We start from the raw sequence: 72089 nt of genomic DNA on the forward strand, positions 1-72089 counted from the left end.
CGAAGCATGAAAATGATAACAAGTGTCATTATAAACACATAATATTTATTGGAGTATTGTGCAGTGCAGCACTGTACGGTATGGTACGGTGCGGTACGGTGCAGTACACAACGGAACTGGTTCCAAACTTAAAAATGCATTGGAAACGGCCCTTTGGAGTTTAGTATGGTACGGTACATTTGTCATTTGAAATTCGATCATCCTCATACATCTGAAGTCGTCATCAAATAAATTCCATTGTTTAAATCGAGAAGCGAGCGTTTCAGATTGTCTTCCCGATAAAAGTAAATCACGAGAAAGATCCTGAAAATCTGAATTTGATAAAATGTGTCGTTCTGAAGACTTAGAACCAGACGGAAAGTACTCTTCATCATCAGGTTTATTGTTATCAGTTTGGTCATCATCAGCAATGAGTGGAACTTCCTTCATTTCCTGCAGTTGAGTCAATCATATCGTCCAATACTACGGGGTTCTTAACAGTTGCAACATCAGCATACTTTATGTGCTTTCGAGTTTTATAATGATGACCGTTTACGTCCGTTTTACAAAAATAACAATCATCTGGTTTATGATAAGGCTGATGATGCCACCTCATCGGAGAATATTGAGAAATTCGACTTTTCTGGCAACGCTTTGATTTATATCTCTTGAATTTCAATGAAACAAACAATAAAACTTTGACGTTTTAATAAGGTTAAATTATAATAACAAACTTCTTTTGTTAATCAATGTACAGTGTGAACTTTGGTACACTTGGGAGCTTTTTCATATTTCTATTGAAAAAAAAATTTGCTATAATATGTCAGATATTTTCGTAAGTTCTAACCAGTTCTGTTGTATGCAGTACAGTGTACTCTTATGTATACATATATACTCCAATAAATATTACGGATCTATAATAACGCATCAAAACACGTCCTTATTCCCATTTAGCGTAAAGTTATACCTACATACCAAATTAGTAAAAAAAAAGAAAAAATCTTAAAACTCACACAACTCTATTAATTTTAATTCAATTACAGTCAAATATAGCTCATTCGACGCAAAATTAATTGGCTGAAAGCCAACACATAGACCTATTGGTCCTTAATGGTACCAGCTAGAGCTAGATCTGAAAGTGGCAAAAAAGTGTTTTCCCAAAAAAAAAAAAATATTTAAAAAAAAAATGTAAAAATGTTAAAAAGATTCATAGACATTTCACTTTAAAACTACCTGATACCAAAATTTACAATATTGAACAAATTTCAAAATTATTGCATTTTTTCAAAACTTTTTTAGTTGGCTTCTTACACTGCGTTACAAAAACAAACTTTTTTTTGTCCTATGAACGAAATATACTTTTTCGGAAAGGGGAGAAAAAATAAAAATTCACGTGTATCGGCGATTTTCATGTACACGTCAGAATTTTTTTTTTATGTATAAAATATAGAGCTCGTAGTCCGCCTGTGTGAAAAACTTTGAATCAATTTTTAACCCCTTTTTCCAATCGCGCTGAATTTCTGCAGGCAGACTCGTGGAAATGTGTTTATTATGTAAAATTAAAAAAAAAATTTTATCAATTCTCAGATTTTCTTGAATTTTTTTTTTTTTTTTTTAATTTTTTTTCTAAATTTTCGGAATAATTGAAGGGACTCCAAATTTTTAAACAACTTATTAACCTTTAATTTATTGTTTCATACAACACACTCTGTGCCGTTTGTGTGTTTGTTCCACCAGTGCTTTTTGTGTGCATGGGAAGGTCGCAAAAGAGATCAGCATTATACTGAATTTAAGTGGAAGCCGCGAACATGCTACAAAGTAGGCGTAGAAAGTATAGAAAATCTACCATTAGTGCAGCCATCTCAAATCATTTTGCCATCACTACACATTAAGCTCGGTGTCGTATCAAATTTTGTTAAAAAACTGGATCGTGAGGGCGAGGCGACTGCAAGTTTGCGCAATATTTTTCCGAAACTGAGCGGCGCAAAGATTCATGCAGGTATTTTTTTAAGAAGGCTTTTAGTAACTTTATTTTTTTAATGATGTGTATAATTTAAGGTGTTTTCAGTGGTCCGCAGATAAAAAAAAAGTTGCAAGTTATGAATTTTCATCAAAATTGAATGCTATCGAACAACGTGCACAGTTGCCGTTATTGAGCAGTTTCTTGGCAACAAACGAGCTGACAATTATAAAAATATTGTTGCAGAAATGATTTCGGCATATGGCGAAATGGGCATATTAATGGTGCTAAAGATCCATTGCCTTCACAATCATTTAGATTGTTTCCCTGGTGATTTAGGACCTTGTAGCGATGAACATGGCGAAAGGTTCCATCAGGACATTGCGGCTATTGAAAAGCGCTTTAAAGGACAACACATTACGCATATGCTTGGCGAATTCTGTTGGTCTATTTGTCGCGATACTGACACAAATGCTTTCAAACGCAAAAATAAAAGGCCTAAGTTTCTTTAAAAGCATTAAAATTTTTAATGTAACAATTTTTAATTTTAATATAATAAAATTAATAAAAAATTCGGGGTTTTATATCTCTATTGTAATGCGGAGTGCAATACCTTTCTTTTGATACCCACATCGGCATATCTCATGCAATTTTTTTTTTAATTTCGAACAGGTGACAACCCTGTGAAACATTGTCAGTGGCAACACCTAGGTGAAAAGTCTAGCAATGTGATATACTATCTGTGTGCCCAATTTCATTCAAATCCGTTAAGCTAATCCTGAGATCGTGTGGCTATACAGATATGCATACAAGAATTGCTCGTTGAAAGTTATAAAATACAAAAAAAAAATTGTGATGTGTACATGAAAATCGCCGATACACGTGTATTTTTATTTTTTATCCCCTTTCCGAAAAAGTATATTTGGTTCATAGGACAGAATGTGTATACCCGACTCTGTGTGGAAACAGACTTTATAAACTAAGGTACGTCAAGTAAGCGCGAAGTTTATGTAGGCTCCTTCTGTCATAGATTCATTTTCTTATAACAGGCTGAGTATTGAAAATTTGATTTTAGATAGGATGATTAATTTGGCGCTACCTTGTATCTATAAGTGCATACATATATACATATATATGGATGTGCGTAAGTGCAATGTTAACCTTTCTCTGATAATAAATTGTGTATGCACTAAATTAATTTAAAAAAAAACTGTATTTATTTATTCTTAATAAATAATAAATGCGCATTAATGGTGATAACATAAAAGCAATAACTATAAACTATGCATTAAATTCAGTCAAAATAAAATATTGGTCTGCCCAATTAATTTCATTGCTCCAGATGGATGTAGTCCGCATGGCACTTGCCGTCATATTCGTAGTGATAGTCTTTCTTTCGGCAGGCGCACATATTCGGCAGATAACAAAAGCCATATTTGCCGCAGTCTCTGTGAATGACAGAAAATAAAAGAAAATACGCATTTTGTTAGAAGAGTACGGGAAGTTGGTGAAAAAGGCACCGAATTTATTTTTCATTTCAATTTTATTATTCATTCAAATTTATTGTATCGGCCCAATTCGAAATGATGCACTTAGGGATGCCAGCGAATAACACAGGCTTACAAAATTTGAATTAGTTAAACCACAATTTTTCAAAACTGATTTTCAGTGATGCGCGCTGAACTTGAATCTGAACCGAGAGCAGCCCTAGCAGGTTTTTGAAATATTCCGGCTGTGCTTCAGGTTTTATAAGCTTATGGATATATTATTTTTAAGGGTCGATCTCATCTCAAAGTGAAACTATATCACTTTAAGAGCCCACTTTCATACGTAAAAAAGTCTTTATTTTTCTCTGAAATGCCTTCGGTTAAATTTACAGAATTTACTTATTTCACAGTTGGGTTGAGTTTTTTTGGGGGTCACTTTTTACGAATTTAACACTGCAAATTAAACAAGCGATTTCTCAGAGAAGGTGAAAGTGAACTTTGAGACAAAAGTTACCACATTAAAAAATATATATTTTACGATTTTACTTAACTTCCAATATAACCAAATGTCGTAATTCTCGCACTTCAAAATCGGAATGTAGAAAATGTGACGTGCTGTGGTTATTCCTAGTTCTATTTTTATACCCGCGCGCAGTCTTGCCCAAGGGTATTACAATTTTGTTCACATAACGGCTGTTTGTAGCATCATAAAGCAATGTAGATAGATGAGAGGAGTCGATTTAAATATGTCTGTCCGTCCATGCGCACGAAAATTTGAGCAAAAAATTAAGGCATGCAATTTGGTATAAGGGCAGAAGATTGGCCGATGAAAATAAGGCGTCGCTTGGAATGTTTAAGAGAAAGATTCTGCGGAAGATGTTTGGACCTTAGCATGTTGGTGGCGGCGTGTATTGCAGGCGATGGAACAATGGGCTGTATGAGCTTTACGACGACATATACAGGGTTGGCCATATTAATCTGACCCATGTGATTATTAAAAAAATATGGAAAAAGAAACATTTTTTTGTGTTTCATTGTGAAAAACATTTAATTTAGTTCAAGGAGATTCGTTTACATCACTTTTTGAATATGATATCGCGCAAGTGGTCGCCCTTAGCTCGTATAGCGTAATGTGCCCGTTTTTCGGCGTTTTCCATAGTTTTGGCCAGCGTCTCGGCCGATATGGCGGCTATTTCCCGTCGGATATTGGCCTTAAGTGCGCCTAGTGTCTTTGGCTTGTTGACGTAAACCTTAGATTTCAAATTACAGTAAAAAGTTATAGGGTTACTCAATGGGTCAGTTTAATATGGCCAACCCTGTACATACTTAGCGCAGCGGATTAAGGGCCCAGCGGCTTTCATTGGTTGTCGGAATGAATACAAACGCTCCGGCTTTTAAAGTATTCGATGCGGTACCAGCTGGTGGTAGCAGAGGAAGAGAAAGGCATGATTAGGCGGAGAAGAATTTGGCTTTCCTGGTACTTCCAACTGACGCCGGTTAACTCGAGAAAGCACAGTTTGTGAAACTCGGCCAAAATCGCTTAAGCATTTATCGGGCCAATCAAGATGAAGAGGATAGGTGAGCGGAGTCGATTTAGCCATGTCTATCCGGCAGTGCGCAAAAATTAAAGCCTGTAGTTTGGTATTGAAAGATGGTGAGCTCAATGAAGAATCACTCTACCGTTCTCTTTTGCTCATAACGGTAATTTTCAAAAAAGATAAAATGTGACATTTCTATTCTAAATGAAATTAAATTACTCAAACTTGGCACAAAACAAAACAAAAAAAAATATATATATGTAAATAGAATTAATCCTCCAATTCGTTTTTGACTACCTTTTTTACTAAATGAAAAAAGAAAATATTTTGAGTGATGTATTTGACCTTTAATGTCAATATAGACGTAAAATTTTTGCCTAAAAATTTTCCAAAATTTGCAAATAAAAGTATACATACAAAAAAAATTTTCCAAAAAATATAAAAAAAAATATAAAAATGCTAAAAAGATACGAACGTATTTCACTAAAAAAAAAAACCGATACCAACATTTGTAACATTGAACAAATTTCAAAATTATTATTTTTCAAAACTTTTTTAATTTAAGCCCAGCCCATAATTTACCATAATTTCACTTTTGTACGATTTTTGCATACAAAAAACTATTCGCGGAATATAACGGTACTATTTATATTTTCTTTGTTATATTGTGCATTCAACAAGTGATTTTAGTCGCGGATAGAAGAGCGTGTTGTTAAAAAATAAAATGGAATCTTCGACCGCATATAAGAGGCATATTTTGTATTTTTTTATAAAAGCGGTAAAAATGCTACAACTGCTGCTGCAGAAATAAACACTGTTCACGGAGAGGATACCGTGAGTGTAAGGACTGCGCAAAAATGGTTTTCAAAAATCCGAAGTGGTAACTGCGACGCGGAGGATGCACCGCGCGCTTGTCGTCCTGAAGTCTTAACTCCGACACCTTGCTCGAGCCAAATTTGACAGTCGATATGAAAGCTCAGAGGTTAAATTCATCGCATGGAACAGTTCACAGGCACCTGGTTCAGTTGGGAAAGGTTTCAAAGCTGGGAAAATGGGTTCCTCATAGACTTTCCGTCGCCAACCTTCAGCAGAGAGTGAATGTGTGTTCTCAGCTGCTGCAACGGCTTGAAAATGAAAGTTTTTTGAACCGTATCGTTACGGGTGATGAAAAATGGGCCCTTTACAATAATCCTGTTCGCAAACGCCAATGGTTAGATAAAGATGAAATACCAGAACCGACCCCTAGAGATGGCCTTCACTCCAAGAAGATTCTCCTGTCTATTTGGTGGGATATGGCCGGTATTGTTTATTATGAACTTCTGGAACCAAACCAGACGATAACTGCTGATTATTATTCCCATCAGCTATCAAACCTGAATGAGGCACTTAAAAAAAATCGACCGTCTTTAGTGAATAGACGCAAAGTTTTGCTTCACCACGACAACGCAAGACCTCATACCGCAAGGCAAACATTAGGCAAGCTGAACGAACTCGGATGGGAGCTAATGCCGCATCCACCATACTCTCCGGATATTGCACCTTGTGATTATCACCTTTTCCGTGGACTTCAATCCCATATGAGTACCAAGAACTACTCCTCAAATGAAGCTATAAAAAGGGATATCGAAGCGTATTTTGGCTCCAAGGACAAACAATTTTTTGAGCAGGGAATTAAAAATTTGCCTAAACGTTGGGAAGACATTGTAAATAATGAAGGAAAATATATTATTGATTAATAAATACTTTAAATATCTTTTTAATTAATTTTAGAACCACCTTTAAAAAACGCACGAGCTTATGGACTGACCTGATAACAGACTCTGTACTCTATACTCTATTTATACTATAAACTAACGCCAAGTAATAATTTTTAATAATTTATAATTCGTTTCTAAGTGGACAAGTTTGTTAGGGCATGTGAAGAGCATGGGTATGACGGGGTTAATTCGCTGTTTACTGCTTGTCTGGAAACTCTCCGGTCGAGTAGTTGTAGTTGTAATTTGTACTGGGTCTCGTTAGTGTAGTTAATCAAATGTCTACAGAGAAGACACCTGCGGTAGCACCCAAGAAGAAACTGCTTGCCGAGCATTTTGTTGTGCACCTTAACAGGAAGCATTGACGCCTCATTGTGCATCAGGAGACATCCCGTGGCCGTTCTGATAGCAGTATTTCGACTGCGAATCACTGGTACAAGACAACTAGACAGTCGCAGCGTAATTTATAACCAGTCGGCTAATTGTTTCAAATGTCGCCAGCAATATTTCTTTGTCTTTGCCACAAGTGCTGCCGGCTAGCGATTTGAGGACCTCGTTACGGTTTTGGACCTCAGTCGCAATTGCGGTTGTATGCGCAGAAAAGGAGAGCAAACTATCAAAGGTGACGCCCAACATTTTGCGGTTGTTTACTGTCGGTATTTGTGTGTCAACGACTTTTACCTTTAGCTGTAGTTTGCACTCCTTCGTACAGGTTGTAAAGAGGATCGCCATCATTCCCATGGCAGCCGGTTCTACGTTGCTCGGGTTTTTCCCGACCAGGGCTGTTAAACTGCCTCTGTCTAGTGCACCGTACCAAAATCTCCGTCCGTCCCTCTGATGTTACAAACTATAACTCGCATTCCGAAATTAATAGCCAGCTAAGAATAAATTTTACTAAAATGTGCGCGGGTATATAAAGTTCTGTCCGGATCAAATTTAGCACTTTTTTACTTGTTTCAATCAATTCTTGGCACATTTTTGACAGAAGGTAGGTATGTAGGCAAGAGAAATTTATTGTCATTATGTTGCATTAGATGAAAATTAGGGAGAAAATAAAATAAATTTCGTACTAGTAATGATAGGCAGGTAGGTGAAATGGTTCAAGTGCCAGTCTGGTACTCCTCAAGTAGCACTAAAGCGCCGTTTTGATACCATTATGAGATTTCCAGCAGACAGATATATACAGCCAGCCAGAGTTGTTCACATAATGCAGGAGATTGATTGTATTTAGGTTGCTGTACTGCCCCAGGCTGTCGAAGAAAAGAGCGCCCAGTGACCTTAGTCGTCTAGCTGCCAAACCCGGACAGAGAGAGTGCTCAACAGTCTCCTTCTCTGAAAGGTCCCCACAATTTTCTGCAGTGGGGGTTAAATGGTATCCCTATTCCTAGCTTTTACGCGTGTGTTTCGATCGTCCAGTGACCGGTAAACACAGCTATGAGTTAGGAAGTTGAATGACGAGAAGTTCAAAGAACATTCTGAGTCCTCCGTATATTGTTCTCTGGCCAAAGGGTTTTCGAAGTAGTACATGAAGGAATGGAGCTCCATCTTTTCTGCGCTTTGCTGCGAAATAATTTGTGCAGTTTTACTTTAACAACTGTGAGGGGGATGCCGATGACCGGGTAGGAGGTCTCTGAGGCCAATTCAGTCTCCTTCCTGGCAAGCTCCTCAGCAATTTCATTTCCCTCTATGTTACTATGTCCTGGGACCCAGATCAGAGAAATGTTACCTGCACACCCAAGAGATTTGATTTCCTCCTTACAGGAGGTTACTAGTTCGTTCTGCACCATGGCGTCGTCAGAACCTTGATCACGGCTTGACTATCGGAGAAAATTTTAATATCTCCCTCGCTCCCAGGTTCTCTAAGCATTTAGCATGATTGTAGGATCGCAAAGACTTGTGCTTGAAAAACACTAGCAGTATTCGGCAGTTTAAAGGAGATAGATAAATTGACTGATTTAGAGAAAACCCCTGCTCCGCATCCCGATTCCATCTTGGAACCATCAGTGAAGACAGAGGTGCAAGCTTTGGTGTAGATTTTCCCCTCGATCTAATTCTGCTTATTTGGAAAGCACTAGTAATATTGGCTAATAAAAAATGCCAGCGGTAAATCATTTATGCATTAAAGTCCGAAAGTTCCTACTGCTCTACTACTCTAAGGACAGCAACGGATTGCCTCTCTCTCTGAACATTAATTAAATTCACCAAAAACGTTTATGTGCGGCTATGTCTTACGCATAACTGTACCACGCAGGTCCCCTGTACTGATACCGTTTTATCAACTATATATTATAAATAATCGCTAACACTCACTGTTTACACACGGGTGCACACAGCTGACCGAATACCGTCTCCTGAACCGCATATCCCTGCGCACAAATGCATTCCCCGTTCGCTGTACATTTTCCGTACAAACAACGCCTGCAAATACATAGAACAGAGGCATTAATATTTTGCATAAAAAAAAATTTGTTTGCTCACTCACCCGAAACAACGATCGCTGAAAAGGTGGTATTTGCGGCAACGACGCGCCACCGCATCGAAATAATAGCCCTCGCGGCTACAGAGACAAAGATCAGGCGCTGCACAAAAACCACCGGCGCTCTGGCAGCCAGGCAAACATTCGGCAGCGCATACCAGTGCTTCCTTCTCGAATGAGGTTTGATAGTACGCGGAGCAGGGACAGTCACCATCCTCAAAGCATGCCCCATTTATGCAACGGAGAGGACAGCGCGAGACGCAGTAATTCGTATTGATGATTAGCATCTCGTAGTCGGAGCAGGGCAGTGGTGATGGGCGCCAACGGTGTGAACGCAGTGAAGGCAATGGATGGCGCGTTGCGGCCCCCAGCAGAGATGGAAGGTTGGCAAACAGGAAGCATAGCGCCGAAACGGTTGAAGTAGCAAATTGCATTGTAGCTGGCCAGCGTTGATGGGTTGCGGCAATAGCTGATGTTGTTCTTATGTGGAGAAGCGTTCTACACAAATTTTCGTATGTATGTATGTATGTATGTACTTATGCTGCAATGCTCAGCGCGATGCGATATTGAAGATGTGAGCTGCGCGCCAAACAGCGGCTACGGGTGAAATGAGAATGCGATCAGCGCACAGCCCAACAGCGCCCAAGTTCCCATGCGTAGAATTCATTCACGGTGTGCGTTCAAAATGTGTGTTGCGTTAGTAGTGAAAGCGTTGATGCTGCATGATTACCGCATACTTAAATGTGTACTTAAGTGATTTGCGTACGCGCATGAGCAACTGGAGCTTAGTTATTATTCAATATTTATTTACCTATAGCACAGTTTGTCAAGAAAGTATTTTGACATATTCCAGTTATTTGCACTTCTTTAGCTAAAACCATCGTTTTTCATTGAATTTGGAGAACCTTTCGAGGTTATTTCATTAATTACAAAAGAAAAAGCAACTTTATATCCGAGAATACGCTCTCAAAGCAAAAATATCAAAAAAAAAGTACATGAACGCTAAACCAGTGACACTTGCAAGTTTTTTGATTAAATTGTTGGCGGGAAAAATCAAAACAATTAAAAAAATGTTCAGTTAAACTAAAATGAAATAAAATGAAATAAAACAAAATAAAAAAAAAAATAAAACAAAATAAAACAAAATAAAAAAAAAAATAAAAATAAAAAAATAAATAAAATTAAATGAATAATTGGCGCGTACACTTTTGTTAGGATTTTGGCCGAGCTCCACCTCCTATTTTGTGGTGTGCGTCTTGATGTTGTTCCACAAATGCAGAGACCTACATTTATAAGCCGACTCCGAATGTCAGACATTCTTTATGAGTAGCTTTTTCATGGCAAAAATACACTCCGAGGCTTACCATCGCCTGCCGAGGGGCGCCCGTTATTAGAAACACCTTTCATTTTGGTTCTTCAGACACGGAGATTTGAACCTACGCGCTCCCTAATGGCAGTCACGCCCCAACCCATTCTGCTACGGCGACCGCTTCTCTTCTTCTTAATTGGCGCCATAACGGCTTACGCGATTTTGAACGAGTTTAAAAAGCACTCCAGTCGTTTCTTTCTCGTGCTAATAGGCGCCAGTTGGACACACCAAGTTAAGTCAAGTCCTTCTCCACCTGATCTTTCCAACACAGATGAGGCCTTCCTCTTCCTCTGCTTCCACCAGCTGGTACCGCATAAATGCGTTATATCTATGCCATCGTAAAGCTCACCCAGCTCGGCTACGGCGACCGCTACTCCGAATTAAATAAAAAAAAATAAAGCAAATGAAATGCAAAATAACGAGCTTAACATTACAAAACTTTATTTTGACCACAATAATTTGTTCCATTTCGTCATCGCAGTCAGATGAAGAACATTCCTTTAGCAACTGTATTGTTGTGGCAATCACAACTTTCTTCATATTTCCATCTTCCATCTATGCATATACGTTCTGTCAAAAAAGTACCGGGAATTGTTCAATAAATAGCAAAATAATTGTTTAATCATCAAAATTTATTTTGTCGCCCTCAAAATAGGCTCCATTCGAGGCAATAAACATATGACAACCCAGTCACCAAAGCCCCATTTAAATGCGTTTGAAGAATTCTCAGCGAATTCTCCTTAATGACCTCTATCGACTTAAAGCGGCGTCCGCGGAGTGACAATTTAAGTTTTGGGAAAAGGAAAAAGTCACAGGGGGCTACATCCGGTGAATACGGTGGTTGTTCGATGATATTTGTCAAACTCATATACCCACGTCCCGTCACCTATTATGATTAGAGTTGGGTATTTCCCGAGAAAATCCCAATCTCGAGAATCGGGATTTCCCGAAATAACGAAAATTTCAATTCTCGAGATGCGGGATTTCCCGAAAATAATTTTTGAGATTTCTCGAGAATTCTCGAAAATTCGGGAAAAATTCCAAAAAATTAAAAAAAAAAATCTAAAACCAGTGTAAGAGCAATGAATTTCATAAAATATTATTTTTATTATAGTATAAATTACATAAAAAAATATTTGAAAATATTACTATTTCAATTATTGCAAACAAAAAAGTGAAACAAAAATAATTACAAAAAAATTCAAAACAAAAATAATTCAAGATTATACTTATTAAAATAGGGGAAAAAAGTGATTGTAAACATTATTTCCCAAAATGGTGTTTTAAAAAACACAGACTGTCAATGGCTTCGTCTGACAATCGCGTACGCTTTTTGGACACAAAATTACCCGCTGTAGAAAAATTCCTCTCATTTTGAGTCGATGTTGGCTTAACAGTGTTAAAAGCCCCGATCAGTCTTTCAACATTTTGTGTTTTCTCTCCAGTTTTTTCATATAGTTTTAGCTCGTTTCTAAGCGACGAAAACATCTGCTTCGCCGCATGTTGCGCAATGTCTGCTTTCGGTTTTGAGCATTGCTGAACGTATTTTTCAAGCTGTTTCGCCATATCTTCTTCATCGACGTTGTTGGTTGCAAATACGTCATCATCGTCAGAACTAGACACTGCTTGGTCTTCTTGAATGCTCGTTATTTTCGTGCAGTACTTCATAACCAAACCCAGAACAGCTTTGTGACACTTTGGAAGATGAAATCCTAAGCAGCTGATACCATTACGAATGAACTCACTTTTTGTTATCGCTTTTATTGGAATTCCATCTTTTGCAGCCAATTTTGCAATAATTTGTTCAAGCGATTCAGGCGAGGAAGAAGTATTGAAAATGTTGTGAAGAGTTCGGGTCTTCTTGGCTGGTGGCTGTTCTTTTGGAGCCTCATGTTCCCTTCGCTTCATGTTGTGTATCCTCTCCATGTGACGGTGAAGTCCAGATGTTGACGATGACTTGCATTTAATGATTTTATTGCATTTCAAACATGTTGCTTCGTCGTCAAATTGCTTGAAAAGCTGCCACACTTGGTCGTATTCGTATTCTGAACTCATGATTTTTAATGCTAAAAATTCAAAATTTGTTTTAAATTTTATTTTTTAAAGGAAGTAACCAACCGGTACTCACAGTCAACGATACGTCGATTCAAAACTTAAAAATAAGTAATATTTGGACCACAAAATATTTTATTATACGGTGTATAATTTATACTTAATCAGGTACCACAAAATGAAATGCACCCGCTCACTACAAAAAATAAATTTACAAACGTCGTCTGTGCAGTCTGCGAACAAATTGAAATTGCTTGACTATTTTCAAAGCATTTCTAATTGCTTAACTGCTGCTACATATAAGAAACACATAAAACTAAACTTCATTAGCTTGATGTTACAGTGCTTTCCCTCGACATAGCATAGCAACGCATCTAGCATTTACTCTGTAGTCACCCTAAAACAAAAAAAAAAAACAAACAAACAAACAAACAAATGGAACAGTTATACTGTTGTGGCTTTTCGCATAGCAATTGAAACTATGGTGTAACGCGTCTCATGCCCAATTGATGGTGTAAAATGTTGCTGATTGATTCGTTAGACACGCTAAGATTACGAGCTACCTCCCTCAAACTTAAATGATGGTTTTCCAGCCCCATTTCCTTGACTTTGTTGACGTTTGACGTTTTCATCCGTTGAAGACGTTGATAGGCGACCAGATTCGGGCAAATCTTCTACGACTTCTCGGCCCTCTGCAAAAGCCTTATACCACTCGCAGACCCGTGGCTTTGATAAAGTCTACCCGCCATAGAATTTCTGTAACATTTTCAACGATTCGGTGCACGAAATCCCGTTTAAAGCACAAAAAGTAAGACGAATTCTTTGTTCGATATTTTTATCCATAGTGAAAATCGCAGAGCACACCTACGGTTGACTGATATAATTAAATGCCAAAAACAAGCTAATTAACAGATCTCGCTCAACCCCCGCGACACTATAGAGGACAGTTGTAACAACACTCCAGAAAAAAAATTAGACATTTGTCTAACGCACTACAGCTTCTTGTGAGCTTTGCCCTGCTGAACAGTATGCTGCTCTATCCGCTGCCCCTTCCTTCCAGTTCTTTATATTAAACTGTTACAGGTCTTCTTTCACTTCATCTATCCGCCTCATTCTTGGTCTTGCTCTTGCTTTATTTGTGTATTCATTCGGCTCCAGAATTTTTCAATAGACTCTTGAACTGTCCATTTTCATAACATGGCCTAGCCGTCGAATTCGTTGCGCCTCAAGGCACAGGGTTTGATTGAAAAGTAATGAGCCTTATTTTTTAAGCAGTTTTATTAAACCTTTTGGCTTATACAACTAATATTCTTCAAAATAGGACCCTTGAGCGTCAATACACCGCTGGTAGCGGTCCTTCCACTGCAGGAAACATTTTTTAAACTCATCCGCCGGAATCGCGTTCAATTCGGTTGTCACCGTTTTTTGGATCGCCTCGATGGAGTCGAAACGCCTCCCCTTCAGCTTTCTTTTCAGGCTCGGGAACAAGAAGAAGTCCGGAGGGGACAGGTCTGGGCTGTAGGGAGGGAGGGGAAGCACCGGAACCCCCATCTGGGCCAATGCAGATGTGCAGAGGAAGGCGGTTCACATCTTCGTCTGTTTGCGTCGTCAAAGACCTTCCAGATCGCTGTTCGTCTTCGACGTCCTCCCGGCCTTCCTTGAACGACTTGTGCCACCATTTTACCTGGGCACTGGACAGAGATTGGTCCCCGTAAGTCTCCTTGAGTAGCCCAATGGTTTCGGTACTCGTTTTGTATAGCTTTACGCAAAATTTGATCGAGTAACGTTGCTCCAACGATCGCTGCATTTTCGCCACTACAAAATCCTAACACACTTTTAAAACAGCTTTCACGCGCGGAGCGATGTTGACTGCACCGCTGTTGCCAGCGAACTGGGACCGGTATCTAGTGGAAGGGGAAGGTCCAACGATCATTTTCCCTCACCAGCCGATTCGGTTGATCGCTTGGCAGACGCTCCGCTCGAAAAGGCTCATTACTTTTCAATCAAACCATCTAGGTTACATATTCGCCATTGATAAGTTTGTCCAGTTCATCCTCCCATCGAATGCGCCATTCGACTTGTGTGCTGACTGCACCAAATATTTTTCTGAGAACCTTCACTTCAAATTTTGGCAGTTTTTTCTTATCTTTTTTACTCCACTTCCGGGTTTCAGCTTCATAGCACAGCATCGGCATCAACTTTCAGGGTCTGTTAAGGAGTTTTGATTCAAAAAGTTGTATGTACTTATACAAGGTGAAGTCCAAAATAAACAAGACTGAGTTAAAATAGACACGACAGCAGCTGATAACTTCGAGTTTATTTATCCCCTCTGGCCTAAATACACTGTTTTGCGGGATCTAAAAGCTTTTCGGAAGAGTGATTCAGGTCATTGACCGGAATCCGGAATGTCCTCCAGGATGTTGGTACAAGCCTTTTGGATGGCCTCTAAGGACGCATAAGGTTTTCCCTTCATGGGCAAATGCAGTTTTCTGAATAGGTAGAAGTGACATGGAGCCACATCAGGCGAATACGGTGAGTGATTGATGGTTAAAATGCGATTTCTAGTCAAAAACTTAGTCACAAGAGTGGATCGATGAGATGGTGCATTAGCATGCAAGAAGCGCCAGCTTCTTCCTTCCTTCTTCTGGGTTTTCAGGGCGAATTCAATGCCATGCAACAAACGATTCAAATCGCCAAGATAAAAAATTGCATTGACGGTTTGGCCCGTTGGCACGAACTCCTTGTGGACAATTCCCTTGGAATCGTAAAAACAAATGAGCATCGACTGGATTTTTGGCTTCTCTAAACGCGATTTTTTAGGTGGTGGCTCGTCTGGGGGCTTTCCATTCGGCACTTTGACACTTAATTTCAGGTTCACCATCTTAGTTTTAGGTTCACGTTTAGTTTCAGGTTCATGGCAACTTCGATTTCGTGTTTTAAAGCATCAATCGTCACTGGATGGTTCGCATAGCATTTGTCCTTAACGGCTCCCCACAAAAAATAGTCCAACGGGCTTAAATCACAGCTCCGAGGCGGCCAATTTATATCGGAATTTCGGTTTTCAAAAACGGTAGCCAAAAGTTCGAGTGTAACTTTGGCAGTGTGACAAGTTGCACCGCCCTGTTGAAACCAAATGTCGTCCATGTCATCCTCTTCAATTTTTGGAAACAACTCGTTGAGCATGGCACATGGTAACGTTCGCCATTTACTGTAACCGCGGAAGAAGAAGAAGACTCACCACTTGGGAAATAGGTTTTCAATATTTCCCAATTTTGTTTAAGCGTATAGCCTCCCATTTCGTAAATGTTAAACCTTTAAGTAAATTATGAACACATTTGACTTGTCATTTGTGTTACCATTCTCAAAAAAATAGGTGGTTCAAAAAGCAAACGCTATATGGCCCACCCTTTATTGGCTTATAAACTATTTACCATATATTAGTCAAATAATTCCAAAAGATTGAAAGAAAACCATGAAAAAATACATTTTTTCTTAAGTAGTTTGCCTGAATTTCGCTAGATTTGTAGATGTCAAAAGACTTTCTTGACAAACAGTAGATTTATCTATGTAGGTACATACATACGTATTTAATCAACGAAAGCATGATAAAAAAATTGAGGGGAATTCGATAATCACTTATAAGTTCATTAAGCAAATAAGGTGGATAAATGAAATTGAAAAGATAAATAAAATATTTGTCCATGAAGTAATCGATATCTGGAGATATGCAATGGAATGATCGAAAGTGTAAAAGCTTCACAAACAGTTGTAAAAATAAAAACAACTTGCACAACTACACTCACACCCGTGCAAGTGCATACAGAAATGAACTTATCTGCGTATGCGATTTGAATACTTAAACAAATGGCTTCAAGTTAAGTGTGTTTGGGAGGATGGAGAATGGTGGAAGAGAGGCGGTACCGAGATATAATAATGAATTCAAGATATTCGTATATTCTATGTGCTTAAAAGCCTTGAAGAATGACTAGAATATTCAAAGCCAAACGACAAAAGACAAAATCGAAGAAAATAATTTAACGAATCAGACGCAGCCGCAGCCGCAACCACAGAATGGATATCAAGTGCATTTATATATGAGTACATACATACATACACACATATATTTTCATATGCATTTGCAGACGCAATGTATTTATGATTATTTGCTCACTTGTAAACGAGAGTGCATTTGCTAAGCGGCGGAGTGCGCAAAGATGCGTGCGGATGAAAGTAAGCACAAGTGCCAAGGACGTTGCTACTCAATGTTTTGAAAAGGGTCTTACGTGCGCGAAATAAATTTAACGAAAAATACTTTTTTGGTTGCTTTAGAAGTTTACTTTTTAACTAAAGCATGAAAAACTCTAATATTTCTGCTGTATTAATTAGTTTTTATGACATTCTTACAAAATAATGGCTTGTGGAATGATTTATGTATGGCGATATCAAATCAATAAATACCAGCCATGATGAGGAGATGAAATGATGATATCTAACGTTTATTAAAAAAAAAAAATGTGTTACAAAATATTAAGCTTTGGTGTTCATCTATCCAGTAAACTTGCAAAGTAGGGGAAAGTGAGAGAGCAAAATGGTATTCGTTTTGATAGGAGGTTGCATGTTTCTACTGGATACATTTTTACTTGTAAGAACTTGCAAGGGAGAAAAGCAGCTGCTGGGAAAGTAAAAATAAACACGAATTGAGTTAAAGTTCTAAATTTGAATAAAAATTAGAGAATGTAAGTAAATTTATTTTGGATGGAACTTATAAAGTTTATTTGAAGTCATACATATATTCAATAGGAATCGGTCAATGATGTAGAGGAAATTACAATACTTTTTCACATGGCGAAAAGATTTTTAGAGGGGTACTACCTAGCAGTCCGTTATTCGGCTCTGAGCGAATTGGACAGATATGCCGACGTCACACGTGTTTCACTAAGATAAAGCTAAATTTTGTGAAACACAAAACGAATGACGTAGAATCCAAAGTTTCGCCCAAATTTTTTTTTCAGCATATCTAACGAGCAAACCGGGTATCTATCATCCTTGATTCCCCACAGCCTCCAGTCACCGCTGCTGCAGTTTCCGAAATGCAAATGAAAAGCATAGAAAGTATCTTTTGGGCTATATTTTTCTCTTTAAGAGCGAATTTTCGGAAATTAAGGCATCTTCTGGTCTAGAGACGTGAAAATTTAAGGTGTTGAAAATTGGAAAATTGAAGAAAAACAATCGGTATCAATTGAAAATCGTTTTTATTCATTAGATCACTTCTTTATTTATAAAAACAAAAATATATTTTTCAATGAAAATAATAAAAAATTGCTTCCCCTGGCGTAACTGATTGGGCTGCTCTGGTACGTCTGAAGAAAAAAAATTCGGTCGATTACTTATCAGGAGATATGTCGCTATGGTAGCAGATTTACAAAAAACATTTTTTTCTAGATAATTTATCTGTTTATTGGAAAAACAAAACAAAAAAATTTTTTTCACGTTCTCGCTCTTAAAAAAAAAATAGAAAAATTGATTATAAAATTATAATTCTGCTACCCGCGAGAACCACAATTCTACTCAATAATATATTAAAAATTCAAATCAATTTGTTCAGTACCGTTTGGGAAATTGTTAACGGCAACTCGGAAAAAATAGTTTCGAGAAAAACACGGTCAACGCGCTTATACCTGGGCGTCGTACTTCAAACCGGTCTCGTTTTAAAGGACTGTAACGTCTTAACTACAACGAATTTCAATATAAAAATTTGCAAGTATATTTTTGAAAGCGTAAACTATCATAACATGAAAAAAATCGATTTTTTCGAAATGCTAAACCAAAAAGGTGCCTTAAATTACTGGCAGGTTACTGGATAATTTTTACACGAACCGACCTAATATGGCACATATCGTATTCGATACAATCTAGAACTTGAACATCTTACCTTTTAAGAAACATCATAAAATACATAAAATCCCAACGAATACGTTGACTTGGACACGTAGAAAGAATGCCAGAGCCACGCATTGGAGAGTGCCTTTAATAGGACCCGAGCCCTTCCATGCCATGGGACAACACACCATCAAAGAGAAGCTCAGAAGTGAAGGGCTAGGGCTCAGGGAGGTTTGCTGGAAGCAATCTATGGCGCTACGCCAGGCGAAATCCATACAGGGAGCGTTAGATTAGGTTAGGTTGGAATGATTGGTTGCCCAAGGAATGAGCACACTTGGACGAAGATAAACGGATTCGTTCTTTGTGATACCATTATGAAGGATGTGAGCTGAAAGAGAAAAAAACGTTGGAATGAAAGGAGAGGGCGGGGAGAGGTGGTGGTGGGATGGTTAGGAGGGTGGGTTTAGAGAGTGTGTGGATTATGAACGATGACTGTGCTGCGTCAAACGCTTTGTTCTGCTGATGAAATTCATCAGATTTTTAATGTCAACCCCAGCTATATCAGCAGACGTAGCAAAGAAGTAAGAACCAAGATGCCTGGATCTTAACCCCGTCAGAGCAGGGTAACTAAGGAGAAGGTGCTGAGATGATTCCACTTCATCCTCTATATATCCAACGCAAAAAGGACTCGAGGTGATTCCAAGTCTCACAGCATGCATTCTTCGCCCATAGTGTCCTGTGAGACAATCCACGATATTCGAAAGCTGATATTTTGTCAACCTCAGAAGCTCTCCTTTCGAGCTCCCCCCATTCCACACGTGGCCAGAAGGATTTCGCGACCTTACAAGTTTGTGTACTTGCCCAACGCTCACTGAGTTGACGCGAAGCTCATCTATCCAGGTGTAGACCGCAGGTAGTCAGGTGGATCCCGATTCTCTCCCTTCGCGGGGAATTCACCTCACATGTCCCTTGTCTGCCCAGCTCATCGGCCTCACAGTTTCCCACATGAGGCTTATGTCAAAGAATTCGGACGCAGTCGAAAGTGAGGCCAAGCATTTCCTGACCAGTTTCGACTGCACGATTACTGATCCGAGGGCCCTAATTGCCGCTTGGCTGTCGGAGTTAAATATTTACTTTACTTTCTTGTCTATTAGTACGCATGTGAGGGTACAATCAAACGAAGTTTATAAAACTCATAACCCTCCCTTATCCCTTGGCATCCTCACAGTGCGAAGTCATTGCACTTGATCAGAATTTGCGATCAATCCCAGGAAACTCCAATTCACCTTCTCCTGGAATGCAGCGTTATAGCGCGCGACGCTTGAGACATCTTGGTCAACTATAGCCAGAGGAAGGCCACACATACTCAACCCAACCCAACTCTATCCTGAGCTTAGTAAGGGAACTGGATTTGGTATTGAGGTACTGTGATGAGTAGAGTGCACAAGAGACCATAAATCGGCGTACAAGCCTCACTCATATATCTATCTATCAATGCCAGAGCAAAGGTCACCAAAATGAGCCTTCAAGAAGCAATCGCATGGGAAGCGAACTGAGGGAAAGCCAAAGAAAAGATGGATAGATTCGGTTATCGATAACCTCAAAGAGATGAACATACAAAACTGGTGGCGATTGACAGCGAACCAAAAAATCTGGAGAAAGATAGTTGCGGAAGCAGTGGTCCACCCAGGTCTGTCATGCTAAGAAAGAAGAAGACGACCTAATATCAGAATCGCTTTCAGTATGCCTTAGATGTCTTTGGTAGGTATGTGCGCCGAATGCTGCATTTTTGAACTAACGGGTGTTTTTTTTTTACTCCATGAGAATTATCGTATTGTTAACTATGATTTGACAACTGACAATGGCAAACTATGCTGACATTTCTGTTTAGTAAAATTTGCCAAGTCATAATGAATGGTTTAACGCCAGAACAACGCTTCGAAATTGAGGAAATTTACTTTGAAAAAATAATTAAATCTATTCGCGAAGTTTATAGAGCGAATAGTTGAAGACGATGCCGAAATGTTGATTCGTCGTCCTTCTCAACTTGTTGGCCTTTATCCTTCAACTACGTGGAAAATTTGACACAAGGCTATGAACTTATGTGCCTATACTCGTACAATACAGTTAATGCAAGAATTGAAGCCTAATGATAATAGTTTCCGTCGCATTTTTTCTAATTGGGCTTCTTTGGATTTATTATTCCGATTTATTGGGAAAAGTAGCCCAAATTTGGATTGATCGAATGGACCAAGTAAATCGTTGCTGCGGCGAACATGTACCGATATCGTATTAAAAAAAACCCAAAAATGACATGAAATCATCTACCAGTTTTAAATAAAAAAAAAAAATATTTCAAAAAATTTTTATTTTTTGTATTATCATTTGAAGTGCCTAAGCTCCTAAAAAACACCCTATATTTAGAGCAGTGTAGGAGACTAGCTTATACGCATGCATGTATGTTGGGGATAACGAATTTCGTGGTTTTATACATCCCAGGATTTTCGGAATCATATTTTGTAGACCTGTAGTCCTGGGAATGTCCTGAAACAAGAGATTTTCGATTTTGTTATAATTTATTTAAAAAAAGTGTTTCAAATCAAAATATTCGAACAAAGAAATATAGTTTTTTAGTTTTATGCATTTATTGAGGTAATAAATTATGTATATACACATTAGGGTGGAACTTCAAAATATCAGATTAGCGATTTTTTCAGCTTCTTCTCCAGCCATTGATACTGATGAGTTCAGCTACCTCGGTAAATCGGTAAAATCACAAAAGATGTGGCGCAGTTGCAGATGTGGCAGCTCGTATTTTCAAAGCACGAACTACGTTTCATAAGCTAAGCGGACTGTGGCGATCTCGCACTCTGTCACTAAAAACAAAACTTAAAATCTTCAATATCAGGGTGAAATTGGTGCTCCTATATGGTTCTGAGACCTGGCTTATGTCTCTAAGTCAAATGTACCATAAGTCGACGTCTTCAAAGGTTTGCCTCAGAATTATATGCCGTATCTTTTGGCAGAGTATAATCTCCACTATAGACTTTCTTCTGCTTACTTAAAGTTGCCCACTTAACTCCGAAATAAAAAGACGAAAATGGAATTGTATTGGACATTGTGCCGTAGAGAAGATGTAGGTGTGGCCAAAATGTCTTTTCAATGAAATCCGCAAGGAAGTCGACGCAAAGGTCGCCCACATCAGACTTGGATGCGCACAATCTGCCAAGAGAGTCCTTCCACCACCACGAAGAACTAAATAAGACATATAGCGAATGAGAACATTTGTTTGCGACCTATGTTCCGACTAGGAGCGATATAATATGCGTTATAATGTTTTTCTTCAATAGTTTTTTTTCCAATGGTTACCTTTCAATGTCTCAATCGAAGCTGCTTTATCCACAAAACATTTAAGCTTACCCCCACAAATAAAAGTTCAAAGGTGTGATTTCAACCGATCTTGGTGGCCAATCCACTGCTCCGAAACTAGAGATAAATTGCGCACCGAAACGACGACGCAGTAAATGAATTTTTTCACGGGATGTATAGCAAGTAGCGCTGTTTTGTTGAAGCCGAATGTTGTGAAGGTCATAGGTTTCAGTCTCCGGTATCAAAAAGTCGTTTAACATGGCGCGATTGCGTTGGCCATTCAATATTACATTGGCGCCAGTTTCGTCTTTGACGAAAAATGAGCGAAGATTGCCCAGCCCGTAGGCCGCACCGAACAGTGGTTTCCAATAGATGTGATGGCACTTTTTGAACGGCTTCGGGTTGCTCTTCAGCCCAAATATGGCAATTTCTCTTATTGACGTGGCCATGAAGCCAAAAATGGGCCGCATTGCTGAACACCATAAATCGGCCTGACCGCGCGATGAACACTTTTCACAGAGCGTCAATTTTTGTAATACAATTGCACGATTTGCAAATGTTGTTGAAACGTAAGTCTTTCCATGATGAAATGTCAATGAATCTTACAAAAAAGTTATGTATTTAGTTTGGCAGTAGTCGAGCGTGATTTGTCAAAAAAAACCCTTTTGGAAAAAGTATCTCCAATCTGTTCACCCTTTACTTTCATTTTACATATTAAGAGCTGTGCTTTGGTGGAAGGAGAAGGCTTGCTTCATCGAAACAACATCGATAATAAAACCCCATCGCTTTACTCAAAAGAATTACACCTTTTTTTTTAACATTTTTGCATATTTAAGTGATGTAGGATCGTTTAGAACTTTGTTATCACGTTGAATATTTTGAAAGGATATTTTTCCCTCTTCTTCCTCCACAATTTCAGTCCCTACTACGCCTCTAGCACCTAATGCCGACATATGTATGCTAACACGCATTATTCGCAAAGATTAGGACTTGCGTTGTCTTTCAAAAGTTCCAACAACAACTAAGCATTGAGTTGAAAAGCAAATGTGCGCGCCTGGATTTAATTATCAGTCAACCATTGCAGACTCGTTGGTGCTGATGGGGGACCAAAGGAAGCACTCGTAATTAAAATGAAATAAAATGTTTAAGGCAATCAAGTATAAAAAGAAACCAGCATAAAAATGCAATGCAATGCAAAGAGGGAAACGTATCGCCTTCGATTTGCAACGTTGGAGTTCCCCTGCCAGGTTCAATTGCCATGCAGATAATACTAAGCCGCTAGCGGCAACGACTAGGGGCATACGCGGACGAGCGGCTGCGTTTGAATAGGCGAAACAGTGGCGCACTTTAAGCAGCTGTTGATGGGCATTTGTGCGAGTGTGTGCTACCATGTGGAGCAGCCAAGCGGACAAGCCAGCCAGCCAGTCAGCTAGCCGGTTAGTCAAACAAGCCACCAGCAATCATCCGCATATGTCTACACATACATACCTATGCACATATTTGCTGGTTTGTGTCTTTGTTTTATGTTGTTGCTCTTTGCCCGAATATACGCATACGCACCCTCCCCTAACCGCTCATCGACGCCCTCTGCCTTTGGTGTAATGTATGCCGGCACTTATAAGCTGATCGCGCAGCAGCGAAGCTCCAAACTAGCGTGACTGTGAGGGCGGCGAGAGTGTAGCAAGCAGGGGAATGACTGGATTTCGCTTTCGCGGCGTAATCGTGTGCATTGCTCATTCAGCTGTGTTGTTGCTGTTGCGGGCGGTGGCGCTGTTAACGGGGTGGTTGTTTGCCTGGCCGGCTGGCTGGTTTATATGTTCTGCCACCTAAAAGTTCGCTGCCACTGCCACGCCACAACATTGCGTGCGTTTACGCCGCCACTCCACTACTAAAGCGCAAGCAATTTCAGTTGGCTTCAGTTGGCTTCAGTCTTGTCGTAGCCTTCGTTGTGGCAGCAACAAAATTTATTCTATCTCTCATTTTCTACAGCCGAGTCGAATTTGCGGGCGCACTGAGTTCATTTGAAGATTCGCGTTGGCGTTACTCTTTGCTTTTTGTTGTTGCTATTGTTTGTTCTTATTGTTCAGTGCATTGTTATTGTTTTGTGCTGTGGCTGTGCTGGCTGGCTGATTGACTTTTTCTATTTGGAGCAGCAAAGATTTGCTCCAAATCGCGCGATCAGTTGCCGCTGCTGGTTGGTGTTGCAAAAGCGTGAAACGTACAAAATAAATACAAAATAAATACAAAATACGAGTAAATAACACAGAAAAAGAAGTTCAAAAAAACACACACACACAAAAAAAACATCAACAAAAGGAGCAAAGGGAGTGACTGGCTCCCTGGTGGCAAAGGAGTGTTGCGGAATTACTCAAGAAAAAGTAATGAAATTATGAGTATTCGTATTCTAGGAAAAAATATGTTATGTGTTTGTAGTTTGATGCAGATGTGTTTGTGTATTTGAAAATAAGGAAAATATTCTTCAAAAAGATTAAAATTTTCTTATGTGAATTTTGAAGATTGATTGGAAATTTCAATGCTTTCAAATATGTGTGTATGTATGCGTAAAATATTTAGTTTCTGACATACAGATGTACTATAATTCATAGAAAAGAAGACAACGATCCCAAAGAAAACAAAAACAAAAAAAAACATAACTGTGATGCGTATAATAATTAAAATAATTTAAATTAATATTAATTAAAGAATTTTATTTATAAAAATTACTCAATTATTTGATATTTTTACTTAGCTTAGAAAAAAAGGTACCTGAGCCACCAAGCTGTGTTCGGCGTTCTTCAAGTTTGCCATGAGAATATGAGAACTTCCCGCGGGAAAAGCTAATTTTATTCATTAATTTTTTTATTTTATTCTTCTTACAATAATACAAATCAAAATTGTTACAGCTGTGTACATGCACACATACATATACGTTACACTGTACCACCTTAGAAAGAAAAACAAAAAAGTTTGATTTTAATTAAAAATTAGAAAAAAAAATTTAATTAAAAAAAAAAAGTTTTTAATTAATTTTTTAATAAATTTTTTTTATAATAAAATATTTTTTTTTATAAAATATTTTTTTTAATTAAAAATTTTTTTCCCATTTTTGTTTTTCTTTTAAATGAAAAAATTTAAAATTTTTTTATTTAAAACTTAAATGAACTTTTTTTTTTAAATCTAATTGTTTTTTTTTTTGAAAATTTTTTGTTTTTATTTTAAATGAAAAAATTAAAATTTTTTTTTAAATTTTAATAACTTTAAGAATAGCGCCGAGGTGGACCCTATCGAAAAATGGGACTTGGACGGTGTTTTCCATTTTGGCTCTTCTATTTATCTGAAACGCAAAATCCGAAAAAAATTTTATTCATCAGTATGACTGTAGATACATATGTCCCGCTACTAGAAAAAAAATATTGACAAAATAGCGCTGTTTTGAATATGACACTCTAAAAATCGTTTTTTTTTTTTTAGTTTTTTAATCAAAAAAATACGAAATATTTGAAATAATAATATGATTCAAGTACGGGCGATAGCCATTGATTTTGTAAACAACTTATTTAAATTTCAGACAATTCGGTTGAACAGTTTTTTTTTTGACAACACCAAGCCGAGAAAAGTTGTTTTGAGATAATGGAGTTTAAAGTTTTCAGAGTGGATATTTTCCATTGATATCGCTGCGTGACGAATCTGATTCTACCTGCTAAAACGGCTGTAGAATCGAAAATACTGGGAATCATAGTCATCATCTTGGCGTCACAGTCCGGGGTGGACCATTGCCTCCTCTACAATACGCCTCCATTCTTCTTGACAGTCCGCTTTTGCTCCTTCACAGTTTGCTTCAAATAAATTCACAAAATATCAGTTCTTACCTTCCTTACGTGCCACCCTAATGTCAGTAACTTAAAACTAGCCAAAAATTATTAAACTTCGCCTAAGAAAGTATTTCGATTATTCAATGGGTAGTGGTGGTGCTGGTGGAGGTGCTGTCTGAGTCACACAGCCCAGACCCAATTAGCACAAAAGTTGCCATTTCGATACGCCACTTGTAGAACCACTGCTTTTTATTAGTCGAACTATCTTGAATTGACTATGAAACTATTTTCTATGTTTTCCATTTCTTTCAAGTTAACCATCGAGAATTCCCCCAGCATTCTATGGCGTAGAGCACCCAGACTTGGACACTCAAAAAGCTAGTGAAAGACTTAAATTCTTCTTGATTGCAGCTTCTATCAACACACCTTCTTCCTGGCAATATCTCGCAGAGGCCAGTGGCCGGTTATTGTTGTCGTAATTCTGAATATGTCTGCTCGTGGCTTTCTTAACAACTCTTCAGTTCTGGATTTATTGAACTCAGCGAATAGTGGGGCTTTACTCATCTTCAAGCCCCCAAGCCAAGCAGTGACTTATGTTTATGACCTTTAAATAATACATGAGGTTGATACAGGTCTAACGGTGTCATCACTCACAATTTTCCACCAACTTATGGGCAGAATAGAAATAATTATTATTGCTTGACATGGTATTGAGTTTGATTAATGGTAATGGTTGTACGAGTTAGGCTAAGACCTTTATGCACTGCGACCAGATTGATTTATTGTGCGCCCCTAATTACTTAATTATAATTATTTAGTATACCGAGGAATCGAACCAGCTCCTTAGGAGGGAGCAATTGTAGGTCTTCCTCCTCTAGTAGGTACGAGTTCAGGATTCTGTGTCTCCAGTGGCCTAATGCCTTGGTGATTAAGTGTGCCACAGACTCCTCTTCATCACAGCAGAACCTGCATGATTTTGTACTAGATAATCCTATTGTGCTAAAGTGTTTATTACAGGCGAAGTGACCTGTAAGTGCTTCACAGAGTAATCTGAGGCCCTTTTTATCTAGGGTTGGAGCATATTTTTCTCTTTTGACACTGAAGTTCAAAAAATTTTGGAGTGATTAAGACCGCTTGGCCGTTCCAGTGTTCCCTGATTTTAGTTTGGATCCCTTTTTTGGTTTCCTGTGTTATATTATTTTAAGAAAGCTGAAAAATTGGGTAGGTCCAATAAATGCCTTTCTGCCCCTTTTTAACACACTTTTATTAGGACGGGTTGTATGTATGTATGTATGTATGTATGTAACGGAATCTTTGAGCTTAATTTTCACTGGCTTCTAAACATCTGATCGACTTGAAATTTTGCACACCTATCAAGGACCGATGACAATGCAATAATTTGATAAAAATTTTCCATTATCCTTATTGGGATTGCCAGGATTAATATTTTCTTTTTTTACCTGTGGGCAAAAAGTAAGGTGAATTTGGTTGTAAAATGAAAAATCGTCATTTATTCTTGGAAATCAATTTCATCCCCTTCAAAATAATGCCCTCTCGATGAAATACACTTATGCCAACGAGTTTTCCAATCCCCGAAACATGCCAAATAGTCCATTTCCGGTAGTGGTCTCTTGAGTTTTGGGAATAGCCAGAAGTCACACGGAGCCAAACAGGCGAATACGGTGGTTGCGGAACGATATGCGTGGAATTTTTGGCAAAATAGTCACGAAGAACGAGTGCAGTGTGAGACATGTGAGATAAATTTTCCATTATCCTTATTAGGATTGCCAGGATTAATATTTTATTTTTTTAACACACTTTTATTAGCTCGGGTTGTATGTATGAATGACTGTAACGGAATCTTTGAGCTTAATTTTCACTGGCTTCTAAAAATCTGATCGACTCGGAACACACAACATAGATGACTAGATGGGAAACTCTTTTTCTCGTGAGAGCGCTGAAAAATGTGCATTTTTTATAACATTTGCCAATATTGCCATACCGGTAGAAACATGAATTGGGTATTTTTTTAAACAAAAATTGGGAATTTTTAGTTTCCACACCACCATTGAAGTTAGTTTTTAGTGTGCGGTTGTGTAATAGTATATTACTCGTAAACACCTACATATACTAAAAATAAAAAATAGTTAAAAAAAACTACAAAACACGCTTTTATTGCTAATCGAACTAAAAAGTAGAAAATAAAATATAGCTTAAAAAAACTAAAAAACACGCTTTTATTGCTAATCGAACTAAAAAGTAGAAAATAAATTTTAATGACAAAGGGACCTATAATGAAGTAATAGCAAATCGAAGGATCAGTCATAGTCAACTACCTCAGAACAGAATTATAACAAAAATTAAGATACAAATAGAGTAATTCAAATTAGAGTTAAAAGCGTGGGATGCATTTTGCTTCACTTTCATAACCCTCTGTACATAGGTAGTTGCCAATAGAATGATTGTAATATTTACTATATCAAGCATCCCACGCTTTTAACTCTAATTTGAATTACTCTATTTGTATCTTAATTTTTGTTATAATTCTGTTCTGAGGTAGTTGACTATGACTGATCTTTCGATTTGCTATTACTTCATTATAGGTCCCTTTGTCATTAAAATTTATTTTCTACTTTTTAGTTCGATTAGCAATAAAAGCGTGTTTTTTAGTTTTTTTAAGCTATATTTTATTTGGCATAAAAGTCTGCCTTCTCGTTTCCTTCGTGTTTCTCATGTCGTGGGACCCAAATCAGTGTGAACTAATTATGAGTGGCCAGTTTGTTGGGTGCATTATTACACTCTATTAGGACTTTTGACTTGAATGTGACGCTATTCAAGGCTTTGACCGATTGGCTGTCCGAAAGTATTTTAAGTTTTACTTTCTCGAACCCTCTTTCGGATATGATTTCCACTGTTTCCAATATGGCGAAGAGCTCCGCTTGGAAAGTTGTGGTATCTGTTGAGATTTGTATGCTCTAGGCCCCACTTTTCCTTCTTCTACTCCTTGGAGCGTTTTGGTACCATCTGTGTACCATTTTTGTGAGTTATCATTTAGCCATGTTGGGTTAATGTTCCACTCTTCCCTAGACGGGAAGATAACCTTGTAGCTCCTTGTCTGATTAAATGTTCATGCTGATAATTGTATGTATGTATTTATACAAGTTAATATATTAGTGGACACCCCCAATAAACTAGCAACAACATGCGCACACAGCCACAAACAATTTTGCTCACGTGAAAGCTACAACACAACACGAAAAACTGGTCGGAAAAAAGTACTTCAGCTATGACAGTTTTGAAATGTAAATTTAGAATAACAGATTTAGAAAAATTCAGAAAAATGTAAGTGGTGAACAAAGAGTTTGAAAAAAAATGTGAATTCAAGAATTTAAAAAGTGGTTTTATTTAATGAGTCACAAACGCACGGAGGTTGAGGGTTTGACTTGGTGTGGACTTACATACGATTAGGCATTAACAAAAGTTTGACTATTTTCAAAGTTTTGATTGGAAGAAAGCAGATAACATAATTCTTTATTTATTAGTTCCTCGTATTTTGCGATATATGGAAGAGTATCAGAAATTTGGTTTAATCATAAAATGTTCTAAATTAATAATCACATGAAAATTCCATCGAAATATTAAGCTAAGTATTTGTGATATTGTAATTACTTTTTCTACTAGAAAATATTTTTTTTTATTAGACTTATTTTCACAATATGACCAACAAACATGCAATTTTTTCCAAGAAATCTACTACGAGTTGGAAAGCAAATATCTGGGGTTCCCTTTAAATGATTAGGTTTTGCGAAACGAACTCATTTAAATGATTGCGTAATCCATTGCACTGAAGGCAATGAAGGAATATTTGTGCTATTTCTTAATTGGCAATTTTAGTGCTTTTGAACTCTTTGCTCGTTCAGATTTTCTTTACTACTCGTACCTGCGAAATTCAATGTATCTTAAGTTGACTTCTTGACTTATTGCTTGTGAGCACAAATCTACGCATATATGCGCCATAAGTCTGCAATTACATAAACATACCATATATACATATTAGGCCGGGTCGATTTGTGGGGAGGCAAAAAAATCGCCCATTGCTCTATGAAAATCATATTCTAGATATCAAAATAAGAAACTTTGCCGAAGGAACCATACCTCTAAAACGAATTCTGATGTCCCCCAATTTGGGTCGAACTTTTTAGTTTATTTTCTCATGTAAAGGCCAAAAATGGTGATATTTTGAAATGATTGTATGGGGAACCCCCCAGGGGAGTTCCAGGGGGTGTGCCACTGGCATGGGTGGATCGGCCGTCCAAAGTTAGTGGGGGTCGGTCATACATTTGGACTCGATTGGAGCACTCTAAATGGGTCAAAGTGGGATTTTTTGTTCGACCCAAATTGGGGGACATCAGAATTCGTTTTAGAGGTGTGGTTCTTTCGGCAAAGTTTCTTATTTTGATCCCTAGAATAGGATTGTCATAGAGCAATGGGCGATTTTTAAATCGATCCGCTCTAATAAATATATGTATACGAGCTATACGAGCTAAGGGGGACCACTTGCGCGATATCATATTCAAAAAGTGATATAAACGAATCTCCTTGAACTAAATTAAATGTTTTTCACAATGAAACACAAAAAAATGTTTCTTTTTCCATATTTTTTTAATAATCACATGGGTCAGTTTAATATGGCCAACCCTGTATATTATATACAATATATATTTTGAAAGTTTTTATCAAAAAATTATAAGAATAAAAAATTTTATTGACCATTTTTATTATTGGAAATTAATCATATTTTTGCTACATGCTTGTATAGCCTGCCACACTACAATTAGAGTGTATTAGTTACACCAATACCGAAATTTCGGGATATAGAACTCAACTATCGACAATCCCGGGCTTAACTGATAAGAATCCGGAGATGATTTGTTATTTGTGTGATAAAGCCTTATTGAAAAAGATTACATTAATCTAAATTACAAAATGTTCCCTTCTTGTCGGGCGACAGAGCCAAGCATACTCAGACTCATAGACAGGCATTAAATACAATAAGTTGAGATCACAATTACAATTCCCCAATTTATATGTCTTACTGTTCTTTTTATTATTATTTATTAAAATATAATTAAAATTATAGATTAATTTAATATAAAAGCTTTAGCTCCCAGGGCTATCGGCTTAGTCAAGTGATAGTAGGTTAGGTTAGGTTTGGCAGCCGCATCGCGCATAGAGACAACGATGCCACTTAGATCACGAAGTGGGTCCGTTGTGAGCCGCGGGGGCTAGGCTACATTTCCCTCTCCATATTAAACCATCCTGAGCTTTTGACAAAGCGTAAAAGGTTGTTGATACCTAAAATGTATAGATTATCTAAATTCGTTAAGTACATCGTTAAAAATTAAATTTCACAAAACAAAAACAAAAACCTTCATTTCAACGAAGCAGAAAAAGTATTCATTCGTTGCAATATACAGTTAAAGTAGTCATATTTAACAAAAAAATAAGGTGTTATTAACTTGTGGGATAACCGTGCCGCTTGAGGACTTCCGCAAGTCGATGTGGTATGGAATGCACCGATTTAGAAATATCCAATTGGTTGCTCCGTTCATTAATTATTACGTTTTGAAGGGAGCAGGTACCTCTAAAATTTGGAAAAAAAAATTTTTTTAAGAATATGTCTAACAATTTTTAGAACGTAAATTTAAATATTTCTTATATTACAGATCGTCAACCGTGACGACTATTCTTTGCGTTCGAGCACTGGGAGAGGTTGAATTTTCATGTACATACACAAACTTGAGACGCGTTTTTCTCAAAATTAAACGGTGGTTAAGTTTCAAGAGCCGGTGTTGATTTTAAATAAAATACAATTTTTTAAGAAATTATGGTCATATCTCTTTATTATGATAATATTGGTATGGCTCAATTACGTATGGATCGAAATATCGGCCAAATGGCCACCGCGGCCTCGGCGGCACACCCCTATCCGATAATCCAAATTTTCGATCACGCTGAGGCATAATTGAGGTTCTATGCCGTTAATGTGCCGAATTATCTCATCCTTTAGCTCTTGAATTGTTGCTGGCTTATCGACGCACACCTCTTCTTTCAAATAACCCCAAAGAAAGAAGTCCAACGGTGTCAAATCATATGATCTTGGCGGCCAATTGACATCGCCGCGACTTGAGATTATTCGGCCATAAAATTTTTCGCACAAAAGAGCCATTGTTTCGTTAGCTGTGTGACAAGTGGAACCGTCTGTTGAAACCAAATCTTGGATTATCATTCGCCCAAATGCGGCAGTTCTGCTTATTGACGAATCCACTGAGGTGAAAGTGTGCCTCATCACTGAAGATGATTTTCTTCGATATGCATTTTGATTTGAACGCCCGTTTTCATAATAAGCTTGAATAACTTTAACGCGTTTCTCGATTATGCATCTTTCTATTGTTCAAATTGAGTTAATCTGAAATTGAAAAGTATCAAATGAAATGCACAAAAAAACTTCAGGTTTAGGTCTGGTTTACATTCAACATCGGCCCTTGAAATTTAACCAGCCTTTATATTTTTCGAATTGGCGTACACGATAACTGAAAAAGTTATTGACCGATCTCCTTGATATTTTGCACACATCGTTTTTATGATACTACTTTCTATGTCAATTTACAATTGGAAAGTTTTTCGAAAAAATAATTTTTTCGTAGCAGAAATAGTAAGAAAATTCGCTTAAAATTAATTATTTTTAAAGCATTTTATTCCGCGATTTTTTTTTTTTAATTCATATAGAAATTATGACATTCATAAACAAAAACAAATTTTTGGTGTTTTGTATTCAGGTCACTGATGCCGATGCTACAATGCCCGCCGATTGAGAAGCCCCGCTGCGACCTTCCTGGAAGAATTGAGTGTACATCCGCCATTTTAATGAAAATCAGGGAAAATATGGCCGTTGACAGGTAGCTGTCCCCTTAAGAAGAGTTGAGAGAAGAAGATTCAATATTCTTGCATAACCTTAAAAGGAGCAAAAAATTAAATTTACACTTTCAAAATATCAAGTTTTATAAGAATAAACAAATTTTCATTAGCACTAAAATATTTCACGCTGAAAATATTTCTCATAAAAGTTTGAAATGTTTTAGTTTTTTTACAATGAACTTCCTAATATGTTGCTTTCATTTCTTTGTGCACGGATACTTTTTCTGGCAAGTGTATTACATACATCATTACATACATACACAAATATGTTAATATGTATTATGAATACCTTGGTTGGTTGGTTTAAGGGTGACCCCGCATCAGAGTGCCACATAGACCGCAAGTTGGGTCCATTGTGTTGCCCTAGAGCTCATTATGTTACCATATATGATTTCCCCACCTAACCGAGATTTTTATTGTAGATTTTGGTCCAAGATATTAATTCGTTTCGAGAATTTGATGAGAGATTCGATTTTCAGGCTCGAGAGTACTGAAAGATTGTCAATTGTTGGGGAGCCTAGAAGAGCGAGTCGACTTCTGGCTAGACCGGGACAACTGCACAGCAAATGTCTGCTCGATACTTCCTCATCTTCGTCCTCGCAGTATCTGCACAGGTCGTATGAATACCTTACTAAGAAATGAAGACATGTACTTATACAAGGGGGCGCAAATTTAACCATCCTATCTAAAATCAAATTTTCAATACTCAGCCTGTTATAAGAAAATTAATCTATGACCGAAAGAGCCTACATAAACTTATTCAATGTTACAAATTTTGGTATCAGATTGTTTTAAAGTGAAATGTCTTCGTATCTTTTTAACACTTTTATAATTTTTTTTAATTATTTTTTAGGATGAAATATCCTGTTTAAACAGGGGACAAGTTTTAATTTTTTGTTAAACATTTTTAGGAAATCCTTTTTTCTCCCAGCTCCATCTGCTACCATCTAGTACCATTAAGGACCAATAGGTCTATGTGTTGGCTTTCAGCCAGCCAGGTCAATGTTAGTGAGGTGTTAAGGAACACTCTTTATAATTCCAAATTATTCGAGAAATAATAATTTCGTAATTATTTGCCTTCAAAATGCCCTCGGGAACTTCACTATAATTTGCCACATTACACTATATATTTTTTACCACTTCACTAAAATTCACCAAATATACACTCACACGCGTGTTTTTACTTATTTTTATCCTTATATTTGAATTATTTTTATTAAAATTAAATGCAAATGCATTTGTCCATACAATCACTTTCCAAATTTAAACGCGGATAAGAAGATTGGAATTACAACAGTATGGTGTTGCCGGATGCTTGCGAATGAAAACAAAAATAGTAGGAAAGAAGTAGGATTTTAAAAATCGCTTCCTAATCGCTTCGCCCAGTCTCTTTGCATGATTTCCTATGAGACAATGTCCTGTGAGGGCCCCTACTAAAGTCCTGATTTGAAGTCTATTCAGTTTCATAATACTCTTGCACAGACGTAAATTTAGCCTTGGCCAGGGTTTGCCCAGCAATTTCACAGGTGTTAACGCCAATCCATCTTTGATTTGCAGAACTGATTAATGCGTTCTTAATGAGAAGCTTACAGCTTGCGAGAGGTATCTCCATAAAATTACTTATGTCTGGCATACAGGTACCTTCTCTTGCAAGTTGGTCTGCCCTACAGTTCCCTGGTATATCTCTGTGACCTGGAATCCAACATAAAATTATACGATATTGTTTGGCCATCTCATTAAGAGATTGGGGGGCAACGTAAGACACTCCTTGATGTTGTTTGGAATGCATCCAGGGCTCGTAGGGCAGCTTGGCTGTGTGATAGAATGGATTGCGCTATCTACCATCATGGATTGCGCTATCGAGAGATGATTAACGATTTTTTATGGCCGAATGAATTGGTTGGTATTGATCTGGACAACGTTTATTTTCAACAAGACGGCGCTACGTGCCACACAAGCCACGAAACCATTGATCTTTTATCAAAATAACACCTCTTATTGGAAACCCCTTTATAGTGGACATTTTTCTATTATGACTTTAGTACAGGGTGGGCCATATAGCGTTTGCTTTTTGAACCTATTTTTTTGAGAATGGTAACACAAATGACATGTCAAATGTGTTCATAATTTACTTAAAAGTTTGACATTTACGAAATGGGACGCTATACGCTTGAACAAAATTGGGAAATATTGAAAACCTATTTCTAAAGTGGTGAGTCTTCTTCTTCTTTTCTGATTTTCACATCGGTGGCTACGTCAATAAGCAAAATTGTCGGATTTGGTGCTCGGAAATCCATACTGTAGAGAAGCAAATGCATCCACAACGAGTCATTGTTTGGTGCGGTTTTTGGTCTGGCGGCATCATCGGGCCATTTTTTTTTCGAAAATGAGCGAGGAGCAGCGGTTACAGTAAATGGCGAGCGTTACCGTGACATGCTCAACGAGTCGTTTCCAAAAATTGAAAGTACGACATGGACGACATTTGGTTTCAACAGGACGGTGCAACTTGTCACACTGCCAAAGTTACACTCGAGCTTTTGGCTACCGTTTTTGAAAACCGAATAATCAGCCGAAATTCCGATACCAATTGGCCGCATCGGAGCTGTGATTTAAGCCCGTTGGACTATTTTTTGTGGAGAGCCGTTAAGGAAAAATGCTATGGGAACCATCCAGAGACGTTTGATGCTTTAAAACACGAAATCGAAGTTGCCATTCATGAAATTGGAGCCCAAACAATCGAAAATGTGCTTAAAAATTGGGTTGATCGAATGGCCTACTGTAAAGCCAGTCGTGGCAGTCATGTGAACGATATTATTTTTCAGTCATAAATGACAATGTTCAATCTTCAAAATAAAAAAAAAAAGTTTGACAAAATATTGATCAGTTTTTTTTATAGCCGATTCAAAAAGCAAATTTTACATGGCCCACCCTGTAGATATAATCGTAATCGTTTTAGTCTTATAATTTTCTCGTGCGGTGTAATTATCCCGACAAAATCCCGGTATCAGGAATCAGCACTAATATTGGCATCCCTGGTACGCACCGCCTATTTATCTGTGCCTCAAACCGCGGCCAGACTGCTATTTTTTATTTTCTTATGTTTTGTATTCTTCGTGTAACATTTTTTCTAACTACTGCTCCTGCATTTTATTGGTTTAGAGTTATGTGTTTTTCTTTTGGCTTTTGTTGTTGTTGTTCCATTCGTTGCCATAATAATGATTGTGGTAAATAATAATAGCTTCAATTGTCTGCTCCCCCTGTCTGTTTGCTCTCTTTGCGTAACACACACACACACTCACGTATTCATTTGCTTGTATGCATTTATTTCGTTCCCTGTTTGACTGTCATTCCCTTTAGTTTACTTAGTTCTTAGTTTGTTTGCTTGTTTATATGGCCGCAGTCAGTAAACGGCAGTGGCCGCACCCCAAAACCCATAACAGGCAACATATTATAGACTCACTCTCCTACCCCACCGCGCTTTCCTCACGTCCACATTCAGCCCACCATATTTTGCTATTTCCTATCAATGCATAAGTAGCTAACTAACTATGATACTCATCGCACACATCCAACTGCCAGCCAACAGAGCTCCGCCACCCGCATCCGCTGCTCTACATCTGTGGAAGTTTGGCGGCCTCGACTAGTCATTCGGAGAATCAACGCGCCGATTGCATGGAGTGAATACAAAATTATATTGTTGTAAATATTAATTTTTCTTTTTCTCATTATTTTGCGCGTGTTTTACTCGTATTGAACCCACGCTTGACACAAAGCGAAAAAAGCGAAACATATGCAACTCAATTTGATTTGTAATTGAGAAAAAATCAAACTTTAAAAATTCTCTTATATCAATATCAATTACAAAGTTTTGCCCTTTGCTACGCCCCTTCATTGCCGGCAACAGTTTTTAAGTCGCAAGCGCCAACCATTCAACCCTTCTGCACAAATTTCATTTAGCTGCCAAAACACAATCATACAATTATGAGGAGCCAGCCTGCCACATGCCATCAAACAGCCTACTAATAACAATATGCCAGTAACAACAACAAACTCTAGTCAATTTATTGTACAACAAATACTCGTGCAGCAATCTGAGACGCATGTAAAACAACTGTTGATGATGCGATAGTGGCTGACGCGCGCTGATGTCTGCACCACCGCCTCCATGCCGCCCCACCATTAACGATGCGCCGTTGTTGATGGCGGTAGTGGTTTTCGAAACTCCAAACAAATGAAATGCTATCGAAAGCAGCATAAGGCGAGCAAGTTTCAGCAGCCAAATCATTAGGCGGACGCCTCGCTTTGAGAGTCCAATCAACCCGTTTGATTGCAACGCTGCTGACGCGTATCTGCTCTAACTACATCTTTAGAAGTTCATAATAGAGCCGCTGCAAGATACAGTGTTTTCTGAGCGCATAATTCCTTGCCACATTTCTTATTTTTATAAAAATTCAAATTAAATTGGGAGAGCTAGAAGTAGTAATGCCTTATTTGGAATGAAATAAAACTCACTAAATGGAAAGCAGATGACTTTGTGAGGATCCAATCCCAAACTGAGTAGGAAATGAGTTCAGTTAAGCATGACACATGTGCTGTTCTGCACGTCTCTGCTGTGAAGAAAATTAAAAAAAAGTGGAAAAAAATGGGCATGCAATTTATGCGACAGTTTCTCTTTCAAATCAAGCTTTCTACTTGAAAAGTGACTATTCAAATTAATACCCGCGAGTATTTCCATAACGAAGGTATTTTTGCCTAAGTGTAACGTCCATCTGTGAGGCGGCCGCCGTAGTCGAACGAGTTGGTGCGTGACTACCATTCGGATCTGAGCAAATTTAAATCTCCGAGTATGAAACACCAAATGATAGAACAAGTTTTTTCTAACAGCGGTCACCCCTCGGCAGGCAATTGCAAACCTCCGAGGGCATCTGCCATGAAAAAGCTTCTCATAAAATATATCTGCCGTTCGGAGGTGGCTTAAAAATGTAGGTTCCTCCATTTGTGGAACAACATCAAGAAGCACGTCATTAAAAGGAGGAGGAGCTGGACCAAATACTCAATAAAGGTTCTAGTGCCAAATGTATATACATATAGCATCGGGCTATTCATAAGACCTACTATCGCATACTTTTCCCGACATGGCAATGCAACTCCAATCGTTACATTTCGAAATCCAAAGTGATGCGTACACATACGCAAAATACGCGTCGATTCCTGATCGATTGTGAAGTAGGCACCTACAACCTTTTGCTATCTGGGCAGTATCATCTCGGTGTCAGGTGGCTCGAGCGAAGGCATTAAAAACCGCATAGGAAAGCTCTAGCAATATTTGGCTTCCGCCGTCCAGCTTGGAAAGCATCACACATTTCACAACGCACAAGGCGGAGGATCTTTCATTCTAATGTAAAATCATGTTTACTCTACGCCTGTGAAACGTGGAATGCAACAGCGGCGAAAACAAAAGGAACAAGCTACAAGTTTTCACTAATCAATGTTTTCGTAAAATCTTGAAAATTATCAAACCCAATCTCGAATGCTGATCTGCGGATAACAGAAGAAAATGGGATTGGATTGGCCCTATCCTTCGTACACAATATGGTGGCGTAACAAGCAAGAGCCGCTATTGATTGATTAATCCCCAAGGCAGCCGTAGACGCGAAAGGTCATCGAACCCTTGGAAACGTTTGTTGGATTTGGAAACGCGCGCATGAATTTAACCTGGAGTGAAGCTTAGAGACTGGCGCAGAATAAATTTGAATGGAAGGAACTTGTTGTGGACCTTTGTTCCTCCCAGGAACCATGGGAAGTAATAATATAAGAATAAACAAATAAATAGTTCATAAAGAACACTGAAGAAAGAGTCTCCGAGCCCATGAAGGGGACCGAAGGCCTTAAGGAAATGCCGTTTAACAACGGAGAGATGTTACTGCTTTTAAGGGGGCGGGGGGAAGGTTAGGTTAAGTCCTCAAGCATGAGGAGGATTTATTGCGATGCCGTTCTACTGTGATGAAGGTTGATCTGCAGAACCTTCCACTCCATTAAGGTCAGTGCTCTCTGACATTAGAACGGCTGTTTGCCGATTCTCTATACGAATTAACCTCTCTTGTCTCCGTGTCTTCACTCCGAAGCGCGAGAGTAGCGTCCATTACGGATTCTAGTCCGAGGACTCTCTCTACTTCCCCGGCCTCCAGAGTATTTTCGTTGCTATCCTTGGGATCTTATTTCCCAACTCATGTTGCCAAAGCGATGGTATAATAGGTCCTCAGCCTCCATGTTAATTTGGAGCATAAGGTCCTAAGATCCGCTCGCATCCGGTTTTTCTGCATGGAGCAGTTTCCAATCCATTGTCCAATGGAATGTCGCCTCTGTCGACTATTTTCAACTTCGCACCATCCCACAAACCTTTCAGTGTTGGAAGCACTTCCTTTATCCAGCACGGGGAATGCTGCTGGAATGAAAGTCCTAAGCCGGACACAAATCCAGGTCGTTCCGGTAACGTAGAATCCACTGTCGTGGGAACGCGTAGCACATAACAGTTTTGTGTCTTTATGTTTCGAAAATTATCCACAAGTTTTTATAACTTTTGAACACTGTGCAGCAGCAATTGGAGTATGGTCCATGGGATACTAATGCCAGCGCAGCGACTAGTTGTAGTTGTAGTTGTGCAAGAATGTATGTCCATTGCAATTTGGAATTTAGATTCCGCCGATGCTGTGAGATCGTGGCAAAGTTTACAGTTAGATGAACATATGATGCGCTACAACAACGGCTGCGTCTGTTGCAATTTGCTTATAGCTTCCGCATTGGGGGCCATCATCATTAGCACTTAAACTTCAATTATAATGACTTGTAGCCGGCCGAAGGGGCTAAAAAGTGAACTGGAAAGTTCAGTATCACAAAAAAACAAAAATTTATAAGCAGTGAGAATGTCTACATATTAAATATGAAGCCGCTGAAGCATTCGATGTTTACGCTTAGTGGGCGGAAGTGCACAGCAGTCGTGCATTTTGTTTTGTTGTTGCTTCAATCGCCTGCTGCCAAGCGTTGTAGTGCTTTTATGGTCTATGTTTTAATAAATTGTACCGTTAATTGTCGGGTTGACGCATTGAGCGTGTTTAAGGCGCATATATTCAGCGCGACCCTACCGGCATAATCCCACTGTCAGCTGCTTGTTTTACATTTAAATTACTTTCACGCTCCCGACGCGTCAAAAGCTTTAAATCACCTCAAATAGTTGCAACATTACATCAACCATAAAACGTTCACAGGTTCCCCTCCATACGTCATTCTACCCGGTGATGGCATGGCATGGCGTCACGTCTGCTCGCCCTTGGTGTGCTCCTCTTTCACACACACTTTTTCACTAATTCGAAATCATTTACAGGTCATTGTGCTTCCGATGCGTTTTGTTTTTCAGGCTAATGACGAGCTACATACAGACATACAAGCATACATACACACACACGCACATACACATATTCATATGGGACTTTTTTGTATCACACATTGAGGTTATGGTTGTAGCTGAATTAAATAGTTGTTGTTGTTGTGTTCGTGAATTATCTGCCGGGCAGCGGGACAGCCTTAGGAGATATGTGGCATAAATGGCAGTCAGAAAAGACAAAAAATGTGGGAGTGTCCGCCAGTTATGGCCATGCAAAGTGGTCAAGTTGTGTAGTGTGGCGGCGGCGGGGATAAGTTAAATTATGGCACATATGTACGCACGTATGTAAATAATATATGTTTATAGCTAAATATGTCTGTAAATTAATAGGCCAAGTCATGCCATGCACTGCAATCGAACAAATTGAAATTTAATACTAATGGTGAAAAAACGGAAATTGAAAGCAAACGTAGCTTACGAAAAACCAATTAGAAATTTAATGCCTTCTGGGATTTCAGTAAATCAAACAATATGTCGGCTGTAGGTGCATTAAGAAACTTCCATTGTTGGTATGGAAAATCAAAGTGTAGGAAAATTAATTGAAAACGCCTTTAATATTTTTTAATATTTTTTCGCCAGCTTACACAGGCTTTTCTAATTGTAGAATGTCGCAGTTTATTGGATAGGTTAGGTTAACTCGGCTGGCATTTAGCCATGCATATATCTTTTAGTCCCCAGCGATACCACATGGAGACTGGCCTATATTTAAAGTAGACATCACGTAGGATGTCAAAGCTTTTAGCAAATCTAAGCAGCGCATCGCGGTCGGCCAAAAAACACTTGTAAAGGGTGATTTTTTAAGAGCTATAGGAAAGTTTTTCAAAAAAACACACGAAAATTGCATGCAATTTTTATTTAAATCGATAGTACAGTCCATATAATATAATTTAATGTTTGAAGATTATTTCATGCAAATGTTGACCGGGACTGCGCTTCAAATGGTCCATCCGCTTAGTCCAATTTTGGCATACTCTTTCCAATGTTTCGGCCGGTATCTCACTTATAAATGCTTTAATGTTGTCTTCCAATGCGTTAATTGAAGCAGGCTTGTCTGAATAGACATGAGCTTTAACATAGCCCCACAAAAAATAATCTAAAGGCGTTATATCGCACGATCTGGGTGGCCAATTGACAGGCCCCGAATGTGAAATAAAATGTTCACCAAATTCGCCTCTCAACAAGTCCATTGTTACGCGTGCTGTGTGGCATGTGGCACCGTCTTGCTGAAACCACATGTCATGCAAGTTAAGCTCTTGTATTTTGGGCAAAAAAAGTTGAATATCATTTCACAGTAGCGCTCACCATTCACAGTTACGTTACGATTCGCAGCATCTTTGAAGAAGTACGGCCCAATGATACCTCCAGCCCATAAATCGCGCTAAACTATGACCTTTTCTGGATACATTGGCAGCTCTTGCAATTTTTATGACTGATCTTCACTCCAAAGTCGACAATTCCGCTTATTTACGTACCCATTGATCCAAAAATGAACTTCGTCGCTGAACACAATTTTTCGATAAAAAAGTGGATCTTAAACTTTCTTAACAGAACACGCATTTTTATAATAAAATTCAATGATTTGCAAGCGTTGTTCGTTTCTAAGACGATTCATGGATAAATTATAGACCAAACTGAAGATGTTTGACAGTGAAACAAAACACGAAACGTGCATCAGCTGTTTAAACCAACTGTTTAAAAAGAGAATAGCTAAAAAATCACCCGTTAGAAGGTCGATGTTGCGCGAATTAGGAGATGCCGACATCTCATGGGACGGTGCAAAAACAACAGTACAGAACCGTGTACAATGGAAGAGCTCGAGTCGATAAGGAGTGAACAAAGGAAAAAAAAGCAACACAGGCCGATCTATTTTTGAGATATCCACCAGAGTCAGTTTTTTATCCTCAGTTCTACATACACATGACTTTGGCAGTTTTGCATGTGGTCCGATTAGTCCACTTAGCTTTCACTTTTTCTATAATGTCTTTGTGATGTGCACCCTTCTGTTTGCGGCTAGCTTTTCCATGATTTCCCTGCTCCGTGGGACATTTTTGGGTTTAATGCAATTTGAGGTTATTGCTTTTGTTGCTGCTTGACGATCCACGTGCATAAATATTAATTATTGAGTTATTTTCAGTTTTTGTGTAGCCTAGTTCCCCGGCATTCCCAACAGCAAAAACTTCCACTTGGAAAATACTGCTCTGATCTGGCAGTTTGGTTGGCTGCCAAATAACTAGTTTTGAGCAGTATGTACCCGCTCCCACTCCGTCCAAAGTTCTTGACCCGTTTGTGTAAATATGAAAAGTCCTACCAGGCTTCATAACTTTGTGCCATCCATCATTTTCACTTCTAGTATGAAACACTCCCAATTAAAGCGCGGAGTCATGTAGTCTGTGCAACCTGTACTCCTCTTTCCTATTGGGCTATGTCCGAAGGTTCTGTAAGTAAATACTCCAGCAACCACTAATCTTCCGCGGATTTTGCCGCAAGATTTTCCGTCATAAGACCAAAAGGTGGTGTGCAAAGCATTGCTTCTAGCGCCTCCGTAGGAGTGGTATTCATCGACTGGAGCGATTTGTTACACTCGGCCAAAATCGCGTAAACGGTTATCACTCCAATTAAGAGAGATAAAATGGTACGTGGAATACTACTGGAGTGACAGTCCTTGGCCGGATATAAATCCGGGTAATTCCGGTAACGATGAACGGACTGTCGTGTGAACGTTTTAAGTCAAATACGCTTGACAAATTATTGGATTAACACGGAAAAAGTTTTAGAAAAAAATAATAATTTTAAGATTTATTCAATGTTGAAAATTTTGGTGCAGAGTTTTTCAAAGTGAAATATCTGAGGATATTTTTAGGATTTTTAAACATTTTTTATTTTTTAATGTAAAAAATAATTTAGACGGGGAAACGAATGAATTGACTAGGTTAGGTTAGGTTGCTTGTCTAAGGCAATACACTCGGTGGTCCTAAATTTGATTTCCATCCCCTAACTAAGTTGCTGAAACTACTTGGATCCCTTTAAGAAGGTAAGTAGTCCCTCGAGACATCATACTATGTCCTACAGGAAGTTGCCTCCAGAGGTCAATCTCGCTCAACCTAATAGCGCTCTGAGCAGCAATAGATTTAACTTGAAGATCTGCAGATGTGGTGCAGTACAAGTTGGAAGAGGCATTCAATCACATTTTCTTGAACTCGCTAGGGAATACAACCATAATTCTGTAATTCTAATAAAAAATAAATTCTTCAAAATCTTCCGCGGAGAAACATTCCCAAATTATGTGTTTTTTTTTTGTTTTTACCTAACCCTTCAAGTACAAAGCTAGGTTTGCATGTCGTTTCTCAAACTTTTCTGTTGTATAAGAACTTTACATAAATAAAGGGTGATCAGATTGTACCTCCAATCTTTTTCCAATAAGGTTTTTTTGACAGATCATGCGTGACTACTGTCAAACTAAATATATAATTTTTTTCAGTATTCATTGACATACTCGTAGCATCATGGAAAGACTTACGCCTCAACAATGTTTACAAATCGTAAAATTGAGTTACAAAAATCGACGCTCTGTGTAAAGTGATCCTCGCGCCGTCAGGCCGATTTATGGTGTTCAGCGATGAGGCCAATTTTTGGCTTCATGGATTCGCCAATAAGCAAAACTGCCGTATTTGGGCTGAAGAGTAACCTGAAGCCATTCAAGAACAGGCATTGCATCCGTTGAAAACAACCTTTTATGCTGGCCTATGGGCTGGAGGAATCGTCAGTCCATATTTCTTCAAAAACGAGGCTGGCGTCAATGTAACAGTGAATGGTGAACGCTATCAAGCCCGTGATCTCCTCAACATTTGGTTCCAACAAGACGGCGCTACTTGTCATACAGCCCGTGAAACAGTGGATTTACTGCCCCGTGAGCAACTTATCTCTTGTCTCGGCCCAGTGGATCGGTCACCAAGATCGTGTGATATCACACCTTTGGACTTTTATTTGTGGGGCTTGTGGAGGTACATAAATTCTAAATCCTTTCTGCATAAACCAACTTCGATTGAGGCATTGGAAGCCAACATTACTAAAGTTATTCAAGAGATACCCATCGAAGTTCTCCAGTGAGTCATTCAAAATTGGTGTTTGCAGAGAACCGAATTGCGGCGCAGTTGCGGCCAAGATTTAAAAGGGATTATCTTTAAGAAATAAATGTCTTGAATGGTTCTATACAAAAACAAAAAGGATTCCCAATCAATTTGAATTTTCATTATTTTATTTCATTTTAAAATCCGAAAGCTCTCAATTGATCACCCTTTACAAAGCTATGTTTGTATGTAAGCTTTCAAACGTTTCTTTTGCATAAGAACTTTACATAAATACGTCAAACTTACATATACATACATACATACATACATATATACATATTCATACAAATGCCATACGAACGCCCGGCTATTATGCGTGCAGAGTTGAAGATCATAAAAATACAATCATTAGCTCGTATTACTCAGTAAATAAACAAAGAATACAGCACCAAAGCGGAGTGACGTCATTTTGGCTGATCATCAATGTGCAGTGATTTTTGGTCTGGTTTTCATTCTGTTGAATTTTATTGTTGCTTCATACCTACTGCCATTTTTTGTTGCATTCACTTTGTTTATTCACAAGCTCTGTGAACTCAGTATATGGGTCACACATTGTGTGCGGTGTGTAATCCAAACGAAACAAACACACACACACACATTTTACTGACCACAAAATTAAAGTTATTTTCTTTCTCATCGCATTTCTTCATGTTCTTTCTATGCCATTCCAGCGCACTAATGCAGCGAGCACGCGGTCAGTAGCACGGTCAGGCGGAGCGCTAATACACAACTACATTTCCTGAGCTGAGAAGTGGAGTCGAAGAGAGATGTGTTACATCATCATCACCGGTGGCAGTCTAGTCTGGTTCGTGTTGAGCCTGATAGCCGATATGTTAATCGCCTCTGCGATAGTCACACCCAAATGGCTGATTGGGCCCAATCCAACACTGGTCAGTGTCGGCTCCAGCGCATCTATACAAACAAACGCGCCCGAGGTCCAAAACGATACACACTTGGTGGCGCTGGTGCCAACGGTGCGCTACCCCTCCGTGGGCATTTATACGCGTTGCAAGGTGATGCATAGCTATGGCTATCATTGTGGGCCCTTCGACTTGGATGGCTTTGCGACGGACAACAGCGTCTATCCGGTTGCGTGGAAGTTCACGATGTTCTTTATGTCGCTGGGCTTTGCGGTGCACTCGATAACGGTGGCGTTGACGCTCATCACTTGTTGCCGGCAATCGGCATTTGGCAAGAGCATACACAATATGACGGGCTGCGCGCAAGTTGTGTCAGGTGAGTCATGTATTCGATTAATTCGGCAGAACAAAACCAGCAGATGGTGAAATTTTTTGCAGTAGGATTCATATTTTTGGTTTTTTTTTGCTTTGCTTTTTACAGCGATCAGTATTATGTTGGCGCTTTTTCTACACCCGCTTGCCTGGGGTGTGCCTAGAGTGCAGTTGTTGTGCGGTGCTGACGCCGAGCCATTCTATCCCGCCAGCTGTTCCATTGGTAGCGTCTAGTTTGAGGTATTTGAATTTTATGCGATTTTAAACAATCGAACATTTCTTGCAGGCATTTCCTTCTATTGTGCCGTGGTGGCAGCGATACTCTGCTTCATTTGCGCCGGCATCAGTCTGAAGGCAGAATCGTCAAATATGCGCTCGCGTGTAAAACGCCGCGTTGAGGAGGGCAATCGATTGGTGTGCATTCCATGATTATTAGCGATTTCTTGTAGAATTAAAAAAAAAATCCTCTATAAGTCGCATCAAATGCTGTATTTCGATTTTTTATATTATATTACTGTGTTGTAAATTGTTTCATGTATGTATGTATGTGTAGAAATATGCAATAGTTTAAGCTCCTTTAATTGTATTTTTTATTGTTTTTTTTTTTAATTTAAGTATTACACAAACTCAAGTGACATATTTTTGTATGTTCTATATTTACATATTTTAGGAACAGTACAGTTATTAACGGTATAATTACATACTTTAAATTTTTACACCTAAGTGTCTTTTATGAGGCGTATAATTATAAAGGCCAGCATTTGGCGCAAGAGAAGTGCGAATAAATCTAACGAATCTCCCGAATAAGTTTACAATTTTTGATAAGCTAATCATCCCATTTAGAATATTTACAAACATCCCTTAAAACAACTAAAATTGCTATTGAATGAAAACAGGTCTGTTCATGAAGCAAATAATTTTTATTTGTAATTCTCAAGTTTTGCTGTTCATGTACACACAGAGCACGTTAATGTATAGAGAAGTCTCACGAGCTACGAATAGTGTGAATTGCCACCAAGATCATGGCCGCCAAGATCATGTGATTTGACACCGTTGGTCTTCTTTCTTTGGGGTTATTTGAAAGAAAAGGTTTACGTCGATAAGCCAGCAACAACTCAAGAGCTAAAGGATGAGATAATTCGGCACATTAACGGCATAGAACCTCAATTATGCCTTAGCGTCATCGAAAATTTGGACCATCGGATGAAGATGTGCCGGCGAGGTCGCGGCGGCCTTTTGGCCGATATTTTGTTTCATGCGTAATTGAGCCATACCAATATTATCATAATAAAGAGAAATGACAATAATTCCCAAAAAAAATTGTTTTTATTTAAAATCAACACCGGCCCTTGAAACTTAACCACCCTTTATATGTACGTTAAGAAAAAATAAATAAAAGCCCGTGTAGCGTAGTACACATAACAGAAGAGAAACTTTCAAGGCAGACAAAGAAAGAGGGAGAGACCCGAGAGAGAATGAGAGAGAGAGAGAGAGAAAGAATATATGTGACCTGGTCTACGAAAAGGTATCTTACGTGCGAAAACAAGTTTTCGAGATAACAGCAGTTAAAGTTTAAACTTCTAAAAACCCTTGTAACTTTTTTAAATATTAATATTTGTTTGCCTTATTTTCTTTAGCATAGATCACAGTATCAATAAAATCACAGAAGCAGTGAAAAACATTTTTTTAAATATAAATAAATAAGAAAAAGTTAATGCAAATCGCTGAAATCGTTTTAAAAAATAAGTTAGTTTTTGTATTTTCGTATTTGTACTTTTCTCAATACCAATAAATCTGACGCCGGAATGGATAGCACTGTATAGTACGCACAAGCACTAGCTAGGAAACAGAAATAAGCGCCAAAAAGTAGGCACCAAAAAAAACGAAAAAAAAATTGGGACCAAAAAACGCCCCAAACAGTAGGCACCAAGGAAATATAACGCCAAAACGTAGGCACCAAAAATATATTTCCTACGAGTTTGCACCAACAAGCAAGCGCCAAAAAGTAGGCAGTGCTATTTCTCACTAGAAATTAGCAACCACAAGGAAAAACTCACGAAAAATAGCCTAAAGTGTATCTAAGATATATATAAAGTATAGCTCTCTCTCTCCTTTTCCTCTACGTTATATCTTTTTTCTCTCTCGCGGAACAAAAATGCGCAGCACGTTGCACGGCCTTGAAATTTTACTCTCCATTCGCGCTCGTCCATCGACGCCTAAGAAATTTCACTTCAAAAGTCGATTTTTTGAAAATTCTAACTGTTATAATCCCTTAACAGATTTCTTAAACAGTATAAAGAAACATAGTTTACTTGTGATTAGTTATAATCTTATGGTGAATTTGCCTTTATTTGAAGAATGTGAACATTTAATTCCTTTTAAAAATTATGTTTTTTTATTTAATTAAATCACTTATTGCATAAATTACATGTTTAAGGGTGTCACAAATGCAAAAATAAACCTCATTTGTTCATTTTACAACTACACTAAATAAATCTATAAATGTATGCCATCGAGCTAGGCTAGGGTCGTTAGACTGTTAATTTATTGAGACAGATACAAAAGTGGCCGCCGTGGCCGAATGGGTTGGTGCGTGACTACCATTCGGAATTCAGAGGGATAACGTCGGCTCGAATATCGGTGAAAGATCAAAAATGAAGACAAAGTTTTTTCTAATAGCGGTCGCCCCTCGGCAGGCAAAGGCAAACCTCCGAGTGTATTTGTGCCATGAAAAAGCTCCTCATAAATATACCTGCCGTTCGGAGTCGGCTTGCAACTGTAGGTCCCTCCATTTGTGGAACAACATGAAGACGCACACCACAAATACTAGGAGGAGCTCGGCCAAACACCCAAAAAAAAGTGTACGTGCCAATTATATATATAAAAGCAAATAATTTATTTTTTACAAGCTTTTTACCAAGGCGAATCTATTAAAGATGGTGTCGTAAATCAGCTGATTTGTTTTTTTTTTTCTTTCGCCGCGTCTATGTAGCTGTCATCCCAGAATGAAACAAGGCGAATTCAATTTATGTTTTCTACCTTGCCAATACTTGGCTCTGATAATCAAACGTACAAAACATTGTTGTTGGTCTAGTGCCACCACCTTTAACGAATGCGCCTTGCTTTTTATAATAATATATATTTTATTTCAAATTTGGTCACAATGCAATAAATCCATATACCTACGTTTTGTGTGAAATAATTGATTTCGGGCCAAAATATACATATTTAAGATCTTAAGATAATTTACGATATTTTTACGACTTAACTGCTTACTATTCAATTTGAATTTCGTAGTTGTTAACAATTTTTAATAAAAAATTTCCATAAAGTTTTCATATAAGAGAAGCCCTAGTTTTATGTTACAATAAAAATTAAGTAAAGTTTTGGCGTGCAATAAACGCTAAACGGGATCGAACACAGGTTTTTAGCAACATACACTTGATAATGCACCGCTGATACTTAAGTGAGGCGAGGTACATTTTCTTGAGTTGAAATCATAAGACAGACGGATGCTATATATTTCTACATAAATAAAGGGTTTTCCAATAACAGGTGTCATTTTGAATAGCCCGCTATTTCGGTAGATACCACTTTTGAAGCTGCCATTTTTTGATATTTGACAAGTAGAAACTACGCCATTAATAAAAATGGAACGACACACGCTTAAACAACGCATTGAAATGATTAAAATTCACTATAAAAAGGTGAATATTTGGCAGATACGATTCGTAAAACTCGAACATTTTTGGGTCATCGTGAAGCACCTTGTCGGACCGCAATACAGAAATTGATGACCTAATTGGGTCGTTGAAATGAATGAAAATGATCCGGAATTCCATCAGCGAAAAATCATCTTGAGTGATGAGGCCTATTTCCACCTCGGTGGCTTCGTCAACAAGCAAACTTGTCGGATCTGAGGCTCAGAAAATTCAAGAGTTATTGTTGAAAAGCCTCTCTATCCTCAGCGTGTGACTCTTTGGTGCGGTTTATGGTCCGGCGGAGTCATTGGACCTTACTTTTTCGAAAATGAAGCTGGAGCAACAGTTACGGTGAACGGATTGCGCTATCGAGAGATGATTAACGATTTTTTATGGTCGGAATTGGATGGTATTAAGCTGATTTATTTTCAACAAGACAGCGCTACGTGCCACACAAGCAACGAAACCATTGATTTTTTATCAAAATAACACCTCTTATTGGAAAACCCTTATGTATGAAATTGTGGCGATTTTCGTTCATTGATCACGCGCTCATTGTGCTTACTTCTTCTTACCCTTACCCTTTTTGCTTGGCGCTTCCGTTTTCGTTTTGGGTATGTAAACACCGTGATTGGTGATTTTCAAATGAGCGAATAGTTTATTTTTAGATGAAAAATTACTGTGGCAAGTGACGCACACATGTGACGTGGTAGTGGGATTGTCCTCGACTTTTAACTTGATGTTGGGTTGCGATTTCTTAACGGGTTCATCAGTCGTTTCTTGCTCTTTTGTCACACTAAGTTTTTTCGCTGCCGTCGTCGGTTTATCTTCTTGTATTGAAGAGTTCGCTTTTCCTTCTTCAATAACAGCATTTTTTAATTGCTTTTTGTTTTTGTTTTTGCGCGTCGTTTTTTTACCGCTGCTGTTCCAGTCTTCCTCATCACTGTCCACTATTTTCGCATGCGCCAGAAAATCGGTCGCAATAGATGCTTCGTGTTCATCGTCTGAATCCGGCACTTGTGATTTATTTAGTTTGGCATTTTTCCGTGCTTTTTTACTTTTTTTTGCCTTTCGCGTGGCAGGTATTTCATCGTCTGCACTCCCATCACCCTTATCAGCCGCGGCCACATCGGTTTCCTCCGGCTGCTCTGTAATTAGGATGTGGCTTTCAGTCGTTGTTTCCTCTACTTCTAGTTCTCCCGACCCACTATCTTCTAATTTTTCATCCCGCTGCTGTTCAGCTTCATCTTCGTTACAATTTTCAAATACTGCCTCCTCTGCTTGCATTTCAAGTTTGATGCGCTCCACTGCGTCGCGGTGCTTTTTACTGGTCTCGTGATTTGCATAGGCACGATCGTTTTTGAATATTTTATTGCAAGCGACACAGTAAAGATCATCCACATAAAAGTCGTCTTCTCCAGACTCTTCTTCGTCTTCCTCCGCTTCCTCATCACTCGCTTCAGTACTTTCTGCGGCACTGCTGTCGCCATAATCTTGCGCAAGTTGCTTTAGCTGTGCTTCATAATCGTCATGGTGATGGTTGTTTTGTCCATGATTTTGGCGCATTTCTTCAAGCTCACGTTGCCGCTTACGAATTCGCTCCAACCTATTCTGTTCTTGCTTCTTGCGGTTGAGTTCAGCACGTTCCTCGAGAACTTTTCTGTACGCCTGCACCCGCTTGTCTCGCTTGCGCACAAAGGATACCAAATTTCGCACCTGAAAGTTTAAAGAAAGGTTCACCATGTAATTTACTATATTATGTATATAATTATATACAGGGTGGCTGATGAAAGCCGCTACCAAAAAAAAAATTGAATAACTTTTTTTCTTTTTAAGTTATCTGTTCCATTTTGGTTTTAATTTGCAGATTGATCCTTAAAATTTATTAAAATGGATAACTGGGACACGCAAACAAGAATTTGGATAGTCCGCCGCTATCACGCACTGGAGTCCGTAGTTTTGGTAGCAAGGAACAGTCGCAAGAAGGCCTTATCATCGAAACCCACCAGTTCGGACGGAGGAAACGATCGCTGCTGTAGCTGCAGCTATACAAAGCACTCCAAGGGTTTCAACAAGAAGCTTATCTGCTCAACTTGGTGTCAGCCGACAGTCTTTGCAAACAATAATGCACAAAGATTTAGACTTATTTCCCTACAAAATTCAATGGTTAACAAACTGAATGCAGCAGACTTGCCGATTCACTTGGAATTTTGCCAGAAGATCCTGCAAATGGTGGAAGAAGACCAAAACATGTTAAACTGGCTTTTCATGTCTGATGAGGCCCATTTCGATTTAAACGGCAATGTGAACAAACAAAATTGTCGAATATGGAGTACTTCTAACCCACAGATACTCCACGAGACGGAATTGCATCCTCTTCGCGTGACAGTGTGGTGTGCGGTTTCTTCACGCTGTATTGTCGGGCCTTATTTTTTTGAAGAAAATGGTCACACCGTTACGGTTACTGGAGACCGTTATTTGAAAATGCTGAAAGAATTTTTCTATCCAGAACTACGCCGAAAGAGAATTCCTTTCAACTCTGTGTGGTTTCAACAAGATGGGGCAACGGCTCACATAGCCCAGACTGTTATGACAGAGTTGCGACGAAAATTTCACAATAAACTGATTTCAAGAAACTCCGAATTTCGTTGGCCCCCCAGGTCGCCTGACCTTACTGCACCTGACTTTTTCTTGTGGGGTTTATGTAAACAAGAAGTTTATAAAACAAAGCCAACAAATTTGGATGAACTAAAACAATCCATTCGGGCAACAATTGCGGCTATTCCTGTCGCAACTCTCAAAGCAGCAATGAACAACTTTTTACTAAGATGCCGCACTTGTGTCAACGAGCATGGGGGGCATTTAAATTCAATTATTTTTAAAACTAGTTAAGCTACATTTAATAAAATTTAATGACCTTCAACTTGAAAAAAAATAAATAAATGAATTCCATACACTAAAAAAAAGTTATTTGAGTTTCTTAATGTAGCAAAATTCATCAGCCACCCTGTATAAACATTGCAAACATGACTTACCTCTTCATTGCGCTCCTTGCGCGCCTTTTGTGCCACTTTTTTCATTTCTTTCTCAACTTCACGCAGTATTCGCCGATCCCTGATCTCTTTCACGTCGTACGGGCATAGCCATGTGTATGTTTTCTTCGTGCAATAGGCCTGCCAATAAGCGTAGAAGGGCGCAACCACATCTTCATAGCTGCTCGTAGAATCACCAAAAGTGGGTATCTGCTCCATTTCATCCTCATCATCCATAAATTCTGCATCCTCGGCCGCAATCTTTTCGAATACTTGTTTGTAAACTGCATAAAAACCTTTTTCATCATCCCCGTAGCCCCGGAAGCAGAATGAAGTGAAATATTCAAAGACATCGAGACAATTATCTGTATACTCGGAGTTTTTGCCGCGCAATATTTGATCACGATGATTGTCATACCATGCGCGCTCTTGCGGATCGGACAGCACTTCGTATGCTTGTTGAATAATTTGGAACCGTTCTTTTGCATCTTCGAGTGAGTTGAGATTTTTGTCGGGATGCCAACGCAAAGCCAGCTTGCGATATGCAGTCTTAATATCACTGTCTGTAGCGTCGCGAGCTACACCCAATTCTTCGTAGTAACACTTCATTTTTGTGATGTCGCCTTTATTGTAATTTCAAATTGTTTGCGGGTCTCCAGTGAAAACTTTGACAAAGTTTTCTACCTACTCAATTATTTTTATTTAGACTATGAAACTTAGAACACGTTAAATCTTCTTAAAAACAAATGTTTGCTAATTATACCGAGAGGCCTTGCAATTAAGCAGGTGTTTGGTTGTCAAACGAACAGCTGTTCGGAAGGTGCTGCCGTATTGCACAGAAAACCATATCATGAGAATTGTCATGAAATGATTTTAAATGCATACACAAAAGTAAATTGACATTAAGAAATAATAATAATCACTTAATAACTATAGCCTGTGACCTTGGGTTTGTACAGAATATGAAAGTGTATGAAAAACGGCGTATGTTTTGCCTTGTAATAAGTTGAATACTGGCTAACAGTTGCACTCACTGAAAACACAATGAAATGCATGTCTAATCTTTACCAATAAATTGAAAGCCTTTATTATGCGTTTGAGTGCATATATGTATTTACACACACACGCATTCATACATGCATATGTGCAAATTTTGATGGATATACGAGTACATACTTGCATACGCATATGGAAATGAATCAGGCATCAGCTGGCAATGTTGATAATACAAGCTGCGGATGGTAATGCAGTGCATTCGTCGACGTTATAGCTGGTTATAGCAGCGTGTAATGAAAAAAGTTGAACGAGTGCGTAATGCAGTGCAATGCAGTGAATTATAGGCAATGCAGTGAATTATCGGCAGTGCAGTGATTATAGAAAATTTATCATATTTTGCAGCACACTTTGCAATTTTAAGTGAACTGCAAAATTTGAACGATTTTTTTATAATGGCACAATATTTATTGTAGTGCTAAATAGTCACAAAGTCACCACAAAATTATTCACTCCATATACACATTTATGTATTCGATAAAAGCAAAACAAATGAAAATTTAATTTAGCAGCTATTTTTCTGATTTGAAGCAGTGCTGGCTTTTAAATTTAGACGAATTCGCATTCAGCCTAAATCTTATTCGATAGCCGCTGCACACATTTCTTGAACTCAGTCTCAATATTGAAGCATACATTTAGGAGGCATATATGTATACATTTATGAACATGAAAAAAGCAGTATCCTTAAACAAGTATTTTGAAGTCATTTATTGTTTCTGTACAAATCACACCAAAGAAAATTTCAATACCAAATAACTACGAAGGGTTAAGAAATTTTAAATGTGTAGAGTTTATCTGAATAAATTTAGCAACTACGTAAATAACGTTTCTTTATTGGCGTCGTTACGTTTTTAACTGCATCATTAAAATAGCAGTGCCCTCAGGTTTTTGAGGTTATACAAGGAATTTTAATGCAATTTTGCATAGATTTAGAAGAAAGTACGTTTTTTATTTTTTATTAATATTTTTTTTTTTTTAATTTTGTTAAGTGTCACGCATTTATTTCTCATGTTTTGACTATAGCGGGCCGAGCCAAACACTGCACCACAGACCAAGGAAAGCAGATTCTGAAATTGAGAGCAGATGGGCGATCCTAGACAGAAATACAATATATTCTTACGTATTCAGCGAAATTGATTTCAAATGTAATCAAATTTTTTTGGAAAATCCGGAAAAAGAGGAGGAAAATGAAAAACTTTCCTGCAGGCGATCATGGAATTGTAAGGTGCACACAAAGAGAACCCCATGAAGTCAGCCCTACAAATTAAAAAATAGGTGTACTTAACAGTTTCTGATCTTACTGCACGTAGAAGACTACGGCAAGCTGGATAAGCAGCTCGGTGCCCACGAAAAAGGCCACTCTTGACACCAAGATAGGAAGTAAAACGTTTGGAACTGGCAAGTAAACATGCCAAGTGGACAGCTGATATGTGGCGTAAAATTTGTTGAGCTGACAAGTAGAAAATAGTTTTGTATGGTGGCACGAGCTCACTACAATATGTTAGACGCCCACCTGACACCCAAAGTCAGCCAGAATGCACTCTAAAAACCAAACATGGGGGCTCGAAAATAATCGTATGCGGATGTTTCTCATATTATGATATAGCGCAGGTCCCGTACACAAAATTTATTATAAAGGGTGGTTAAATTTCAAGGGCCGATGTTGAATGTGAACCACACCTTAACGTCAACGACACCGTTGGACTTCTTTCTTTGGGGTTATTTGAAAGAAAAGGTGTACGTCGATCAGCCAGCAACAATTCAAGAGCTAAAGGATGAGATAATTCGGCACATTAACGGCATAGAACCTCAATTATGCCTTAGCGTCATCGAAAATTTGAACCATCGGATGGAGGTGTGCCGCCGAGGCCGCAACGACCATTTGGGCGATATTTTGTTCCGTAATTGAGTCATACCAATATTATCATAATAAAGAGAAATGATAATAATTGCCTAAAAAATTGTATTTATTCAAAATCAACACAGGCCCTTGAAACTTAACCACCCTTTATTAGTAGCGCAGCTAAATGCTCGCTGATTTTTTTTGATGAAAATACAACTTTATTTAAAAAAAATGGTTACAAGTGAATAATTGAAAGTATTGCCCATTGCTGGCTACTACCTTTTCCCATCTATATGATAGATCTCGTATACCGTCGCGGTAAAACTGTTCATCTTTTGAGGCTATTCACGGATCAAGCCATTTTTTGTTGTCTTCATATGAATGGAACTGCTGAACTGCTGGTCAGCTAGACCATGTGCCATCTATCGGAACAGGTAATAATCGGACGCCGCAATATCTGGAAAATATGGCGGGTGGGGTAGGATTTCCCATTTTATTGTTTCGTGAGGCCGAGCGTTCTCATGCTGTAGAATCACTTTTTCATGCCTCTCCACGTATTGCGGCCACTTCTCGCGCAGTGCTCATATCAATCGCATCAATTGAAGTCGAGGCGACGACGTAGAAGCATGACTGGGTAGTCCCGATGACTTTATTTTCTTTGGATTGCTGTAATGAATCCATTTTTTCATCTTCCTTTTTTGGCGCTGGAGCAATTGTTCACAGGCGAAAAAACGACATTCAACAACCCTTGGTTTTAACTAATAAGGAACCCAGGTCCCCTGTTTCTGAATCATTCCCAAAGCATGCAATCGCTAAAGAATAGAATAATATAATATTTTAAAAGAATTATAAAAACTTTCTAGACACATTATAGATAAAATTTTTCGTTGCCGACCAGTTTTCCCAATCCATTTTTCCCAAAACTTTTTTCCCAATGCTTACTTTTCCCAAAGGCAAATGTTCCCAAATTTTTTCATCCAAACTGTTTTTCCCAAGACTTTTTTCCCAAAAGTCATTTTTCCCAAAACTTTTGTTCCCAATAAAATAAATTCTTTAGAGGAGTTCTACGCAAAAATATGGTGGATTGCGTAGCCGGAGTCGGACTGATGAGGGTTATTTTTTTGAAGCGCGGCCGAAGGCCGCCAAGGCGAAAAGGAGTTCTACGCAAACAAAAACAAGTTTGGGAAAAATAGGATTTTAATTGAATTGGGAAAAATGGTTTTGGGAAAATTGGTTTGGGAATTATTTTATTGGGAACAAAAGTTTTGGGAAAAATGACTTTTGGGAAAAGTGTACGGTAACCAAAATTTTTATTTTCTTAAAACTAATATTTTTTCAGTACTGCTATTTTCGTTTTCGCAGCTGTACAAGTTCAGCATTTTTATTAAGCATTTCGAGCCGGTTTCACCGCCAAATGTGAGGATCGCAGTGCCCTTGAGATTCTGTGGTCTGCTCCTGGAGAGATGCGCCTCGTGTCAACTCAGCGAGCGCTGGACTAGTGCGAAAACGTGCAAAGTCGCGAGATACTTCTGGCCACAGGTAGATCGGGGGTGCTCGAGAGAACTTATAAGACGAACAAAGCTGCAGCTTACCAATTTGGTGGGTATCCTGTTTTTTATTTTCGTTTTTTTTTTTTAAATCGAGGCACACTAGCAAGTACAGCACTCAGACACAATTAAGTCCGTTGTTCTGCACTCGGATTTCCCTTTTAATTTTCTTTAAATCTAGCCGACCTCCGAAGAAATCTGAATAGATCTTGTGGTGCCAAAGAGCCAAGTTGGTCGTTCTTAACACATCAGTGCCAAAGACCTCAAACCTGATTCGAGCGAAGGCGGGGCAGACGCACAGAAAGTGAAAGTGATCCGCCGTCTAATGCTCCTCTCCACGTGCCAGGCAGAGTGCACTGCCTGAGATGCCCACCTTTATCATGTGCTTTGCCCACAGAAAGCTGTCTGCAGCCCCTTCTGCTTAATGACAGGAGGATTTGCGACAGTCGGTTGGACATGACAGGTAACATCACTTTTGTCCATCTGCAGCCTCTCTCAGCCTGCCAAGGTCGCTTGTGCGTTAGAATAACCCGTTTGCTTAGCGTGGCTTTGATGACTGCAGAAGGGAATCGCAGTATGGGCACCAAGCTAAATTTGGCCTCAGAGTCCATCCTAGCTAAATCCTTAGCGGGCATTGTCCGTTGGGTGTCCAAGCAGTGAGAGTTGGGATTGCTTCAAGTCATTTCTGCAGAAGCTGTCTTGAGGATGAGGTGGAAATATCTTTTCCTTAGCTGTCCTGTTCTCGCCGGGCTAAGACTCACACATCTGGGAAACATCTGCGGCTATAGCAGATTTAAATATCACACATCTGGTAAATTACATCAGCAGCTAGAAGCGGTTAACGCATTGTAATTAGCCACCGTTTGGTCGTCATCCTCCTCTAATTCAAAGTTCCTTCTCTCTTTTTCCCCCTTTCATTACAAGGTACGAGGCAGATTATCTGAGGTCTTTAAAATAATGACCATTTTTAACTCTTTACTGTATTTCGCAATAGACGAATCCCTGACGCGATAGTCAGCAGAAACTTTAATGCATTATCAAATATTTTCTGTGATGTGGGCATCACAATCGACGAGAGAATGTAAGCAGCATATAAAGCACTCTACTCGCTTATCAAATTTTTAAATCAAAGCTGTTGAACACACCTTGCAAAATTACCCTGCATGAATCAATAGTCCGACGGGTTCTTTGTTAAGGATCGAAGTTTTGGACAATAAGTGAACAAGACAAACTCGAACTCCAAGTATTCGAGAGAAAAATTTTGAGGCTAATCTTCGGTGTAGTCAAAGACAACGGCGAGTGGCGTATAAGATAGAATCGGACCAACTTATAAGAGGGGAAGATGCTGTGCGTTTCAACAAAGCTCAAAGGCTAAGATGGCTAGGCCATGCCATGAGAATGGACCCCACGAGAGCTCAAAGAAAAATAATTGTCGCTAAAACATTTGCAACGAAAACAAGGAGCAGATCAAGATGGATTGACAAACTAGAAGCCGACATGGGGAAACTCGAGATCAACAACTGGAAGGAATCAACCAAGTATCGGGGCAAATGAAAGCATTTTGTGTAGCAGTCCAAAGCTTACGCAGAGCTGTAGCGCCAAATGATGATGATGATGATAACACAATGGACAAACTTGATTATTTGTCCAAGTGGACTCATGCCTGAACAGCCTTTTATGCTAACTTAACACATATACATATTTTCCTATGATATAACGGGTGATCAATCATGAGGTGCTTTTTTCAATAGTTAAAAAAAAAACAAAAATGTAAATTATGTTCAAAACCTTTATTTATCATTTGAAAGGACATTCTTTGACATTTACTTTTTGAATATGACTTCATTCAAATGTTGGCCGCAACTACGCTTAAGGTGGTCCATTCTGAAGGCCCAATTTTCAATCACTCGTTCGAGCATTTCGACTGGTATGTCGTGAATAACACGCGTAATGTTGGCTTCCAGAGCTTCAATCGTAGCTGGTTTATCAGCATAGACCTTGGACTTCACGAATCCCCAAAGAAAAAAGTCCAAAGGTGTGATATCACAAGATCTTGGTGGCCAACTCACAGGTCCTAAACGTGAAATCAGCTGCTCTCCGAAATGACTTCTCAATAAAGTCATTGTTTCGCGAGCTGTATGGCAAGTGGCTCCATCTTGTTGAAACCAAATGTCGTAGAGATCATTAGATTCAATTTCAGGTAGCAAAAAGTCCGATATCATGGTACGGTAGCGAGCACCATTCACAGTTACGTTGCGGCCATCATCATTTTTGAAAAAATATGGACCGATGATTCCACCAGCCCATAAACCACACCAGACCGTTGTTTTCTCTGGGTGTAAAGGTAGCTCTTGAACCTGTTCTGGTTGCTCTTCATCCCAAATACGGCAATTTTGCTTATTGACGTAACCATTGAGCCAGAAATGCGCCTCATCGCTGAACAAAATTTTGCTCGAAAACAGCGGATCTTCTTCAATCTTTTCAAGAGCCCAATCAGCAAAACGGTGACGTGCAGGAAGGTCATTTGGCTTTAGTTCTTGTACGAGCTGTATTTTGTATGCTTTTAAATGAAAATCCTTCCGTAAAATTGGCCAAGTTGTTCCATACGACAGTCCAAGTTGCTGAGAACGGTGCCGAATCGATTCATCGCGGTTTTCACATACACTCTCTGCTACTGCCGCTATATTCTCAATGCTTCTTGCTGGACGTGGTCTATTCGGTCGAGAATTATCCACCAATGAATATTCGGATTCAAATTTGTTGATGGTATGTCGAATAGTGTTTAAGGCAGGCCGATTATGTTGACCATAATGCGGTCTAAGAGCACGAAAAACATTTGTCACAGAACGCTGATTTTCATAATACAGTTGAACAATTTGTAGACGTTGTTGCGGTGTGAGTCTTTCCATGATGAAATGCCAAACGCTGTTCAACAAATCCACGATGACAGTTTGCCACAACTCGCACGCGATCTGTAAAAAAAACGCAAATGAAAAAAACTCCTCTTAATTGATCACCCGTTACTTACAAGGTCCGGCACTCAAAGTGTAACCAACTTCAGACCGCTCGTGCAGCTGATGCACGGACGTCAGCTGTTTGTTAGTTGGCTAAATGGCAATCCAGAGTATTGTTTATAAGCGCGCGGAAGCCTTTTGCCGAGAGTAAACGCGAAAAAAGAAAACCAGGTAAAGGATTTCAAACGTAAAAGTGTAATTGCATTATATTTGGCTGGAAAACCAGCGAGTTCGTGAGCTCGCGCTCACCTTAAAGTAAGCAAAGTTTTTGACGTTTCAACACAACTCGATACCGTCTCACAAAGCTCCAGTGAACCAAGAATGGCTAAAAAACAACGTCCCGAACTTCATAACATACACACAGTGGCTCTCAAATTCACCAGACACGAATCCGATGGTTTATTCTCTTTGGACCATTTTGGAGAGCAAGGTCCGAACTAAAAGATTCACTCGACTCGAGGCGCTAAAAAAAGTCATTATTCGCAATTGGGCCAAAATACCTGCAAGTCACATTCGGACAGCTTGCGATTCGTTTCTGGATCGTCTCAAGGCCATAGTCAAAGCAAAAGGTGGTCATAACGAGCTAAAGTGAATTGATTCTTATTTTGTATTATTTTCACACATTTTTTACTTTGAATTGAATAAAAGTAATTTTCCAAACTAACTTTATGGCATTTTTAATTGGTTACAGCTCGAGTGACGGACTCTGTATACACATCTTGCCACCGCTTTAGCCGAATGGGTTGGTGCGTGACTAACTTTCGGAAGTGTCCAGGTTCGGATCCCCGGATATGAAACATCAAATGGTAGAAAACCTTTTTTTCTAATTGCGGCCGCCTCTCGGCAAGCAATGGCAAACCTCCGAGTGAATTTCTGCCATGAAAAAATACCTCATAAAAAACCATCTGCCGTTCGGTGCCGGCTTGAAACTGTAGGCTACTCCACTTGTGGAAGAGCATAAAGACGCACGCTGCAAATGGGAGGAGGAGCTCGGTCAAACACCCAATCTGTACTTGTATAATCATTACGCAGCATATCGACTTCATTAAGTTGTTAAATTCAAATTAGATTTTTTAAAATACATACATATATACATACACATTGTCCCAGTTAAGACATTACAAAAAAACCTTGAAATGGAATTGCATGCAATCAAACCGTTAGGCCTTCTGATTTTCATTTAAAACGACTCCGTTCACCCAAGCAACCCCCACTGGCATTCAATGGTCTGCATCATCGGCAATATCCAGTGCAGAAGTAATTAATTAAATACCGTTAATGACACTGATTTCAGTTCATTTGCACTTGAACTAGGACGTTTTTCTAGTTTCGATTTGGTCGTCTTTAATGGCAAAAAAATGAGTGAATTTTTTGTTTACTCATTGAATTTTTAAAATCCGCTTTTATCAAAATTTATTGCAGCCTTTAAGCTGGTCATTAAAAACACCGTTAACAACGCAGACTCATCGTCTATAGCTAATTTAATTTAATATGCAACTAAGGTCGCTGGCAAAAGAGAGAGAGACCTTCGAAGTGCGCCTGCGCCAACTTGAAAACAAACAAAAAAACAAAAATACAAAGAAATGCGAGTAAGCAGAGCAGAGAAATGTAAATAATGAACAGGAGCGGAAGTGAGGCATTATTTCCCGTGGAAACTATTTATGTTAGAATTGTGGCAGAAAAAGTTTGATGAAGGGAATTAGTTAAAGGATTCTAGAGTGAAAGTATTTTAAAAATTATAGCTGAGCGCAAAATATTAAAACATTGAGCTCAAATATTTGGTTGGATGTACATATTTTCATAATTCGAAATTCATCTTGAAAGATATACTTTAAATTGATTTTGTACAATATTTTTTTCTAGTTTTATGAAACGAAACTCACCGTAAAAGTCATTTACGAGATTTAGAAAATTTTTAACCCTGATCCTTGTTTTTATAATACTTATTGTATTAGGTGCGCAGCTAAGTTCCCGCTGTTTGTCAATAGATGCCGCCAGCAGTGTGTGCTAGTCGATTCTAACATAACTTAAACATCATAAACCAAGCTTAGACATTTGATAAACAAACTGCTTCGACACATTAGTGATTTTGTTTTGGTATCACAAACTTTTGGTTTTGTGAAAATTTCATTTGCGTGAAGTCTTGGTTTTCCTCTTTCATTCGAAAAAAACGGCGAGAGCTACAAAAAGTGTATGAATATGCTGCTTTAAGTGAAACAACGTGCCGAGATTGGTTCCGTCGCTTCAAAGACGGTGATTTTAATGTTGACGACAGTCCGCGTGCAGGGAGGCCAAAAATCTTCGAAGACGCTGAATTAGAGGCATTGCTCAATGAGGATCCGTGTTAAATGCAAGAAGAGCTTGCTTGAGTATTAGGAGTGACCCGCCAATCCATTTCCAAGCGATTGCATGCTTTGGGAATGATTCAGAAAACAGAAACAGGAGACTTGGGTTCCTTATTAGTTAAAACCAAGGGATGTTGAGCGTCGTTTTTTCGCCTGTGAACAACTGCTCCAGCGGCAAAAAAGGAAGCGTTTTCTTCATCGCACCGTGACGGGTGATGAAAAATGCATTCATTACTGCAATCCAAAGAAAAGAAAGTCATGGGGACTACCCGGTTATGCTTCAACATCGTTCCATTCATATGAAGACATCAAAAAATGGCTTGATCCGTGGATAGCCTCAAAAGAAGACAGTTTTACCGCGACGGTATACGAGATCTATCATATAGATGGGAAAAGGTAGTAGCCAGCGATGGGCAATACTTTCAATGATTCACTTGTAACCATTTTTTCAGAATAAAGTTGTATTTTCATCATCAAATTCATTTTGAATGTTCATCAGAAGAGTTTCAGCAGCCACAAAGCTCAATAAAGTAAAAAAAATTGGTTAGCCCCAAAGCTAGGGTATAACTTTCTTTATACTTGAACCTCCCACAGTCTCTAAAGTAATCAGTGATAGATGTTTTTTTTTATTTCAATCAGCTTGAAGACTATGTCGTGTATTTTTAGAGCAATTCCGCACAAAAGTGGTAGATTTTTCGGTTTTTAATATTTGTTTTCCGAAGTCAGTACTTACAGTCAGTATTTACAGTACAGTATAATAGTCAACGATATTAAAAGCATACACTTGTAAGCCTGAAAAATCAGGGTTTTTTGAGAATTTTTTACAAAGAACGATTTTATTCAACAAATACAATTTTTAATTATTCAAATAATGTCTACTTTAAAATTAATTATAGCACATAAAGTTAGTGAAAGTATTGAAGTGCTCGGCTCCTGCAGATGATCTCTCAAGCGTCCTCCAAAAAAAAAGTGTTCGGAGATGGACAAAATATCTCCGGTTTGGATTATCTGAAATCGAAAAACTAATTAGATTATTTTTGTGGATAGATAAAGCTAGGTATTAATCGAAGGAATAGTCAAAATTTTAGGAAAAAAATCGAGTTTTCTACAAAAATTTTCGCGAAAAATTGCCTAAAAAAAATTGAAAAAAATCATCAGAATTCTTATTACTTCAATTAATACCTGGAGAATATATCTGAGAAGGTTGTGTTAAAATTTCAAGACGATCGGTTCAGCCGTTTTTGAGAAATCGTGCCCACCGACGGTTATGAGAAAAACGCGTTTAAAATTTGAAAAGCACTTTGCATAAGGTAAAAATTCTCTGAAACGCCTTTTGAAATTTGCGTGTAACTTGGAAAATATTCACCGGAACGATATTAAATTTTCTCTGTGCATTCTTAAATATATGTACATTAAGAAAATGAAATAAAAACAAAATCGATTTTTTGGAAATTCTAACTGTATATAACCCCGTTTTGATCTCCTTTGTAAATCTCGAGATTACGAGATTTTAACAACATTGACCTGCGCCCCAGAATTTTTCGCGACATAAGTACGAATATCGTATTCGTTGTGAAGGCGGTATTTCACACTAAAAAAATTCTTTTGCTGTGTTTTGTTTCTTCCATTCAGTTGTGAGTTACGGGGAGTTAGCAATGGAAGTTAACAAAGAGAAAACTCCGTACATTTTACACTTTTTTTTTTTGACAAAGGTGAGAATGCAGGCCAGGCCGCTGAAAGTGTGAATGGTGTTTGTGGTGCCGACAGCAGATACTTTAGCAACTAATTACCTGCAACCTCTGTTTTGTTTTTTTTTGGTTTCGTCGGTTCCGTTTAGGCATTTTTGATGTTAAAGAAAATGTTGATAATGTCAAAAATGTCGATAAAATCACAGAAATAATCGAAGTTTACCAGCATTTTAGTAGTCGTAGCATGGCCCAGGAGCTAAAGATCGATCACAACAGTTGTAAACCATTTTCGCTAAAATTTTACACAAAAGTAATGGATTTCTTTTCCCCATACTAATATATAAGATACAAGTCATCTAAGTTGAAAAATTTGGTCTATCCTTCCTTGCGAGTAATGTTTAAAATACATATCACACTTGGACTGAAATTGAAATTTGAAATTTGAAAAGGTCGAGCCAAGGAGCACCAGAAGATTTGGTGGCGCCTTAAACGCTGAAGCTAAAAAGCCCATTGTATTTAAAGCTCTGGAAAGGGGGTAGATAGTCAAGGAGGGAAAAAGAAAAGTATCAGAGAAAGAGATAGGAAAGAATAGAGACAGAGATAGAGATAGGGCACTTGGACTACCTTTACAACTTCATTAAAGAAGCTGTATTCAAGAAAAAAGCATAGCTTCATTCCAATAACTAAAATTTTACAATAATTTTAAACCTGATGTGAAGGAGTTTCGGCAACGCATAGGTAGTTTCGATTCATAGTTCATTCATTAAAAAACCTTAATGGAAGTTTATTTATAGTTTTAGGATCAATAATTTTATACATAATTATATTATTATAATTTTTTATATGTATAGTATTTTTTTTAACTGTTTCTAGTTTCAACTTATTATTTTGCCAAAGCGCGCACACACTTTCTGCTAAGTAAATTTCAAAGCTTAACAAACTCGCATTTCACGCGCCCCATGCAGCTTTGGGCCCATTCGCATTGTCTGGTAGATGTTGCACGACTCGGGTTTGAATTGCGTACGTGTTTGTGTGTGCGAGAATGGGCAAGTGTAAGGAAATTTGCCGCTCCAACGCAGGGGTTGCGAATACCAACAGTCGCCGAGTCAGTTGCTTGGTACATCTCAAACGTTGCGGACGCATTTCCGGTGAACGGAAAATAACGGGACGTGCGCTTACTATACCCAACACAATCAACAAATCACTGAGAAACACACACGCACATACATACATACGTGCATACGCATATTGCGAAAGGGAAAGAAGGCAGTCGGTGAATACATTGAGACTGGAAAAATTTAATCTATTGTCAAATTGCAGTAATACTCGTTGGCGGCTGGCCATCGTTGCGGCAATATTGCATTTTTCACGCTTTTTAATTGTTTTATTTCGTAAACAATTTTCGCTTCATTTGCAAAACGTAATCGTCGAGATCATTGGGAAAAACTTGCACCGCAAATTTCGGTGGAGATGTGCAAAAATGTGTAAGAATATAAAGAAATCAGATGCAATTAATATGTGAGCGATAGACCGTTGAATGAAAATTGGCTGAAAATTTTAGAAAATTGTTTCAAACAGCCAGACGCTGTTTATGTGTGTATAAGCAGATATTTGTGTGTTGGCTGCTGGACGTAAACGGAAACGAAAGGCGGGTGCGCGGGGAGACCATTGGGCAGCAAAAATGTGCGGAATACGGGTAAAGGTGGAAAATGTGTAAAATTTGTGGAAAATTGTAGAACTGGCGATATTGTGAATATGACGGGCGTTGAAGCGCGTTGGTGCAGTGCAAAGAAATAGAAGGTAAAATAAATAAATTAATTGGTAAATCAGTGTGGTTTATGGCAAAAGCCATATTTTGTCTTTGTAACTTAACCTTTTTTTTTTTAATCTACAAAAATTGTGTGCATTATAAATTTACATTGTAAGAAATGTGCGGAGGTCTTTCTCCAATGTAATTCAAAAATCATGATTTATGTGTTTGTATTGATTTGCGCACGTGTGCGTTGATAAACATATAGATTTGCATTGGTATGTGTACCCACATATGTATGTATGTACATAATGCAGATGTATGTGCGAAAAAATTGATACACCACAGAAAATTCCGACAGAATTGAAAAATTCTACCGAGAAGACGAGAAATTTCACTACCAACAACAATAACAACAACTAAACATCCAAACCAAGCCAACGCTATCGTCGCTACCAACAAAACAACAACACCAAATAATTTGAACCATAATAACGCAAATAACTACAGTAGCAGCATTAAAGCAACAAACAATTACAATAAAAACAGAAGCAACAACCACCATTACCACCAACAACCCACCCTCAGTGCATTCGCACTCACTCATAATCACAGTGAGCTCGCCCCTTCTACCGCCACCATCAAACGCTGCCAACGTCTTTTACTTGAACGCGTCTACCAACAAACAACCCACCACCACCCGCAACCACTCTCCGCTTCGACGCTGATATTACGCCAGCGATATAGTGCGCATCCTGTGAGCATCCTCTTTGCTTGTGTGCCAGCAAACAGTAAATCAACGCAAGCAGACGACCGACCAACCCCCCAAAAACAACCAACATCGAAGCCGAACGCTGTCAAGCCGGCTCTGTAGGCGTTCACACACACACACACACACACACACACATGCAGATCAACTTACTCATACACAAGCGCTCTATTTCTTGTTCTCTTTGGCGTTCGAGTATGCTCGTCACGCGCTCTCCATTGCTAGCTGTAAAATACAAAAAGTAAATGATATTTGATAACACTAATAAAAACAACACTATAAGTGAGTGAGTAGTGAATTCCGACTTCTAGTGCAGTCGCAACAAAAATAAACAAATAAATTGAAGGTATACAAAATTGTAAGCGGCAAACGGTAAACAAACAGAAAGCAGATAGAAAGGAACAAAACCGACAAGTGGAGAGTGGGGCGCGAGTAGGCGAAAAAGAGCGACAGCAAGCGGGGGTGGTAGAGTGGCGGAGGTGCATTTACAACGGCAACTATTAAAGTTTTCTGCTTTACATTTTCTTTTTGTTTTGGTTTTTATCGCATTGACTACCTACTTATTGCTGTTGTTGCACACGTTTCCGCTTTGTCACTGAAACAAAAAGCAAAAGGATATGAAGGATATAGTAACTAGGATGATGCTGATGATGATGAGGATGATGCGATGGCAGCTGCAGAATTCGCAAAGGATAAGGTAAATGATGCCGCATTCCGGCACAGCAAAACACAAAAACAAATATAGCACATGCACACACACAAAAATACAAATAGTAAGTTTTCTTTTGTTTGTGTTGAAGGCATGTATGTCCACACATACAAGTCTGGATATTTATGTTGGCACACAAATGGATTTGTGCAAATACAGTGTATCCTTCCATTTTGGGTAGGCTTTACTAACTCGGCATACCTCCTCCTGCAAGTGAGTTGAAATAGTATACACCTCCAATGTAGTTACATAGTTTACAACTATTGCGCACTCGGCGGCGGCGAAGTGAAGGAGTTGAGGGGCGTCGAGTGATACTTTGCTGGCACTGCAGGCGCTCCTTTAGTTCATTCAGTGGGTCGTTAAAGGAAGGGCGCAGCTGCATAGTGAGTGACGTGGCGTGGCGCGGCATGGCATGGTAACTTTTGCATTGAATTTTTCTTATCAGCATAAAATGCTCCCTGGAGGCTTTTCAGCTTTTCAACTACACACCAATGACAAGCGCACTGCAATAACAAACAGTAGCTTTACGTGCTGTCTGTATGTATTAAGTGTAATTTTGCAACGAAACGCTCGCCTATCACACAGGCCCATATCGTATCCCTTTGTGTGTGTGCCCGCCACCCGCACCACGTCGCGCATCTACATTTCTTGCTCATCTTCTATTAGTGAACTTCAGCTTGTGCTTTTCTATTCGTACATTAATTTGAAATTTCGCTAACACAAATGATAAATATAAATCTGTATCCTCCTCGTCTATCCAAAGCGCACCGAATAGCACATTTTCTAAGATTTCATTCTTTCTTTCTTTCCTTATTTTTATGATGTTGTAGTGCCATTTCTCGGATGATCTCATGCTTGGTTGATGATTATGTCAGGATTTGAATGGCAACGGATAATGATGGCATGCAATTGCAAATGTGCCCCAATAGTGTAATCAGAATCCCCCCAAAAGTGTAATACTCCGAGTTGCTAGGGAAACTGGGGAGCAAAGATAGGAGCGTACGATATTTAAAGAAATTCGAGTTTAAAGTATAACTTAACTTGGTTTAGAATACAAGAAAAGCAATAAAAAATGGCAGTATTTGAGGAAAAGGTTTTTATTGTGTTCATTTGAATAAAACTGCCTTCTCACCGATTTGCGAAAACGAAAACTTGCTACAATTGCTTTCACTCAAATCGCTGGTAGTCATTTATACTTTATGAAATACTGCCCTATGTTTGCATGTTTGAATGAGTTGTTATATAAATGTAAAAAAATTAACTTTCAAAGGACTCAGATTAACGCTGTGGAGAGCTGGCAACGCGGAGATTAACTGGATCAGTTAAATAGTTTAACATTACAGTGGCATTTAACAGAGTCATAACAGAGGCATTTAAAAAAAAAAGTGTGATTCGATTACTGAGTCTACTTTTGCCACTTACACTTGTAAGCCTGTATTATGGCCATTTATCACTATTAGTGATGATTGGTGACTCTTGTTGTTGTTGTTGTTCTTGTTGTTGTTGAAAAGGTTGAATATTTCTACTGAAATAAAGACTTAAAATTGAGAAATCTGTGCGTCTCCCTAATACCAGCAGTGTCTGCCAGGCGGAAATACTGGCAATTGGAGAAACCTGTAGGCTACTAATCGCAGGTTTCTCTTTCAAGGGCAATATCGTTATTCTTTCGGATAGCCAAGCTGCAATCCAGGCACTGGGTTTGGCTACAACAACCTCTAAAGTGATGGAACACAGTAGGAATAGCCTCACCACCTTGAGTGAAAACCATAAAGTTACCTTAATCTGGGTCCCAGGACACCGGAACATTGAAGGTAACGAAAACGCAGATGAATTGGCAATCTGCTATGAATAACGCTCCCGCAGAATCGATATTCACACCCCTAGGAGCAGTCAAGAGTATAATTTCCCTAAAATACCTCCGAATCGCAGATTGTAGATGGAGAGACCAGACGAAATGCAAAATTAGCAGAACGTTATGGCCTACCTACAACCTCAAGCAAACACCGACATTAATAAGCATGAAACGTCGAGACGCCTGGACACTAACGGCAGTCATAACTGGCTTTTGGTCTATCAGAGAGCAAGCAGCCAAAATGGGTATCCCTCACAGTTGTAAACAACCGGAGAAAAAGGAAACAATCTTCCATTTCCTCTGTGAATGCCCTGCCCTATGGAATGGCAGAATGTTAACATTGGGCCAACCGCTGCTCGAGAGCCTCGAACAACTGTCTGGCGTAGATGTCAACAACCTAATAAGGTTCTTAAACCGCACAGACTGGATATAGTCATGCTGTAAACAACCGTTAAGCAAGCTGGTAACGAGGCTGTGTCAACAAAATGGTGCGGAAGCACTAGTTGGATTCTGGAAGAATCACCACTTTAACCAACCAAGCAACCTAGGTAATTCGTCCTCTGGATGTTGTACGACGCCCATCTTTTACTTGTAGTATTACACGTATTTATTTGCATCCACCTTCTTTCGGCTTAAGTATGGTAGTGCGAAGCAACGAATGTTTTTATTGTGTTAAAAGGGGTAGTAACCTCCACCGCCTCTGCTATGTCTAGTGCCGAACCTTTTCTTGCTAGCTCATCCGCTATCTCATTACCCCGTTTGTTCTTATGGCCGGGAACCCATGTCAGAGTAATTTCAAGCCAATGACTAAGCAATTAAAGTTCCTCTCTAAACTGTAAGAGTAGTTTGGATGAGGTGGAATTTGAGTCTAAGGTCTTGATAGCTCCTTGACTGTCTAAGAAGATAGCTACTTTTGCACCAACTTTCTTGTAGAAATACGGAATACTGGAATACGCTGGCATAGTCAGGAAGTCGAATTGACTCAGATAGATTGAGCGGATCTGAATGGAAGCCAGCCCCCACAACACAGTTCAACCTAGAACCGTCAGTGTAGATTTGAATATCGTACCTTCCAAACACCTTCCCTTTGTTCCATTCGGCTCTCGGTGGAAAAAGTACATTCTCTTACACGTGTAAAGTGCTATATTCGCTTTCTTTACCCTGTACTCTACATTGGACGTCCACGTTTTTTCCAATCTTCGAAGCACTTCAAAAAATCATTTTTTTTATCTTGTTCAGCTCCTCCTTCGATGCCGTCTTTATCTCGTCAATCGTAGCGTAGCGTCGTGCTTTCATGGGTTTCTTCAGTTTCGGGAACCAGAAAAAGTCACAGGGAGCCAGATCTGGGGAATACGGTGGCTGTGGCATCATTATTTGTTTTTGGCCAAAAAGTCTCGCACAAGCGAGCAGGGACGTTATCGTGATGCAAGAGCCAATTTTTGTTCTTCCACAAATCCGGGCGTTTCTGGCGGATTGCATCGCGTAAATTACGCATGACTTGTAGGTAATATTCCTTATTGACCGTTTTACCCTGTGGCAAGAACTTATGATGCACAACGCCTCTGCAATCGAAGAAAACGATAAGCAAAATTTTTACATTCGACCGAACTTGGCGCTCTTTTTTCGGTCTTGGTTCGTGCAAGAACTGCCATTGAGATGATTGAGCTTTGGTTTCCACGTCATAACAATAAACCCACGATTCGTCACGAGTTATGACCCTCTGGAGCAAATTTGGGTAGTCGCGGGCAGAGTCCAACATCTCATTAGCAATGTTCATGCGATGCTGTTTTTGGTCGAAATTGAGCAGTTTTGGTACGAATTTTGCGGCGACCCGTCTCATGCCAAATCATTGAAAAAAAATCGAATGGCACGAGGCAATCGATAAGTCTAGGTCCTCAGCAACTTCTCTAACGGTGATTCGACGATTGGCCAATACCATTCTCTTCACTTCGTCTGTTGTTGAAGCGCTCGAGCGTCCGGCTCGCTTTTCGTCGTTCACATCTTCTCGGCCTTCTGAGAACATTTTGTAAACGATAAACATTGCTTTGGTCCAAAGTAGCTTCTTCGTATGACACAGACAACATTCGGAATGCATTCACGCACTTAATTTACATATATATATAAATATAAAGTTTTAAATTCGGTATTTTAGTATGGAAAACGAAAATAATATAATAAAGGGTTTTGCAATAACAGGTGTTATTGGTGAATGGATTGCGCTATCGAGAGATGATTAACGGTTTTTTATGACCGGAATTGGTTGGTATTGATCTGGACAACGTTTATTTTCAACAAGACGGCGCTGCGTGCCACACAAGCAACGAAACCATTAATCTTTTACGGGAAAAGTTTCCGGACCGTGTTATCTCTCGAAGAGATGATCACAATTGGCCACCGAGATCTTGTGATTTAACACCTTGTGACTTTTTTCTTTGGAGCCACGTGAAAGAGAAGGTCTACGCCAACAGCCCAGGGTCGATTCAAGACCTTAAATATGGAATTCGGGAGGCTATCGAGCACATAGGGCAGCCACTTTGCAATTCGATTATGGAAAATTTCATGAAAAGGATATTTTCCTGTAAGCGTGGTCATGGTGGTCATTTGCCTGATGTTATTTTCCACTATTAACGACATACCTTCCTCTTTATAATGAAATAAACATCCGATCATTTATTTTAAAAAGTAGCATTTCTCTTTGAATACCAAAATAACACCTCTGTTTGGAAAACCCTTTATATAAGTAAATGCCAACAGTGATCTGGTTCCATAATGCCACTGCATTGATTGCTTGCTTGTGGACTCGACAACCTTTTCTTATTCAAATTTACTGAGATCTAAAGCTAATTCTTAGGGTACTGGACTCAATGGCGGTGCATTCGAAAATGGTGAAGGAATGCTTGGTTTCACTTTCGATCACATTCAAATTCATTGACATAAGGCTCATCTGGGTATCTGGTCATAGCGACATTGGGGAAACTGCTTAGTGGATGAGCTGGCCAGACATGCGAGGTAGTCTCCCCGCGAAAGGAGAGGATTGGGATCCCTTCTACAACCTGCGCTCTACTCCTGCAATGATGGGCTTAGCGTCAACTCAGCGAGCGCTGGACAAACTTGTAAGGTTACCAAATTCTTTTGACCATGTGTGGATCGGAGGCGTTCGAGGAATTTTCTGAGATTGACCTAATCTCAGCTCTCAAATTTCGTGGGTGTCTTTACAGCTTACTACATGCAAGGTATGCATGCGGTGGGACTTGGAATTACTTGGAGTCAATTTTTGCCAGCTGTATGAAGAATGAGGTGTAATGATCTCAGCAGGCTCTTCGTAACAGCCC

The 72089-nt window shown here is 38.8% G+C and overlaps 4 protein-coding genes across 5 annotated transcripts in view; 2 read left to right on the top strand and 2 right to left on the bottom strand.

The window, feature by feature from the left end:
• Positions 1-3269: 3269 nt before the first annotated feature.
• On the bottom strand, positions 3270-9648 carry LOC129246113 (epidermal growth factor-like protein). The gene is made up of 3 exons (XM_054884661.1): positions 9201-9648; positions 9029-9136; positions 3270-3387 (listed from the first exon to the last, which is right to left on the bottom strand). The coding sequence occupies exons 1-3, from the start codon at positions 9626-9628 to the stop codon at positions 3270-3272; spliced, it is 654 nt and encodes a 217-aa protein (XP_054740636.1). The 5' UTR covers positions 9629-9648.
• A 14452-nt stretch (positions 9649-24100) lies between these two features.
• On the top strand, positions 24101-45994 carry LOC129244749 (LHFPL tetraspan subfamily member 2a protein). The gene is made up of 4 exons (XM_054882561.1): positions 24101-24242; positions 44894-45458; positions 45564-45677; positions 45741-45994. The coding sequence occupies exons 2-4, from the start codon at positions 44990-44992 to the stop codon at positions 45881-45883; spliced, it is 726 nt and encodes a 241-aa protein (XP_054738536.1). The 5' UTR covers positions 24101-24242; positions 44894-44989; the 3' UTR covers positions 45884-45994.
• Positions 45995-48296: 2302 nt separating this feature from the next.
• Positions 48297-52987, bottom strand: LOC129245506 (dnaJ homolog subfamily C member 21). Its single transcript, XM_054883702.1, has 2 exons — positions 52191-52987; positions 48297-50871 (listed from the first exon to the last, which is right to left on the bottom strand). The coding sequence occupies exons 1-2, from the start codon at positions 52794-52796 to the stop codon at positions 49717-49719; spliced, it is 1761 nt and encodes a 586-aa protein (XP_054739677.1). The 5' UTR covers positions 52797-52987; the 3' UTR covers positions 48297-49716.
• Positions 52988-66488: 13501 nt separating this feature from the next.
• The window catches only part of LOC129246077 (uncharacterized), a 21564-nt gene continuing 15963 nt past the window's right edge, over positions 66489-72089 (top strand). For both annotated transcript variants that reach the window (XM_054884610.1, XM_054884611.1), the window contains exon 1: positions 66489-66893. The gene's annotated coding sequence lies outside the window, so the exon portion shown is untranslated. The remainder of the gene's footprint in view (positions 66894-72089) is intronic.

Source organism: Anastrepha obliqua, chromosome 4 (assembly GCF_027943255.1).
Source record: "Anastrepha obliqua isolate idAnaObli1 chromosome 4, idAnaObli1_1.0, whole genome shotgun sequence".
NCBI classification, from domain to species: domain Eukaryota; kingdom Metazoa; phylum Arthropoda; class Insecta; order Diptera; family Tephritidae; genus Anastrepha; species Anastrepha obliqua.

Coding starts and splice junctions, on each gene's coding strand:
- LOC129246113 (XM_054884661.1), bottom strand. CDS start 9,628: ATGCAATTTGCTACTTCAACCGTTTCGGCGCTATGCTTCCTGTTTGCC. Junction 9,137..9,200: donor TTCAGCGATCGTTGTTTCGG/GTGAGTGAGCAA, acceptor ATGTATTTGCAG/GCGTTGTTTGTACGGAAAAT. Junction 3,388..9,028: donor TGTGCACCCGTGTGTAAACA/GTGAGTGTTAGC, acceptor TGTCATTCACAG/AGACTGCGGCAAATATGGCT.
- LOC129244749 (XM_054882561.1), top strand. CDS start 44,990: ATGTGTTACATCATCATCACCGGTGGCAGTCTAGTCTGGTTCGTGTTG. Junction 45,459..45,563: donor CTGCGCGCAAGTTGTGTCAG/GTGAGTCATGTA, acceptor TGCTTTTTACAG/CGATCAGTATTATGTTGGCG. Junction 45,678..45,740: donor TCCCGCCAGCTGTTCCATTG/GTAGCGTCTAGT, acceptor CATTTCTTGCAG/GCATTTCCTTCTATTGTGCC.
- LOC129245506 (XM_054883702.1), bottom strand. CDS start 52,796: ATGAAGTGTTACTACGAAGAATTGGGTGTAGCTCGCGACGCTACAGAC. Junction 50,872..52,190: donor GCAAGGAGCGCAATGAAGAG/GTAAGTCATGTT, acceptor TTAAACTTTCAG/GTGCGAAATTTGGTATCCTT.